Source organism: Mixophyes fleayi, chromosome 10, assembly GCF_038048845.1.
Source record: "Mixophyes fleayi isolate aMixFle1 chromosome 10, aMixFle1.hap1, whole genome shotgun sequence".
NCBI classification, from domain to species: domain Eukaryota; kingdom Metazoa; phylum Chordata; class Amphibia; order Anura; family Limnodynastidae; genus Mixophyes; species Mixophyes fleayi.
The window spans coordinates 41,286,831-41,358,919 of NC_134411.1; the positions used below are offsets into that span (position 1 = coordinate 41,286,831).

General features: G+C 39.1%; 1 protein-coding gene across 16 annotated transcripts; it reads right to left on the minus strand.

Annotated features, from left to right (window-relative positions):
• Nucleotides 1–10,569: 10,569 nt before the first annotated feature.
• Nucleotides 10,570–57,588, minus strand: AHNAK (AHNAK nucleoprotein). 16 transcript variants are annotated; one of them, XM_075188544.1, is made up of 6 exons: nt 57,486–57,588; nt 37,533–37,610; nt 33,032–33,182; nt 31,784–31,971; nt 20,386–29,662; nt 10,570–20,211 (listed from the first exon to the last, which is right to left on the minus strand). In XM_075188544.1, exons 3-6 carry the CDS (start codon nt 33,180–33,182, stop codon nt 11,795–11,797), a joined length of 18,033 nt encoding a protein of 6,010 aa, XP_075044645.1. In that variant the 5' UTR covers nt 37,533–37,610; nt 57,486–57,588; the 3' UTR covers nt 10,570–11,794. The 16 variants fall into 16 exon arrangements, with proteins under 16 accessions (XP_075044645.1, XP_075044652.1, XP_075044660.1 ...); XM_075188551.1 differs by having other exon boundaries at nt 10,570–19,863; nt 20,212–29,662; XM_075188559.1 differs by having other exon boundaries at nt 10,570–17,751; nt 19,492–29,662.
• Between the last annotated feature and the right edge of the window lie 14,501 nt (nt 57,589–72,089).

The window sequence follows — 72,089 nt, forward strand, 5'->3', positions numbered from 1 at the left end:
AGTAAATAGCCAGGATATCTCTATATGATTGTGGCGCTATATCGAGATTTTAATGCCGTAGATATAATTAGTACTTATTTAATATGTTATACTGTGACTAATAATATAATCATCTCTAATGTGCTACAGCAATTCTGTTATATCTCCAGAAAGTAGCTGCTTTTCATTTGTTATTATAAATCAGTTAAATATATTTATCTCTCAGATCTACTCATTCTATATTGTCTGTGACGACAGTTCTTATTGCATTTTATCAAGTAACCTATATTTCTAATCTGTTACATTTACGTCTCTCTCTAATCTATGTTTCCATTGCAACACAATTGTACGTTATAACACTTCTCAGATAAATAAAGGAAGGTGTTTTTTCACAAGGACAGGGATGAAATGGAATCAGTGTCAGATTTGTTAGATACAAAATCAAGAATGAGCGCTGATGTATCTCCAAATAGCAGCCCGAGGTACACAGAAGGAGCCACCGACTCCCTAAATAGACAATATAACAGAAAAGTGTAACTCACAGCGCTAGAAGGATCACATGCAATGGAATGCCAGCATACATAGATAGCTGTAACACATAAAATAATACACACATAGAGCAGTAAAGTCCCAACAGATGGATGAATGTCAGAAATGCCTTCCAGTGATTAATCCCTCTTCCAATAGTGATCTATGTGACCAACTAATGTAAATAACCACGTGAAGGGATCCCCCGCAGGGTATGAGCTTACAAGATACTCTCTTTGGGTACAGCACATCAAAAACCATCTGGCGGTGACTCCAAAATTATCTTCCATACAGAACTCCAACGATGTGGAATATATATGCAGAGAAAAGATCATAGTATAATGCCATTTTATTAAAATTATTATTAAAACAATAAACAAATTCTGATGTGCTTCTAGGAGCGTAGCCCAATGTAAGATTCAAATAGCGTCTCAAAATGAGAATAGTGGGTTTACCCGATGTCCATCAGCTCCCAACCAACAGGTGAATCCGTGGGGTAGTCCGGAAGCAGGTCTTCCTAATTGTCCAACGCGTTTCGAATATACAATATTCTTTATCAAGATTTGTTAATCTGTTTATAATCTGTGTGCTTCCAAGACCAGAAAATGGGTAATTCATCTTATATTTAAAGGGCTGTTTGTGTCAATCTATAACTAAGCTGTCACAGTCTCTCTCTTCGCTGCACAGATAGTTTATTCATCGATTTCTATTTCACAAGCTCGTTTAACTAGCAGTATTTCATCTGCTCAATTTTACACTATCATTCCATTCATATATATTTCGCATTATTAACCTCATCCGCTAAAGTCACATTATAATAATTAACTGATTAAATGATATAATTTCTGCAAATGGTGACAAAATTATCTTTAATGATTGGTCGTCATCATATTTGTTATAAAGATCTAGAGAATTGTCACTAATCACAGCTCATTTCATATATACGAGTATGTCTGATGAAAATTAGGAGAATTTACATTGGTTTCATACCGGCATCCTAACAGCCGTCATGCATTATCCTGGGTATATGTATATAAGGGCATGCTATTAAACTGCCCTTTTCAGCCCATTTTCCATGCCCTGATAGATCTGATATAGAGCATCTGTCTAAGATTAGATTATTAATTCGTAATTTAGATCTTAAATTGCATGTTTGTTAACTCCAATGAAATCCCTGACAGCAGCATACAACATGTTGTCGCCCACCCGATGCGCGTTTCGCCGTAGCTTTGAAAAATATGCTCCCTTCAGTTTTGTATTGTGCTTGTAATGTTTGTGTGCTTTTTATAAATTGTGCAGTTGTATATAAAATATTGGTACTATATGCATAATAAATAATAATAATAATAATAATAATAATAATAATACCAGTTAGCCCAAAATGTTTATATTGAGGCACCACACACATGGTGTAAACAAGAAACGTTTTATCACTTTTATAATATATGGTAAATGACCTCTAGCCACATGTTTACATACAATTCTGAAATGTGAAAAGTTTCCATCCATCTATTTGTACCTCTGAAGCTACATAAGCTTGAAAAAAAATGGCTTTCAGTTCAGCCCTGGTTCTTTATTAATCAGGTACTCAGTTACCGTTTATTGTTGAGGTTGCTTCTGAAATCTAAGCTGGAGCTGTTTTGGTTCAATAAACTGGTACTTTTTGGATAGTTTACCATTAGGCTTCTTTGCACATTCACTACCAGGCTGGACTCCTGCTTTGTAATCTAGCGATCAGACTCAGGTATGATAAAGTACTCCAGCGGTTCAACTCTATTCTGGATTTCTGCTGTTTCAGCAATGCAGCACTAAATCAACCCTGCTACAATTAGGGTCAAATGATTATTGATCCTATGCTGTTATACAGCTGCAGTTCCTGTGATTTGGTCCTGATCCTGTTATCCTGAGCTCCTGTCCTGCTACCCTGAGCTCCTATATCCTTCTTCTGCAACTGAGTTCCTAGCCCTGTTATTGTGAGTTTCTAACCCTGTGCTATCTGTGTGCTCCTTACACTGCTACCTGAGTGGCATCCTGAGTTCATGACACTCTGCTTCCCAAATGCTATCCCGAGTTTCTCACACTCTGATACCCATGTGTAATCAGCCTCGGACTGGCCTGCCGGCCAGCCGGGCTGTAGACCGGTAGGCCCAGCCGCGATTAAGCCCCGCCCCCTCCGACATTGGGGCGGAGCTTGCAGGGAGCACCTCGTAGACGGTCGTCTGTGGCGGCAGTGTAAGAAACACACTACCGCGCAGGCGCAGAGAGCCGTGCCTTGGCTCTCTGCGCCTGCGCGGTAGTGTTTTGTGAACTTCAGCAGGGGAGGAGGACGGGGTTTCTACCGCGGCTGTCTTCTTGTCACTAGCCGCGCCGCCCAGAGGAGCAGGATGCCGGAGCTTTTCAAGGTAAGGTAAGTAGCAAAAAGAGGGGTTACTATTACTACTCGTTTCCCACAGTGAATGAGGGTTACTTTTCACCTCTTTTTTTTCCCCCTCTTTGTACTGCAGTCTGCAGGTACTGTTAAATTGCACACAGATAGCTGACTAGCATTCACCATAAGTGTGTACAATGCTCTGGATCTTAGGAAAAAGCTATAAAGGGTTAAGTAAAATCAGCAGTGATTAGACTCCTTTGTTGACATTTATTGTGGGAGTCTATTACATTCAGAATTTGTGGAGCAACAACCAATGTGAGGTCCAGAAGTAATGCGTAGCACCTCACTCCCTGCCAATCAAGGAGACAGAATTGGGAGTGCCCAACCTGTACCCAGAAGCCTCCACAGGAGGGGGATCCAGGTTAACCAGTACTAGCAAGAGGTTACGACTCATGCTGTACCAACAAGATGCAGAGGCTGCAAGGACCAGATATCTTTTTCCTCATTGCCTGTGAGCCTTGTATAAGCGTGTGCCCCAAAAACAGGCTGTCATTGGAGCAGGACTGCCTTGCTGGCTGTAAGAGGGGGAGAATGCTAGTAACCACAGGACTGTGCCCAGGGGTTGGCTAAAGAGAGACTGATAATTATAACGTATTCAGTTGTTATGGTATAATTGTTTAACCTTTTAATAAAAAGTACTATAGCTCCGTTGTGTTAAATAAACTTAAGTTTTCATTATTCAGATGTTTGCCTGGATGTGAAAATACCAGTGTACACAATTAATGAAAAACTTTTGTTTTATACATCACGGAAACATTATCATTGTAAAATTCTGTAGATGGTTTAGCCAAACGGTATTGTCACAAGGCTTAGCAAGAGAGTTCCCCTGCTTTGGTTCTATACACTGTTAAAAACACCACAACTCCTGGGAAACAATAAAGAATATATATGTATATATAGTGTGAATTGAGAGTACTATAGCTGCACAGAGAACACTAAATGCTGAGTTGGTTTGGGTCTATAGTTGAATGTGGGGCTGAGTGTGGGGAGGGGGGCTATCTATTAAATGTGAATATTAATTATTTAATGCTAGGAATGGTAGTGGGAAATGGCTGTATTAAACGTAAATGCTATTGATTTATTGCTGGGGCCGTTTGGAGGGAGGGTAATAGGTTTATTTATTAAATGGGAATACTATTAATTTAATGTTGGGGTTGGTTGGACGGAAATAGATCTATTTATCAAATGTGAGTGCTATTACTTTAATGTTGAGGCTGGAGAGAGGCCTAATTATTAAATGTGGGTGCTGTTGATTTAATGGCAGGGATGGTTGGCGTTTCTAAATGTACCAATTATTTTTTCCAAATAGGGCCCTCAACATTCCAGGATGCAGACAAGCCGCAACTAAAGAAACCAGCAGCCACAGGTGGTAAAAGTGACAACAACAGGTAGGACAGTCTGTCAAATGTTCTGAGTCTAGTGTAGGCTTGGCTAACCTGTGGTACTCCAGGTGTTGTGAAACTACAAGTCCCAGCATACGCTTCCAGCAATAAGCTGCTATATATTGGCAAAGCATGCTGGGACTTGTAGTTTCAAAACACCTGGAGTGCCACAGGTTAGCCAAACCTGGTCTAGTGGGACAATCCTGATTTTTGGTGACTGTTCTGCCCAATCTAAGAGGCAGGTCAAGACTGTGTATTCTTTATACACACACTGCATTCTTTATATACTACACTAAGGTGCTAGCTGTCCTTTGTGGGCTGACCGCTCCCCCTCTAGTGTATGGTCCCGCCTCTATGATGGCTGACCACACCACCTCTGGTGGGCCCCTAGTGTTGCATTCCCGGTGGGCCCTTCATGCCCCAGTCCGACACTGTGTGTAATAGTGGATTCCTGACACTATGCTACCTGTGTGCAGCCATGAGTTCCTGACACTCCACTACATGAGTGCAATCCTGAATCGCTGGCACTCGGCTACCTATGTGCAATCCCCATCTAGCCACCTGACTGAGCTCTGCTTTGTACATTAGTCACCACACTGAACCCTGTGTCATGGAATGTCCCAGATGTGAACCCTCTATGTATGGCACTAGAGGTTGGTCCTAACTAATTTAACACATAGAGTATTATAGGGACCTAAGTTTTCAACAGGGTCCCCACAAATGAGTGATGGATTTTGCTGCATGGAACCTACAGGTTGCAGTCCCAGCTAGTCTTGCCAGGTGGCTGATGATAAACAGAGGAAAGGTTGCTCAGGTTCAAAAATCAGAATCTAGTCCAAGGTCAAGGGAATGTAACACAGATGCAAAACAGAATAACACAGCAATAATAGCGAAACAGGTTGAGTTAGTACACAGTAATTCAGTAGCAGGTAGAGGAGTTCAGATGACATGGGCATGTACCTGAGTGCACACCAATGACCCATGCTAAAATGTGCATCATTAAAGGTGCTTGCATGCCATGCACACGATTGGGAATACACGGATACCGGGTGAGCCGGAGAAGCTGATTGTTTTAGGCATGTGGACAGGTAAGATAACCTGCTTTGTATATTAGCAGACCAGACTAACTACTACTACTGGGCCCTGCTTTGTACCACTTCCACCAAACTGGACCTTGCTTTGCACACTAGCCATCAGACTAAGCTTTACCGGGTACACTGGTCACTGATTTGTACACTACAGCCAGGGTGGGCTGTGTACTGTATAATAACTGCTAGACTAGACTGGACGCTTTGTATACTTTACCTCATAATGGGATCTGATTTGTATATTGGCTACCTTAATAAACTAAAAGCTGTGTGTAAAACATTGAAGTACATGGGTTGGGGAAATGAGTTACACATAACAGTTGAGCCTCCATAAGTTAATCAATGTTTTGGGAATGGGGTAGAGGGTACACTTTGCACAAAGTTCCTTGTCCTGTCAGTGCATAAAGACAGTCTTTTATACTTAATTAGTTGTTTAAGCCGCACTGTCTAATTTAATACTTTCATATTTCTTTCTTCAGATTAGTGCCATGTGAATGGAACAGGACTTACTGTCATTTATTTTGTTTAGACAGAACATGGTAATGGGCATGTAGCATACATACCCCTCCTAGATGGTAAACTCAGTCAGTTGAGATTGAGGTAGTTAAGGGACTAAGAGATCTTTTTTTTTTCAAATACTGTTTATTAACAATATCGTGGACACATGAACAGAGAAATTCAACAGAAATCCATAAACAATATTATATAGATAGGTATGAGGCATAGATCACGTTGAATTGCGATCCCAAGGGCACCCTTACATTAGGTAGTTTGCTGTGTGCCAGAAATAAACTGCAATGATATTCTGTAAATACATTTCGAACAATAAGGGGGGGGGGGGGGGGGGCGGGGGTTGTAGGAAGAGAGAGAAAAAGAGTGTGTGTGTGTGGGGGAAGGGGGTTAAGAGAGAAGTGAAAGGAAACATTAACACGATGAGAGGCACGGCAGGGATTCAGTGGTGGTCTAGGCTGGGAGGTCTGTTACAAGTACTGGATCAGTTTAGAAATGGAGTAGAGGTTGATTATGGTATGAGGCCTATGGGGACTAGATTTTATGAAAGGTTACTAAGGGGCCCCTCCATCTGGTGGGTGTGCCATACCCGGCTGCAGACCATTTGATGTGTCGGCGGTGAAGGTGGAAGAGATAATTTTTAACGTGCTGGTTGTTGGTCTATTTGTATGGCATAAGCGTTTAACCATTTGAATCCAGTGTCATATATTTTTTTAGAAATGTCTTATTTCAGTAGTCACAAAGATATTTGGGGATAGTATATCTTGTTATCAGACAACCTCTTAGCCCCTTAAAAATCTGCAGTATACTCATACTTAACAACACCTTTATGGTAACCATGCCAAAGACTCAGACATATGGTCAGGACTGCCATCAGAAATTGCAGGGCCCAGTACATGACACAGCCCTCCCCCCTTTCCCCCCCCCCCCCCCCACTTTCTCCTGGACCCCCAGGGTTTGGTGGATGCAGAGATGTAGCATGTAGCCTTGATGCCTGAAGCAACAATATGTCCCCAGACCTCATCACATGCCCATCAGTCGTCCCCACTTGCCCTTTAGATGCCTACATGCCGCTAGTCCTTACCATATGCCCCTCAGACCTCCCCACATGCTTTCAGACCTTCCCACTTGCTGTCAGACCTCACATATGCCCCAACCGTAGTCCTCCCACATGCCCCTTACACAGAGAAAGAGAGACTGGCCCTTTGGTGAAAAGCACTTATACTGAGAGGGAGAAAGAGATATCCTGTATATTGCAATGAGTGTAAAGTTTCATAATGTTAGTATTAGCACCAGCTCAGAGACAACTTTTGTACAGGGGAAGCATCCTGGTGAACCCTGAAAGTTTCTACTAAAGTGGGCATATTTAAAATAGCCCTACCGGACATAACATAAATAACAACCCCACGTATTACAAATAACACCTACACCCATAACAATAAAAGTACCCACCATACATTTTATAACCCCCTGCATTATGGGCTGTAATAACGGTTATTTTAGTACAATTGTCCATAATCATGGTAGCAGTAATCAAATATATTGATTGCTACTACTAGACACACCCATGACCTCGTATGCCTCCAAAGTGATGGTCATGCCTGCGTTTTGAAGGTGTCTCGAATAACAAGGGGCGCACTCATTTCATCATCTTTGGAATAATTTTTTAGGTGATGTTTTCTTGGAGCCATAGTATATATTTTAGAAAATCCAAACACAATTCTGTAGGATTTCAGTGACATATAACCAAGAAATATTAGTAATACCTCATGTACTGATTTCTTATTTCATTTAGATGAAGTACAGATATAAGAACACTATGTTTTCTAGGAGTTATATAATCTATACCGTTTAATGTTAAAAAAAACATATAGTTTAGTAAAAAGGATAAAAACCATAAATAATTTCTTTATAGAAACCTTAAGAACTTTTTTTTTTTCAAAAGCTTAGTACCGGTGCTAAATTTACTAATATTGCTCAAAGGTGCACATTTGCACTAAAACCATAGTTACTAATGAACTTATAATCAAATTCCATTCACTTACATTTTCTATACCACTACTGCTAAATTTACACTATATCTATGTATGTATGTATGTATATATATATATATATATATATATATATATATATATATATAGTCACGTCAGCACACTTTCGATGACACACACACACCTTCTTGCTTGTCCTTTGCTTTTGTTTGTCAGGATGGCGGCAAAGTAGTTCACAACATACAATTTCACACACTTTCTTGCAACCGTGATGCTAGGTTAACAGGGACCAACTCTCTAGTCATCAGCCAACGTGTTCAGGATCGGTCGCACTGCATAATAAACATTTCAGGCTTAAATACTGTACACTCCTCCCCCAGTCCTAGCTTGATGCACAGGTGACACTCCCACCTGGTCTTTAAGATGAGTTCTCTTCAGGAACTCTGTTTGAATGGTCTCACTGCAGACACACTATGTCAGCTGCTGTTTGCTGTGAAAAAATGTACCTCTTAGCTATTTAAAAAGATGCAAGTTAAATCACACTCTATACTACAGTCATGGCCAAAAGTTTTGAAAATGACACAAGTGTTTGTATTCACAAAGTTTGCTACTTCAGTGTTTTTAGACCTTTTTGTCAGATGTTACTATGGTATACTGAAGTAAAATTACAAGTATTTCATAAGTGTCAAAGGCTTTTATTGACAATTACATTAAGTTTAGAGTCAATATTTGCAGTGTTAAACCTTCTTTTTTTAGACCTCTGCAATTCACCCTGGCATGCTGTCAATCAATTTCTGGTCCACATACTGACTGATGGCTGCCCATTCTTGCCTGATCTCCAATGCTTGAAGTTTGCCAGAATTTGTGGGTTTTTGTTTGTCCACCCGCCTCTTGAGGATTGACCACAAGTTCTCAATGGAATTAAGGTCTGGGGAGTTTCCTGGCCATGGACACAAAATTTAGTTGTTTTGATCTCCGAGCTACTTAGTTATCACTTTTGCCTTATGACAAGGTGCTCCATCATGCTGGAAAAGGCATTGTTCATCACCAAACAGTTCTTGGATGGTTGGGAGAAGTTGCTCTTGGAGGATGTTTTGGTACCATTCTTTATTCATGGCTGTGTTCTTAGGCAAAATTGTAAATGAGCCCACTCCCTTGGCTGTGAAGCAACCCCACACATGAATGGTCTCAAGATGCTTTACTGTTGGCATGACACAGGACTGATGGTAACGTTCACCTTTCCTCTCTCCGGACAAGCGTTTTTCCAGTTGCTCCAAACAATCTGAAAGGGGATTCATCAGAGAAAATGACTTTATCCCAGTCCTCAGCAGTCCAATCCCTGTACTTTTTGCAGAATATCAGTCTGTCCCTGATGTTTTTCCTGGAGAGAAGTGGCTTCTTTGCTTGCCTACTTGACACCAGACTATCCTCCAAAGTCTTCACCTCACTGTGCGTGCAGATGCACTCACACCTGCCTGCTGCCATTCCCGTGCAAGCTCTGCACTGGTGGTGCCCCAATCCCGCAGCTGAATCAATTTTAGGAGACGGTCCTGTCACTTGCTGGACGTTCTTGGGCGCCCTGCAGCTTTCCTCATAACTATTAAACCTCTCGCCTTGAAGTTCTTGATGATCTGATAAATAATTGATTTAAGTGCACTCTTAGTAGCAGCAATATCCTGGCCTGTGAAGCACTTTTTGTGCAAAGCAATGATGACTGCACGTGTTTCCTTGCACATAGCCATGGTTAACAGAGGAAGAACAATGATTTCAAGCACCACCCTCCTATTAAAGCTTCCATTCTATCTTTCTAACTCAATTAGCATGAGAGTGATCTCCAGCCTTGTCCTCGTGAACACTCTCACCTGTGTTAACGAGAGAATCACTGACCTGATGTCAGCTGATCATTTTGTGGCAGGGCTGAAATGCAGTGGAAATGTTGTTTTTGGAATGAAGTTTATTGTCATGGCAAAGAGGAACTTTGTAATTAAGTGTAATTCATCTGATCACACTTCATTACATTCTGGAGTATATTCAAATTGCCATCATAAAAACTGAGGCAGCAGACTTTGTGAAAAATAATATTTGTATCATTCTCAAAACTTTTGGCCATGACTATATTATTTTGTCACACGTGTCCTCCACCTGTATATCTTTAAGCTAAGTGCACTGCTGTACAAATATGGAACCCCGCACACTGTCACCTGAATACCTAATATTTCGCTTAGAGGCCTGTGGAAAACCACTTCCTTTGCCACAATATATATATATATATATACATACACACACGTCTATATTTATATATAAATATATATATATAGATATATGTCTCACCCTCTCTATATATATATGTATCTCTCTCTCTCTCTCTCTCTCTATATATATATATATATATATATATATATATATATATATATATATATAGATAGATAGATAGATAGATATATATATAGCATTGATCCTCTGCAGCTGGGGTGTAAAAGGGGATTGTCCAACATTATGTAAACAAAAAACATGGATATTCTGCACTGTCCAAATACACAGTTAAACTGGGAATATTAGTTCCACATATTGCAATATATTTTAACCTGACCAACTCAGGCCAAACACAAACATGCACACGCGTACACACCCTATTTCGTGACAGATTATAGACAGAGACATTTTTATAAAGGTTAGAAGCTTTATTTTGCTTTTTTAACAATCCACCATAACTCATTTCTGAATGAAGTGTTTACAGATTTCTGAAGTTAAAATGGTTTATTTAAATCTTATTTTTATTTTATTTTTTTTACTAGAAATGAAAGCAAATCTTGTTTATGTCCAACAAACAGAAATACAAGCAACAGTTTAGGTATGACAATTGAAGAAAAATCTTATAGTACAAATAAAAAAGGAGCATTGAACCACCAGATGCCAAAATTAGGGCTGAAGTCAATTGCTTTTAAAAAGATGGAGAGATTCAGTGTAAAATTTAAATAACATATCCACCATGCCCCTCCCATCCACATTTTTTTTTCTATGTTACATCATTTAAAACAGACAATGTCAGTTTCCAAACATATACACTTTTCTACAGTTTGTGAGAGTACCAGTTATCAGCTTAATTTACCAAGATGACCAGATATCAAGTAGGACAATTCACGGGCGCATTTTAATAACGCAATGCAATAACAGCACTTTTATATTTTACAGGAGTCCTTAATTTGAGATATAGTCACTTTTTCAAAAATGTATGAGCATACCTATACTTTTGTAATTTTTTTTCACTTTCACTTGCTTGTGGCCATGACAACATGAATGAAGCAGAAAGTTACACTATTTGTGAACAAGCTGCAAATAAATTACACATGACGTTAAAAAAAAATCTGATTTCTGCTTTTTTTTGCCAGATTATAATCATGAAAATAATTGCTTTGTTAAAACATTACACATTTTGTTACCATCTGATTAAGACTTCTAAGATGCTCCTAAATTTCAGTCATCTGGCTGGTTCATTGCAATGTACAGTGTTTTTTATTAAATCTGGCTGCATCTATCTGTAAAAGCCCCACAAAAGAAAATATAAACGGCAAAAGCGAGTTAAAAAAAATATATGGAAAAATATATTTCCATTTACAAATTGTTATATCAAAAACAGATCATTAAATCTCTCACTGCCAGCATGTGGTTTACAAGCAAAATATCTCAGGTAGTGAAAGGTTTAATGTGTGCATGGAATTTAATAGACAATTGAGGATCTTGTTTGTTTTGTTTTTATTTTATCACCTTTCTTTTGTATTTCTACTGTTCAGTCAAGGAGGTTAGAATTATATAAAGGCTTCAAAATGTATGTACAAACACACAGATATATATATTTATATACATGCTGGGTTGAGGGAGGGGGATTCATTCTTTCTTTTTGGCAACAGTCAGTTCTACCTTTGGCAGATGAACACCTGCCTTAGTTGCACTATCATTGCTCGAGGAAGAAGAGACCCTGGACTTACGAGAGGAAAGGGAAACCCCACTCCCTTGGACGTTTTCATCATCACTTAATGTGACCTCATAAGAACCCTTTGATTTAGACCCTAATCCACCAAAAGTGCCAAATTTGATCTTAGAATGCTTTCCTTTCTTTTTACCCCCTTCCACAGACAATGAACCTTCTGCCTCTAATGTACCACTTGGAGACGAGTGTGTTGATTCATCCTTCTCCTCACTCAGAGAGGAAGATCTGTGTCTTGGTTTTTTGCTAGTAAATAAAGAAAACTCATACTTTGCGGGCTTTTCTACTTCCAGGTTAGCAGACCCAAGTCCTCCTTCAGCAGAGCCTAAACTGGCTTTTGAGCTTTTAAGATCTCCCTTTGTCCCAGAAACTGAGACATCTGGGAGACTAGCATCACCTTTGCCTTTGGATTTGAAGTTGAACTTGGGCATTTTTATCTTTGACTTTTTTATTTTTATATCACTTTCTTCAAATTCTGCATCAGCTTGACCAGACTTTACAAATTGCATATTGGAAGATGGAAAGTCTATATCAACTCCCACTTCTCTTCCCGACAGTTCAGGTCCAGATGTTGTAAATTTAGGCATTAAAAGCCTGGGGAACGTAATTTTACCAGTAGAACTTTCTAGATTCCCATCTATTCCTTGCACATTCAACTTCCCTGCTACTCTGGGTCCAGTCAGATCACCCTCTATTTTTGGCCCTACTATTCTCAGACCATCCCGGCCTTCCAAATATCCTGCACCACCAGATAAATCTCCTTTCAAATTCACACCTTCTCCACTTACGTCTATTTCAGTTTTTTGTATTGCAAGCTTAGACCCTTGACCCTTCACATTAAACCCACCAAACTCTGGCTTTGGAAGGGTTATGCAGGCCTTACCATCCTGACTTTGAGACAGAGAAAGGTCCCCTTTGTTGAACGTAACATCAGGTCTTTCCAAGCATGGACCAGACATTTCCACTTGAGACAAATTATTCTGACTGTCAATACCTGGCATTTCAGCTCTTATGTTTTGTTTTTTCAATCCACCAAAAATTCCCAAATTACCTTCAACCTCTGGTCTTTTTAAATTCATGTCAATATCTGAACCAGAAACCTTTGGAATAGATATATCAACTTCAGGTATTTTAAAGGAGGGGCCTTTCAGATTCACATCCATCTGTCGTCCTTTAAGTTCTGAATCAAAACTAAGGTCAGGTCCATCTACAGATGGTCCAGATATGCCAACTTTTGGAGTTTTAATTTTCCCAACTGATCCGGAAGTGTCTAGATTAGGAGGATTTAATTCCATACTTCCAGAAGCTACCTTATAACCTTTAACTTTTGGTCCTTGCAAATTCACATCTATATCTGGAACACTTGTACCAATATTTACATCTAGACTAGGAGTTGCCAAATCTGTTTGAACTTTTGGGCCAGATAGAGTAATATCTCCTTTAGGAAGTGAAAGCTCAGCCTCAGGTATGTCTACCTTTGGTCCTGACATATTGAAAGTTGGGAGTTTGAATTTTGGTTTTTTCACTTTTATATCAGGACCTTCAATGCTAACCCCAGAAGATGTCAGATCAACATCTGGTGTCTTTATTCCACCACCAATGTCTAAATCTGGAGTCTTTATATCTGCTCTAGGACTTTGAAGAGAAGTATCTCCTTTTATTTTTGGAGATTTAATGTCAAACTCCACATCAGGGAAATAAATTTTTCCAAATAGTGGTTTCCGGGTTTTAGGTGCCTTTAGGCCAATATCTGTTTTTAAGCCTACATCTCCGCCTGAAATATTTAAATCAACATCAGGAGCATTAAGGTTTATGTCACTATCTGCATCAGGTGCACTTACATCAAAACCACCTTTTTTACCTTTTATTTTTGGGCCACTCATGTGAATTTTTGGCATTTTAAATTTCCCCTTTTTCCCCTTGCCTCCAACACTAATATCAGGGACTTCTGAATCAAAATCTACATCTGGAACAGTAACATCTACTGAAGGAGTTTTTACTTCTGCTTTAGGTGATTTCATGCCAAAACCGAACTTTGGTTTCTTAACTTTAGGCAATTTCAAATTACCCTCAGGGCCCTCAATATCTACTCCTGGACTTTTCAAACTAATGTTTGGAGACCCAAAGTTGATATCAGGCACTGACATGTCAATTCCTGTGTTTTTTAGCCCTCCTTCTAATTTTGGGCCAGCAAGGTCAACATCAAAATCTCCGTTCAAATTTGGCGCCTTCAAATGTATGTCTTTATCCAGATTTGGACCATGAAGTTTTGCTTCTCCCTTAATTTTGGATCCCTTCAGATTTAATTCTGGCATGGAAACTTTTGGTAAGTTGACATTCATTGATGGCATGTTGAACTTTGAGCCCTTTCCTTTTATATCTGGACCTTCGATGTTTAATTCTGGTGCTTCCATATCTACATGACCTATACTTCCACCTTCCACTTTAGGCCCAGAAATTCCAAATTTAGGCATTTTGAATTTTGGCATCTTCATTTTTCCTTCAGGGCCTTCTAGGTCAAGGTCTGGTACATCAAGGTCAAGTTCAGGAGTTTTTAAATCACCCTTTAGTTTTGGTCCTGACACATCTGCTCCCCCCTTCCAGTTTGGGCCTTTCAAATTAAAGTCAATATCTGGCATATTCAGTTTGGGCATCTTAAATTTAGAACCTTTTATCTTTCCATCAGGGCCCTCAATTTCTATCTCTGGTGCTGTAACACCTATTGTAGGACTAGATATGTCAATGTCTCCGGATATATCAACATTTTCTTTGGATGGGCCCTTAATGTCAATATTGGCCCCTTTTAAATCTCCTTCAAGTTTAGGACCTTTCATATTTAGATCAAAATCAGGCATGGACATTTTTGGAAGATGCATTGTAGGCATTTTGAATTTCGAACCTTTTACTTTCCCATCGACATCTATATCTGGAGCATCAATGTCCATTTCTGGGCCCTTGATATCACCTTTGGGCCCTTTCAAATCGCCTTCAAATTTAGGACCTTTCATATTTAGATCAAAATCAGGCATGGACATTTTTGGAAAATGCATTGTAGGCATTTTGAATTTGGAACCTTTTACTTTTCCATTGACATCTATATCTGGAGCATCAACGTCAATTTCTGGGCCCTTGATATCACCTTTGGGCCCTTTCAAATCTCCTTCAAGTTTAGGACCTTTAAGATTTAAGTCAAAATCAGGCATGGATACTTTAGGTAAACTGATATTCATAGATGGCATCTTTATGTTAGGACCTTTAAGCTTACCTTCTGGTCCCTCAATGTCAATTTCAGGAGCTTTAATATCTACACTTGGACATGATACATCAATGTTTCCTTTAGGGAGGCTAGCATCTACATCTAAGCCCTCCATTTTTGGCCCAGAAACACCAAATTTAGGCAGTTTAAATTTGGGCATTTTAAGTTTTCCTTCTGTGCCTTTCAAATTGACATCTGGTGCTTCTAATTCTATGCCTGGACCTGCAACATCCATCTCTGGGCCCTTAATGTCAATATTTGTCCCTTTTAAATCTCCTTCAAGTTTAGGACCTTTCATATTTAGATCAAAATCAGGCATGGACATTTTTGGAAAATGCACTGTAGGCATTTTGAATTTGGAACCCTTTACTTTCCCATCGACATCTATATCTGGAGCATCAATGTCCATTTCTGGGCCCTTGATATCTCCTTTGGGCCCTTTCAAATCGCCTTCAAGTTTAGGACCTTTCATATTTAGATCAAAATCAGGCATGGACATTTTTGGAAAATGCATTGTAGGCATTTTGAATTTGGAACCTTTTACTTTCCCATCGACATCTATATCTGGAGCATCAACATCAATTTCTGGGCCCTTGATATCACCTTTGGGCCCTTTCAAATCTCCTTCAAGTTTAGGACCTTTAAGATTTAAGTCAAAATCAGGCATGGACATTTTTGGAAGATGCACTGTAGGCATTTTGTATTTGGAACCTTTAATTTTCCCATCGACATCTATATCTGGAACATCAATGTCAATATCTGGGCACTTGATATCACCTTTAGGTCCTTTCAAGTCGCCTTCAAATTTAGGACCTTTCATATTTAGATCAAAATCAGGCATGGACATTTTTGGAAGATGCATTGTAGGCATTTTGAATTTGGAACCTTTTACTTTCCCATTGACATCTATATCTGGAGCATCAATGTCCATTTCTGGGCCCTTGATATCACCTTTGGGCCCTTTCAAATCGCCTTCAAGTTTAGGACCTTTAAGATTTAAGTCAAAATCAGGCATAGATACTTTAGGTAAACTGATATTCATAGATGGCATCTTTATGTTAGGACCTTTAAGCTTACCTTCTGGTCCCTCAATGTCAATTTCAGGAGCTTTAATATCTACACTTGGACATGATACATCAATGTTTCCTTTAGGTAGGCTAGCATCTACATCTAAGCCCTCCATTTTTGGCCCAGAAACACCAAATTTAGGCAGTTTAAATTTGGGCATTTTAAGTTTTCCTTCTGTACCTTTCAAATTGACATCTGGTGCTTCTAATTCTATGCCTGGACCTGAAACATCCATCTCTGGGCCCTTAATGTCAATATTTGTCCCTTTTAAATCTCCTTCAAGTTTAGGACCTTTCATATTTAGATCAAAATCAGGCATGGACATTTTTGGAAAATGCACTGAAGGCATTTTGAATTTGGAACCTTTTACTTTCCCATCGACATCTATATCTGGAGCATCAATGTCCATTTCTGGGCCCTTGATATCACATTTGGGCCCTTTCAAATCGCCTTCAACTTTAGGACCTTTCATATTTAGATCAAAATCAGGCATGGACATTTTTGGAAAATGCATTGTAGGCATTTTGAATTTGGAACCTTTTACTTTCCCATCGACATCTATATCTGGAGCATCAACATCAATTTCTGGGCCCTTGATATCACCTTTGGGCCCTTTCAAATCTCCTTCAAGTTTAGGACCTTTAAGATTTAAGTCAAAATCAGGCATGGACATTTTTGGAAGATGCACTGTAGGCATTTTGTATTTGGAACCTTTAATTTTCCCATCGACATCTATATCTGGAACATCAATGTCAATATCTGGGCACTTGATATCACCTTTAGGTCCTTTCAAGTCGCCTTCAAATTTAGGACCTTTCATATTTAGATCAAAATCAGGCATGGACATTTTTGGAAGATGCATTGTAGGCATTTTGAATTTGGAACCTTTTACTTTCCCATCAACATCTATATCTGGAGCATCAATGTCCAGTTCTGGGCCCTTGATATCACCTTTGGGCCCTTTCAAATCGCCTTCAAGTTTAGGACCTTTAAGATTTAAGTCAAAATCAGGCATGGATACTTTAGGTAAACTGATATTCATAGATGGCATCTTTATGTTAGGACCTTTAAGCTTACCTTCTGGTCCCTCAATGTCAATTTCAGGAGCTTTAATATCTACACTTGGACATGATACATCAATGTTTCCTTTAGGTAGGCTAGCATCTACATCTAAGCCCTCCATTTTTGGCCCAGAAACACCAAATTTAGGCAGTTTAAATTTGGGCATTTTAAGTTTTCCTTCTGTACCTTTCAAATTGACATCTGGTGCTTCTAATTCTATGCCTGGACCTGAAACATCCATCTCTGGGCCCTTAATGTCAATATTTGTCCCTTTTAAATCTCCTTCAAGTTTAGGACCTTTCATATTTAGATCAAAATCAGGCATGGACATTTTTGGAAAATGCACTGACGGCATTTTGAATTTGGAACCTTTTACTTTCCCATCGACATCTATATCTGGAGCATCAATGTCCATTTCTGGGCCCTTGATATCACCTTTGGGCCCTTTCAAATCGCCTTCAACTTTAGGACCTTTCATATTTAGATCAAAATCAGGCATGGACATTTTTGGAAAATGCATTGTAGGCATTTTGAATTTGGAACCTTTTACTTTCCCATCGACATCTATATCTGGAGCATCAACATCAATTTCTGGGCCCTTGATATCACCTTTGGGCCCTTTCAAATCTCCTTCAAGTTTAGGACCTTTAAGATTTAAGTCAAAATCAGGCATGGACATTTTTGGAAGATGCACTGTAGGCATTTTGTATTTGGAACCCTTAATTTTCCCATCGACATCTATATCTGGAACATCAATGTCAATATCTGGGCCCTTGATATCACCTTTAGGTCCTTTCAAGTCGCCTTCAAATTTAGGACCTTTCATATTTAGATCAAAATCAGGCATGGACATTTTTGGAAGATGCATTGTAGGCATTTTGAATTTGGAACCTTTTACTTTCCCATCGACATCTATATCTGGAGCATCAATGTCCAGTTCTGGGCCCTTGATATCAACTTTGGGCCCTTTCAAATCGCCTTCAACTTTAGGACCTTTCATATTTAGATCAAAATCAGGCATGGACATTTTTGGAAAATGCATTGTAGGCATTTTGAATTTGGAACCTTTTACTTTCCCATCGACATCTATATCTGGAGCATCAACATCAATTTCTGGGCCCTTGATATCACCTTTGGGTCCTTTCAAATCTCCTTCAAGTTTAGGACCTTTAAAATTTAAGTCAAAATCAGGCATGGACATTTTTGGAAGATGCACTGTAGGCATTTTGTATTTGGAACCTTTAACTTTCCCATCGACATCTATATCTGGAATATCAATGTCAATATCTGGGCTCTTGATATCACCTTTAGGTCCTTTCAAGTCGCCTTCAAATTTAGGACCTTTCATATTTAGATCAAAATCAGGCATGGACATTTTTGGAAGATGCATTGTAGGCATTTTGAATTTGGAACCTTTTACTTTCCCATCGACATCTATATCTGGAGCATCAACGTCAATTTCTGGGCCCTTGATATCACCTTTGGGCCCTTTCAAATCTCCTTCAAGTTTAGGACCTTTAAGATTTAAGTCAAAATCAGGCATGGACATTTTTGGAAGATGCACTGTAGGCATTTTGTATTTGGAACCTTTAATTTTCCCATCGACATCTATATCTGGAACATCAATGTCAATATCTGGGCACTTGATATCACCTTTAGGTCCTTTCAAGTCGCCTTCAAATTTAGGACCTTTCATATTTAGATCAAAATCAGGCATGGACATTTTTGGAAGATGCATTGTAGGCATTTTGAATTTGGAACCTTTTACTTTCCCATCGACATCTATATCTGGAGCATCAACGTCAATTTCTGGGCCCTTGATATCACCTTTGGGCCCTTTCAAATCTCCTTCAAGTTTAGGACCTTTAAGATTTAAGTCAAAATCAGGCATGGACATTTTTGGAAGATGCACTGTAGGCATTTTGTATTTGGAACCTTTAATTTTCCCATCGACATCTATATCTGGAACATCAATGTCAATATCTGGGCACTTGATATCACCTTTAGGTCCTTTCAAGTCGCCTTCAAATTTAGGACCTTTCATATTTAGATCAAAATCAGGCATGGACATTTTTGGAAGATGCATTGTAGGCATTTTGAATTTGGAACCTTTTACTTTCCCATCGACATCTATATCTGGAGCATCAATGTCAATTTCTGGGCCCTTGATATTACCTTTGGGCCCTTTCAAATCTCCTTCAAGTTTAGGACCTTTAAGATTTAAGTCAAAATCAGGCATGGATACTTTAGGTAAACTGATATTCATAGATGGCATCTTTATGTTAGGACCTTTAAGCTTACCTTCTGGTCTCTCAATGTCAATTTCAGGAGCTTTAATATCTACACTCGGACATGATACATCAATGTTTCCTTTAGGCAGGCTAGCATCTACATCTAAGCCCTCCATTTTTGGCCCAGAAACACCAAATTTAGGCAGTTTAAATTTGGGCATTTTAAGTTTTCCTTCTGTGCCTTTCAAATTGACATCTGGTGCTTCTAATTCTATGCCTGGACCTGAAACATCCATCTCTGGGCCCTTAATGTCAATATTTGTCCCTTTTAAATCTCCTTCAAGTTTAGGACCTTTCATATTTAGATCAAAATCAGGCGTGGACATTTTTGGAAGATGCATTGTAGGCATTTTGAATTTGGATCCTTTTACTTTCCCATCGACATCTATATCTGGAGTATCAATGTCAAGTTCTGGGCCCTTGATATCACTTTTGGGCCCTTTCAAATCTCCTTCAAGTTTAGGACCTTTAAGATTTAAGTCAAATTCAGGCATGGACATTTTTGGAAGATGCACTGTAGGCATTTTGTATTTGGAACCTTTAACTTTCCCATCAACATCTATATCTGGAGCATCAATGTCAATATCTGGGCCCTTGATATCACCTTTGGGCCCTTTCAAATCGCCTTCAAATTTAGGACCTTTCATATTTAGATCAAAATCAGGCATGGACATTTTTGGAAAATGCATTGTAGGCATTTTGAATTTGGAACCTTTTACTTTCCCATCGACATCTATATCTGGAGCATCAACGTCAATTTCTGGGCCCTTGATATCACCTTTGGGCCCTTTCAAATCTCCTTCAAGTGTAGGACCTTTAAGATTTAAGTCAAAATCAGGCATGGATACTTTAGGTAAACTGATATTCATAGATGGCATCTTTATGTTAGGACCTTTAAGCTTACCTTCTGGTCTCTCAATGTCAATTTCAGGAGCTTTAATATCTACACTTGGACATGATACATCAATGTTTCCTTTAGGCAGGCTAGCATCTACATCTAAGCCCTCCATTTTTGGCCCAGAAACACCAAATTTAGGCAGTTTAAATTTGGGCATTTTAAGTTTTCCTTCTGTGCCTTTCAAATTGACATCTGGTGCTTCTAATTCTATGCCTGGACCTGAAACATCCATCTCTGGGCCCTTAATGTCAATATTTGTCCCTTTTAAATCTCCTTCAAGTTTAGGACCTTTCATATTTAGATCAAAATCAGGCATGGACATTTTTGGAAGATGCATTGTAGGCATTTTGAATTTGGAACCTTTTACTTTCCCATCGACATCTATATCTGGAGCATCAAAGTCAATTTCTGGGCCCTTGATATCACCTTTGGCCCCTTTCAAATCTCCTTCAAGTTTAGGACCTTTAAGATTTAAGTCAAAATCAGGCATGGATGCTTTTGGCATCTTTACATTGATTGAGGGCATGTTTAATTTTGAACCCTTCAGTTTTCCTTCTGGACCATCGATATCTAAATCTGGAGTGTCAATTTTTAACTTTGGACTAGATATATCAACATCAGCCTTTGGTAATTTTAGATCAATATCTGCAACATCTGGTTTTGAACCAGAAAATCCGAATTTGGGAAGACTGAATTTTGGCATTTTCAGCTTTCCTTTAGTTTCTGGTCCTTCTAGCGAAAGGTCTGGTGTCTCGAGGTCCATATCTGGTGTTTTGATATCTAGCGTGGGACTCTTTAATTCACCTTCCATGTTTGGCATTGGTACATCTATATCTCCTTTTAGCTTGGGTCCTTTTAAATTTAATTCAACATCTGGCATGGATACTTTAGGGCTAGTTATGTTTAATGAAGGCATTTTAAATTTAGAACTTTTACCCTTTCCTTCCAGATTAGGAATTTCTACATCAGGACCACTGACATTGATATCAGTTTTTGGTGCTTTAATGTCAACACTGGGTGCATGTGCTTTAGGACCTGAAAAGTTAAATTTTGGCAGTCGAAACTTAGATTTTTTTACTTTTGCCTCAGGTATGTCAATGTCTACCTCTGGCAGTCCTTCTTCTAACTCCGGGCCCTTAAGTTTACCTCCTTTTGTAATTGAAGCATCAACGTCACCTTTAAATTTTGGTCCTTTCACATTAAGATCTACATCGGGAATAGAAACACTGGGTTTTGAAAAACCCCATGATGGCAACTTAAATTTTGACCCTTTAATCTTGCCTTCTGGCAATTCCGCAGACAATGTTGGGCTTGAGACATCAAATTCAGGACCTTTGATCTCCATTTTTGGACCCTTTATATCAGCTTCCAAATTTGCATCAGGTATATCTAAATCCCCTTTTAGCTTGGGACCTTTTACGTTTAGATCTATACCTGGCATGGATACATGTGGTAAGTTTAAGTTCACTGAGGGCGTTTTGATTTTTGGACCTTTCAGTTTTCCCTCTGGGGCTTCAATGTTCATCTCAGGCGTTTTAATATCCGCCTTTGGTACAGATAAGTCAACGTCTACTTGTGGAAGGTGAGGATCTGCACTAGGACCTTCTGCAGCAAAACCAAACTTAGGCATTTTAAATTTGGGCATTTTAAATTTTCCTTCTGGGCCTTCCAGATTAACATTGGGTACTTCAAGATCAAAATCGGGTCCTTTCAGATCTCCCTCCAGTTTAGGGATTTTAACATCAGCTCCTCCTTCTATATTGGCTCCTCCTTTAAATTTAGGACCTTTCAAGTTCAGATCAATATCAGGCAAGGAAACATTTGGCATATTAATATCCATTGAGGGCAACTTAAATTTAGGAGACTTTAACTTGCCCTCAGGACCCTCAATATCTACTTCTGGAGCTTTCATATCCAATGCAGGTCCTTTCAGGTCTGCTTCAAAGCTTGGGGTGGAAATATCAGCTTCTCCACTTCTCCATTTAGGACCTTTTAGATTCAGGTCTACATCTGGCATAGACATTTTGGGTAAGTTAAAATTCATGGATGGCATCTTAAATTTACCGCCTTTTACTTTCCCATCAATGTCAACATCAGGGGCTTCAAAGTCCACCACAGGTCCATGCAAATCAACATTCGGACCTTTCAAATCACCTTTGATTTTACCACCTCTTAGATTCATGTCCACATCAGGCAAAGACATTTTTGGAGGATTCATTGATGGCATCTTAAATTTTGGATCCTTAACCTTAGCTTCAGGACCATCAATATCTATATTTGGCCCAGCGAGTTTTAGGTCAGCTTTAGGAAGATCAACATCTACACCTGCAGCATCAACATTAGGTCCTGATAAGCCAAACTTTGGCATTTTAAAATGAGGCATTTTCAGCTTTCCTTCTGGACATTCCACATCAACATCTGGCATTTCTAGATGCACCCCTGGACCTTTTATGTCAACATTAGGACCCTTTAATTCCCCTTCTAATTTGGGTACAGAAACATCTGCTCCTCCTTTCCAGCTTGGACCTTTCAAATGAAAATCAGGCATGGACACATGTGGAACAGTCACTGAAGGCACCTTGAATCTTTGCCCTTTAACTTTCCCATCAATGTCTACATGTGGGGCTTCAAGTTCCACCTCAGGACCCTGCAGGTTAGCTTTTGGACCCTTTAAATCTCCTTTCAATTTAGGACCTTTCAGATTAATGTCAACATCAGGCATCGACATTTTTAGACGATCCGTTGATGGCATCTTGAATTTTGGGCCTTTTACTTTCCCATCAATGTCTACATCTGGGGTTTCAAGGTCCACCTCAGGTTCCTTCATGTCAACATTAGGTCCTTTCACATTAAGATCTACATCGGGAATGGAAACACTGGGTTTTGAAAAACCCCATGATGGCATCTTAAATTTTGACCCTTTAACCTTGCCTTCTGGCAATTCAGCAGACAATGTTGGGCTTGAGACATCAAATTCAGGACCTTTGATCCCCATTTTTGGACCCTTTATATCAGCTTCCAAATTTGCATCAGGTATATCTAAATCCCCTTTTAGCTTGGGACCTTTTATGTTTAGATCTATACCTGGCATGGATACATGTGGTAAGTTTAAGTTCACTGAGGGCGTTTTGATTTTTGGACCTTTCAGTTTTCCCTCTGGGGCTTCAATGTTCATCTCAGGCGTTTTAATATCCGCCTTTGGTACAGATAAGTCAACGTCTACTTGTGGAAGGTGAGGATCTGCACTAGGACCTTCTGCAGCAAAACCAAACTTAGGCATTTTAAATTTGGGCATTTTTAATTTTCCTTCTGGGCCTTCTAGATTAACACTGGGTACTTCAAGATCAAAATCGGGTCCTTTCAGATCTCCCTCCAGTTTAGGGATTTTAACATCAGCTCCTCCTTCTATATTGGCTCCTCCTTTAAATTTAGGACCTTTCAAGTTCAGATCAATATCAGGCAAGGAAACATTTGGCATATTAATATCCATTGAGGGCAACTTAAATTTAGGAGACTTTACCTTGCCCTCAGGACCCTCAATATCTACTTCTGGAGCTTTCATATCCAATGCAGGTCCTTTCAGGTCTGCTTCAAAGCTTGGGGTGGAAATATCAGCTTCTCCACTTCTCCATTTAGGACCTTTTAGATTCAGGTCTACATCTGGCATAGACATTTTGGGTAAGTTAAAATTCATGGATGGCATCTTAAATTTACCGCCTTTTACTTTCCCATCAATGTCAACATCAGGGGCTTCAAAGTCCGCCACAGGTCCATGCAAGTCAACATTCGGGCCTTTCAAATCACCTTTGATTTTACCACCTCTTAGATTCATGTCCACATCAGGCAAAGACATTTTTGGAGGATTCATTGATGGCATCTTAAATTTTGGATCCTTAACCTTAGCTTCAGGACCATCAATATCTATATTTGGCCCAGCGAGTTTTAGGTCAGCTTTAGGAAGATCAACATCTACACCTGCAGCATCAACATTAGGTCCTGATAAGCCAAACTTTGGCATTTTAAAATGAGGCATTTTCAGCTTTCCTTCTGGACATTCCACATCAACATCTGGCATTTCTAGATGCACCCCTGGACCTTTTATGTCAACATTAGGACCCTTTAATTCCCCTTCTAATTTGGGTACAGAAACATCTGCTCCACCTTTCCAGTTTGGACCTTTCAAATGAAAATCAGGCATGGACACATGTGGAACAGTCACTGAAGGCACCTTGAATCTTTGCCCTTTAACTTTCCCATCAATGTCTACATGTGGGGCTTCAAGTTCCACCTCAGGACCCTGCAGGTTAGCTTTTGGACCCTTTAAATCTCCTTTCAATTTAGGACCTTTCAGATTAATGTCAACAGCAGGCATCGACATTTTTAAACGATCCATTGATGGCATGTTGAATTTTGGGCCTTTTACTTTCCCATCAATGTCTACATCTGGGGTTTCAAGGTCCACCTCAGGTTCCTTCATGTCAACATTAGGTCCTTTCACATTAAGATCTACATCGGGAATGGAAACACTGGGTTTTGAAAAACCCCATGATGGCAACTTAAATTTTGACCCTTTAACCTTGCCTTCTGGCAATTCAGCAGACAATGTTGGGCTTGAGACATCAAATTCAGGACCTTTGATCCCCATTTTTGGACCCTTTATATCAGCTTCCAAATTTGCATCAGGTATATCTAAATCCCCTTTTAGCTTGGGACCTTTTATGTTTAGATCTATACCTGGCATGGATACATGTGGTAAGTTTAAGTTCACTGAGGGCGTTTTGATTTTTGGACCTTTCAGTTTTCCCTCTGGGGCTTCAATGTTCATCTCAGGCGTTTTAATATCCGCCTTTGGTACAGATAAGTCAACGTCTACTTGTGGAAGGTGAGGATCTGCACTAGGACCTTCTGCAGCAAAACCAAACTTAGGCATTTTAAATTTGGGCATTTTTAATTTTCCTTCTGGGCCTTCTAGATTAACACTGGGTACTTCAAGATCAAAATCGGGTCCTTTCAGATCTCCCTCCAGTTTAGGGATTTTAACATCAGCTCCTCCTTCTATATTGGCTCCTCCTTTAAATTTAGGACCTTTCAAGTTCAGATCAATATCAGGCATGGAAACATTTGGCATATTAATATCCATTGAGGGCAATTTAAATTTAGGAGACTTTACCTTGCCCTTAGGACCCTCAATATCTACTTCTGGAGCTTTCATATCCAATGCAGGTCCTTTCAGGTCTCCTTCAAAGCTTGGGGTGGAAATATCAGCTCCTCCACTTCTCCATTTAGGACCTTTTAGATTCAGGTCTACATCTGGCATAGACATTTTGGGCAAGTTAAAATTCATGGATGGCACCTTAAATTTACCGCCTTTTACTTTGCCATCAATGTCAACATCAGGGGCTTCAAAGTTCACCACAGGTCCATGCAGGTCAACATTTGGACCTTTCAAATCGCCTTTGATTTTAGCACCTCTTAGATTCATGTCCACATCAGGCAAAGACATTTTTGGAGGATTCATTGATGGCATCTTAAATTTTGGATCCTTAACCTTAGCTTCAGGACCATCAATATCTATATTTGGCCCAGAGAGTTCTAGGTCAGCTTTAGGAAGATCAACATCTACACCTGCAGCATCAACATTAGGTCCTGATAAGCCAAACTTTGGCATTTTAAAATGAGGCATTTTCAGCTTTCCTTCTGGACATTCCACATCAACATCTGGCATTTCTAGATGCACCCCCGGACCTTTTATGTCAACATTAGGACCCTTTAATTCTCCTTCTAATTTGGGTACAGAAACATCTGCTCCTCCTTTCCAGTTTGGACCTTTCAAATGAAAATCAGGCATGGACACATGTGGAACAGTCATTGAAGGCATCTTGAATCTTTGCCCTTTAACTTTCCCATCAATGTCTACATCTGGGGCTTCAAGTTTCACCTCAGGACCCTGCAGGTCAGCTGTTGGACCCTTTAAATCTCCTTTCAATTTAGGACCTTTCAGATTAATGTCAACATCAGGCATAGATACCTTTGGTAAATCAAAATTCATTGAGGGCATCTTAAAATTAGATCCCTTCACTTTTCCTTCTGGAACTTCAAAATCTAACTCAGGTTTCTTAGCAACTAATTCTGCACCTTCTAATTTTGGGCCTGATATATCAACCCCTCCTTTCCATTTGGGAGCTTTCAAATTTAAGTCAACATCAGGCATGGACACTTTTGGCATGTTGACTGATGACATCTGTTGAAATTTTGGTCCCTTCACTTTACCTTCTGGACCTTCTATATCTAGTTCTGGAACCTCTACATCAACATTTAGACTTTTTAATTCTCCTTCAATTTTGGGACCTGAAATATCAACTCCTCCCTTCCATTTAGGATCCTTTACTTTAATTTTAGGAACATCACTGTCAATTTGTGGAACTTCAATATCTACTTTAGGACCACTGATCTCAATTTCGCCTTTTGGCAATTTAACATCTGATCCTTCTGCTTTAAAACCAGAAAAGCCAAATTTTGGCATATGAAATTTGGGTGTTTTTAATTTTGCTTTCCCTTCTAAATCTACATTCGGTGCAACAAGATCAACTTCTGGGGTATCAATCCCACCCTTTGGAACATTAACATCTATACTTGGGCCTTCAGCTTTTGATCCAGACAAACCAAACTTAGGCATTTTAACTTTAGGCATTTTAAGTTTTCCTTCTGAACCTTTCAGATTGACATCAGGTGCTTCTAGTTGAACCTCTGGAACCTTAACATCTAGCTCTGGACCCTTAATATCAAGACCTTTGATATTCCCTTCTAGCTTAGGGCCTTTCATATTGAGATCAATATCAGGCTTGGACATTTTTGGAAGATGCGCTGAAGGCACCTTGAATTTGGAACCCTTTACATTCCCATCAATATCTACATCTGGAGCCTGAAGGTTAAATTCTGAACCTTTGATATTAACTTTGGGACCTTTTAAATCAGTTCTCAGATCAAAATCAGACACAGGCACCTTTGGTAAATTGACATTCATTGATTGCATGTTAAATTTAGGGCCTTTCAATTCCCCCTCTGGGCCACCAATATCCATCTTGGGAGCCTCAATATTTACGCTTCCTTTTTTAACGTTTATATCTACATTTGGGCCTTCCACATTTCCACCAAACTTTGGCATTTTAAGTCTTCCTTCTGAGCCCTTAAGACTTGCATCTGATGCTACTAACATAATCTCTGGAGTCTCAAGATCAACTTCTGGGCCTTTCAGATCTGCCATAACTTTAGACTTTTGAATATCTATATTTTTTGGACCTCTCATGTTAAGATCCATATCTGGCAAGGTGACACCCAAATGTGGTTTAGCCATATTACCACCTTTCCCCTCTGGACTTTTAATAGCAAATGCTGAAGTTTCAACATCAATATCTGGACTTGATACCTGTATAGTACCCTTAGGAATTCTAACATCATCTTCTTTTGTGGAAGTCCCAAACTTTGGCAATTTAAATTTGGGCATCTTTAGTTTGCCTTCATAACTGTGAATATCTAATTCTGGAGCTTCAATATCAACTTCTGTTGCTTTAATATCTACCTGTGGACCTTGTATATCACCCTTTAATTTGGAAACTAAGATATCAGCCCCTCCTTCCCACTTGGCACTCTTCAGATTTAGATCAACATTAGGCACTGACACTGCAGGTACATTATCTGGAGCTGCAATTTTAATTTGCGTGCCTGATATACCTATATCTTTAGATGCAAAGTCAACCTGTGGACTCTTCATACCAATTTTAGGACCTATTAAATTACCTTTGATTGTGCGACCTGCAATATCGGTCTCTCCCTTAGGTTTTGAACCTTGTAGATACATGCCAACATCTGGCAAAGAATATTTTGGTACATCAACAACAATATCATGAGCCTTAGTTTTACCCTCCACCTGAATGTCAGGAGCTGTGACGCTGGTCTTACCCATTGTTATGTGGGTGGAAACAGTTCCTTCTGGAAATTTCATGCCAGCTTCAGTAATCCCTTCACTTGCTCCTGAAAAACCAAACTTTGGCGTTTTAAATGATGGTATTTGTATCTTTCCCACAGAGTTGTCAAAGTCATTTTCAGTTCCTTTCACATTCACAATAGGTGCTGTCAGGTTTACTTTTGAAGTCTTTGCTTCTCCTTCAATTGCTGGTGTGATGATGTCCACTTGAGCATTAGCAGTGGTAAGGTTTTCTTGGATTACAGTTACTTGACTACTTGTGCTGTCAACCTTTGGTCCCACGGATCCAAATTTTGGCATCTCAAATCTTGGCATCATGATGTTTTCTTCTGGGAGTCCTATTTTTACTGACCCACCACTAGCATCCTGACCACGAACATTTATCTTCGGTGCTTGAATATCACCAATCATAGATACAGACTGGGTTTGTTTAGAAGTGTTTAGATCTGTTTGTGGTGTTTTTACACTTATGGCTGTGCCTTTGATTTTCAGTCCTTCTGGCTTCTTTATGTCAACTTGAGTATCCTTGACTGTCATCCCTGATGACATAAAGCCAATTTTAGAAGTTACTGATGTTGTGTCCTGGCTTGGTGTTTTGATATCCATGGTTGACTTAGCTGAACTTCCTGTAACATTGGGACCTCTAAACCCGATATCATGTTCTGCTCCAAATCTGGACATCTTGACATCAATTTTCTTTTCATAACTCTGGAGCTTTGGTCCAGAAACACTTACACCAGGCACATTTATGCCTAAGGATGATCTGCTGTCAAACTGAGCATGAGAATCACTATAGCCTTCAGGAAACTCAAATTGTCCTTCACTCTGTGTTTGATATCTCAAAGTGGAACTGTGAACATTCACAGAATCTCCTGGCAGGGAAACACTGTATTCTCCACCTGCCTGAAAGCTTTTTCCAGACACATCAATACCAGGAATTCTGATTACTGTTTTGCCCTCATCTGTCTCCACGCTGGTTTTTGAAATTTCAGTTATTTCATGACGAGGAATCTTTATTTTGTATTCTGGGCTACTTATATCAATCTCTTTTGAGTCTTTTGATCCTGTCACATCCACAGTGTAGGCAGTCACCTTCCTGGTAACTGTGATGGTCCTTGTCTGAGTCTCTGGCTCTAGAGTCTCATCTGACTTCAGACGTGGCTTTATCTTTTTTGTGTAAATACGTCTGTACTCCTCATCATCTCCACTCTGCAAGAAAAAAACATGGTTAAAGAATGTGCACACGATCGACAAAAGCAAACATTGTGACACACATTGTGAAAGAAGCTTGAGAAATTGATGTTGGTCATTCATTTATGCTTAAAACACAAAGTGTATTTTAATAATACAAAATAATAAATAATATATATATATATATATATATATATATATATATATATATATAGTATTCAGGTGCTTGGCACTCATAAATAGCATGTGTACATTGCCCTGTTGCCTTCCTCGGTACTTCACTTGTATGGGGTATGGGTAATATAATAAATAGATTCCAGGTGTGGTGGCACTCAAGGAGTCAAGACAAATTGTAGTTTGTATCAAAAGGGTGTATTTAATCTATTCCAACGTTTCAGTATAGTATTTTCCTCATGATGTCCCTGAGGAAAAATACTATACTGAACCATTGGAATGGATTAAAGACACCCTTTTGATACAGACTACAATTCCTCACCTGGAAATAAATATATATACACATACACATATACATAGTATTCACAGCGCTTCACTTTTTCCACATTTTGTTATGTTACAGCCTTATTCCATAATGGAATAAATTACTTTTTTCCCCTCAAAATTCTACACACAATATCCAATAATGACAACATGAAAAAAAAAATTGGGATATTTTTGCAAATTTATTAAAAATAAAAAACTAAGAAAGCACATGTACATAAGTATTCACGCCCGTTGCCATGAAGCTCAAAATTGAGCTCAGGTTCATCCTGTTTCCACTGATCATCCTTGAGATGTTCCTACAGCTTAATTGGAGTCCACCTGTGGTAAATTCAGTTGATTGGACATGATTTGCTAATATATTTGTCTATATAAGGTCCCACACTTGACAGTGCATGTCATAGCACAAACCAAGCATGAAGTCAAAAGAATTGTCTGTAGACCTCCTAGACAGGATTGTCTTGAGGAACAAATCTGGGGAAGGGTACAGAAAAATATTTGCTTCTTTGAAGGTCCCAATGAGCACAGTGGCCTCTATCATCCGCAAATGGAAGAAGTTCAGAACCACCAGGACTCTTCCTAGAGATGGCCGGTCATCTAAACTGAGCGATCGGGGCAGGGCCGGATTAAGGGAATGGAGGCCCCTGGGCTAAGGGGGCCTCCATTCCCCTGTGAGGGCCCCCCCCCCGTGATCTGATACGAGCCGCCCCTCCCCCATCCGGTGATCCGAGCCGCCCCTCCTCCCCGGTGATAAGAAAGGCAACATTATAATCCTCCCAAGAGGCCTTAAACTGAACTTCACTTTATTCTTCAACAGGACTTCCTGCTTTACAAAGCAGGAACAATAAACACACACAAAAAAAAAACAGCACTAAACTGTTATAACTGTATACATAAAAGTATTAATAATAATAGCCTAAGGCAAAATTGATATAAAAATATCTAGAATTGGGTGTATTCTAAAAAGTAATATTAAATAAGATTTTTTTCTATACATAAAAAGCAGTGGCACAAGGTAAAAAGGAACCATGCATGTTTTGCTTGTTTTCTTTTCGTGTGGCAAAAGTTCAAGTAAATCATACTTGCCAACTCTCCTGGAAAGTCCCGGAGACTCCCGAATTCCAGGTAGGTCTCCCGGACTTCGGGAAGAGTAGGGCAGTCTCCCATATCTGCCCACTTCCTAGTAAAGTAGGAAGAATTAGAGCCAAAATTACGCGATTCTCAGGGAATTGCAGCATTTTGGCCCTGCGGGGCCAAATGATGCGATGAGACGAGCACTCCCCCCCACCACCACCACCCATCCAAACATAAGGAAAAAGGGAAACATAAGTAAAACAAATGGGCTTGGAAGATAAAAGTGTTTGAAGGTGCACCTGTCTGTTATCTTAAGGAAAACAATTACTTAACAATAGAACACAAATCTGCTGTAACCCACAGTAACCATTCGCATATGTACTTCGATAAGTATGGCTTAAGATAGGCTTAATAAAATCAACAACTACAAAAAATAAACAAAAGAAGGATTTGCTGCTATGGGTTACAACACATTTTTTTTATTTCAGCCATATTAGAAAAATAAGCATTAGTATGTAGATTCTACCAGTGAGTCACTCAAATATGTATATATTGGCACTTGCTTACCAGAACAACATCAGGACTTTTCAGACTAAAGACATCATGTGAATAGGTCGCGCCAGGTAGAGGGGATCGATCCCCTTTCCTCTGTAACTTGAGACCTACAGTGTGGTGTCCTACATTTGCCAGTAGATTTTGGATGTCTTCTGAGGACATGTTGTCAAAGTAGACGGTTGCACCTACAATCTGGTCACCTGAACATAGACAACAAAAATTAACAAAAACATAATTAAATATTATAGAAGGCACAAATTACAGAACAGATTTCCTCATCCAGGGAATCTTACTTAGTTCCCCTCTTGCGCTCAATACATGCTGCTTTCAGCCCACCTCAAACCAAACATCTTATAGTAAGGTAATGTCATACACCTGGTCAATTCTTGTAGTAGTGTTGGCAGGATAATCTTGAGTCACACGTTGTTGGCGGTTTAGTACTTCTATACCTGCTTCTGATTGGCTGATAGCCCAAACATGCTGTGAGTTATTTTGCCATTCAGAACATACGAGCAGGCACTAGTGACATATAAATTATGGGGGCAAACATTATTTACTGATTAAGGGGCAAAATTAATTTACAATTCATTTATGTGGACAAATTTTATTTTCCATTAAATTAAGGGAATGATATTATTGTATTATTATATCAAAGGGTTTACTATGTAGTGCCACATACACGCATCATAAATAAATATATTTCCCCCATTCGCAATCAAATAGTATTATCCGGTTAGGATAATTATCAAATCATATTTTCCCCATAAATTAATAGAATTAAATAGTCCCCATAATATAATGAAAAATAAAATTTGTCCTCATAAGTTAATTATAAATTAATTTTACCCCTTAATCAATAAATAATAATTGCACCCATAATTTATATGTCAATGCTGCTTCCTCTATGTTATTCAAAATACAATAACTGATTTATGATCATTTCCAGAGAGGGTTGCATATTGGGGATGTAGTGCCATATCTTGGCGTCATTGACATATGCACCTGTCCAGTTGCAAAAGTGTTTCTGGATATTGTATTTAAGTGGTGGCAACTATGAACAACATCATCATCATCAGCTGTCAAAACTATGACCCGTGCTATTGGGGCAATAAAAATACAATTACAGCAGCTAGTTTCAATTTTTAACTGTCAGCAAAGCAAAAACGGGGTTCTTAGAAGAAAGTACTGTGAATTTCTCTGGCAGTGGCTGTTCCACTGTAATGGCTCTATTGATAGGTACCATTGATTCCTAGCACTCACCTTCATGTACAACTCCTGTTTTGGCAGCTGGTGAGTTCTGCACCAGCTGTTTCACATATACTCCTTCTTCATTCTGGTCCAGGGTTAGACCCATTGATCCACTTCCTTTCCAGTCGGGTAGCAAAAGCTCCCGAGTATCTTCCTCCTCCATCTAAACAACAACAACAACAACAACAAACAGCACATGTTTTTAGAAAAGAAATCATGTGAACAAGTTTTATCATATTATATATTTCTGATCACTAAATGGAAGGTAACAATTAGAATCTCATAACCAAACTTCAGCTAATATCCATCAAGGTACCTCATTACCCACATAGATACTACACCTGTCTACAACGCTAGTTTATGTAATTTGGTGCCATGCATGGATATCGTAACAGACAAAGGGGCATTAGATTGCATGCTTTAAAATAGGTGTACCAACTGCAGGGAAATGTTGGTGACTTTCCGTTTGTGCTCTAAATAAAATGTGCACCCAATATACTCCAAAAACGTTTAAGATTAAGCCGTTTTAGCCGCAGAGCAAGCGGCTAAAACAGCTTAATCTTAAAAGTTAAGTTCCTCAAAAAAGAAAAGGCATTTTAGAACACTAACAGGTGTAAAACGTGTACATGTGTACTCACAAACTCTGACTGTAATTATGTTATCTACTTACACTCGTCTCCTATATTATTGGCCATTTTAGGCTCCAAAAGGTTCCTTGTAGTGTTCGCCAATAACCTTTCTGGCAGGAAGTCTTATGTGTATGGGAAAAAGCATCTGCTGTTAGCAAAGCCATAACTTAAGTTATGTCTTGAGAAGCTTGAAAAATATTACAGATGTACCGAGACCCCCTGTGTTTTGGTTTTGGTTCTGGTTCTAAAACCATCTTCGTGTTTTGGTTTTGCTCAAAAATCCTCATCTTTTTGATCTAGATTTGATTAAAAATTGTGAAAAATAGGTAGTCATGTGATTTTAAGCGTTTTTTGTTCCTACATTACTATTTATAGCATTCATTAATTCATTTACAGTCTATTTTCCAATGATGTCTTCACAACTGTCAAAATGTTCACCAAAGGCTGCAGCGAGCTGGCTGGATAAAATTAGTGACAGAGCAGAAGATTGCTGATGCTGATAGCGATACACCTACCCAGTGGGCTGTAACGTTCATGTAGTCTTGTTTAACAGTACCGCTTGTGCACATATCCATAGTTAAGTGGACAGTCGGCACCAATGGCATTTTGTAGGGACTGAATTACTCTTTGATTAACCTCCTGGTACAGCTGAGGAATTGCTGTTAGGGAGAAATGGAATTGAAATAAAATTTGGTAGCGTGGGCATTTGCCACAAACTAATTGGCTAAAACCTGATGCATTGATGGCGGAAATTAGATGCACATCCAATGCTAATATAGCCGTCTTGGCTTTAGTGATCCGCTGTGCAACAGAATGCTGACTGTCATAATTGGTTCCTCTTTCAAACGCTTGCTTCAGAGACAATTGTGTAATACTATGCTGCCTACTCTTCTTGGTCCTCTTCTGTAAAGATGTATCACCCCCAGCAGCTGTAGCGTACAATGATGTCTCTTGGGAATCAGGGATTGCATTATGGGAGTCAGTTGGAATTGATGCTGGGCTGCTTGCTACTATACACAATTTTCCACCTTTTGAATAACTTGAATGAACTCGCTGCAAATGACGTAACAGGGAGGAGATGCCTAGGTGATCAACGTGCCTACCACTAATTATTGTGGCATCACAAAGGCTACAGATGCCTTGACAAATGTCTGGGTTGGGATAAAAATATTTCCACAATGGAGGGTTGTGATCCCTGGATAGCGCTGGTAGCTCGGGGAGGCTGCACATTCAAGGATAAAGTGGTAAACGCTGCCCGCAGGAAGGCATCAGCAGTGGTTATCTACAACAAGAGGTGCTTTTTTTGGTCTTATGCCCTGACACGACAATGCAATTATCATGGGCATGAGGTGGTATCACTGGTTGCTGCCTTACTTCAACATAGTAGTCATCATCCTCCACATTATCTTCTTCAAGCACAGCACATTCATTTTCATATCCACAATTATCCCCTTCATCCTCTTGAACATTTGCAAGTAGTTCCAAAGTAGCATCCACAATTTTTATGTCTAAATCATCATTAATACACATCCTCACATTTCCAAATGGTTGAGAAATTTGGGAAGGAGGCTGTTCTATACTTACAGTGTCAGAATCTGAGATGTCAGACTCATATAGAGCATGTAAGGATACCCTTAGAGACTCCTCAGGATTCTGTGAGTGTCCAAGTTGTTGTTCAGCCTATTGGATATATTTACTAAACTGTGGGTTTGAAAAAGTGGAGATGTTGCCTATAGCAACCAATCAGATTCTAGCTGTCATTTTGTAGAATGTACTAAATAAATGACAGCTAGAATCTGATTGGCTGCTATAGACATCATTTACACTTTTTCAAACTCGCAGTTTAGTAAATATACCCCTAAGTGTTCTTTTCATGCACTGATTTGCCTGTTTTGGATGTGACAGACCTACACTCTGAGCGAGAAGATGGTGCATGGACAGTTAAGGAAGATGCATGAATGGGTTGGGCACTCTGTAGTTCAAAGGGTATTCTAGTACATGTACCAGCAGTAGCAGGAACCCTACTAGCAAAAAGTGTGCATGGTCTGAGCCTTTTCCTGCCACTGCAGGTGCTTTATGGCATGTTAGCTATTTTCCATTTCTTAGACAAATCACCACATTCATCAGAAACATCTCTCTTAATCCTTTACATCAAGAGCCGTTTACTTTGTGATTAAATCTGACAAACAGTGTTTGGATTTTGAGCACAAATTGCCTCTTTCACGCTGTCTAAAGCTGGGTACACACTACAGAAAATTTCTCCCGATGTGATATTATAACGATTTTACCAACGACTGAAAAAAAAGTCCTGATCAGCATAACAATTCATGTGTACACGCTATAGACGTATTACAAGAGTTAACCTCTTCATCTGTCATAACCATCGGCTGAAAAGATTGTGACTCACATTCCAAAGAGATCTATGAACACTGCTGGTCTTGAGTGCATAAACACCACAGAATTGTAATGACATTGTTCCATCGGCGAACAAGATTTTTAGTTCGGTTTAAAACTCAAATTAAACGATATGATGAGCTTTGGAAGATAATCGCTCATTGTTGAAATGTACACACTAATGCAATATCGGACCGAAAGGTTGTTTGATTGGCCCGATAATCAGCTGAAAAGCCTGTTGTGTACCCAGCCTTACCCTCTACAAGTGATTTTCTGAGCACAGCATTGCAGCCACCATCCTCACATACTCTCTCTTCTAAAATGGCAGATGAGAACAGGAGGGAGGGCTATATATAAAAAAATATTGATACAAAACTTGCAAGATCAGACAATTTACTGAAAATTATGTTATGCCTCCTTTTCAGATCTAAATTTGGCACCAGAAACAGAGTCATGACTCGGTACCCCAAGATTCAGATATGGGCTGTTAGATGAACCATGGATCCCCGGGAAAAATGGCTGCATATAGCAGCCCCATGGGTGATAATTAGCTCAAACTGGTAATGGGGCTTTAACATTATGAGCTTCATTCACTTGCCATGACTATGCCGAACATAAGTGACAGTGTATAGCTAGAGTAGATATGAAGTGGACCTGTGCATACAGTAATAATACATTTTGTAACATGGACATTGCCGATATATATTAAAAATAGAAAATACAAAAAGGACATTTTTATTTCATTATTGTGTCTGTTAGAAAAGTAAACAAAATAATAAAGCTATGAGCATTTATGTTACCTCTAATTGAAGCAAGCAACTAGTCATCTATTATAAACCCACGCTAACATCACTATACAGAATTTCCACCCTTGTCTCGATTCAATCCAGGTCTGTATACTTGCCCGATAGTTTCCTTTTACAAGACCATAACCCTAAATACATAATAGCATTCACAAATATATATGTGAAAATGTCAAGAGATGGTCAGAACTGAAGATATGGGCGATATCACCTGCACAGCAAAACTACTGTCAGTCATCAACATTAAATATTGTGAATGTTTTGGTTGCCATTATTATTTATAAAAGGCAACTTGATTTTCAGGATTATTTGTCCTTCATGACTTACAGGTTTCTGACTATTCTGAAGATGGAAAGATTATTATTTTTTCTTTTGTAAGAGTCTCGAGCTTAATGTGTTGTCCATCGCCATGAATGACCTTGCAGTCTTGCCTTTAGCTAAAGCATTTAATGAAAGACTCGCTGCTGGACGCCACTGTACATACTGTAGTCCTGAACTATAAAGTCCTGTTTTGAAGATGAGCTCTAGCCAAAATCTATGGTGTAAGTCAAAGAAATAGAAGAAGATCATTTGGAAATATGTTACACAAAATGTATTACCTGTCTCCCGCTGTCACATACAGAGCTAAAATACATGTTAATAATGTTAGCAATATTAATACGTCCATTTGTGGGTACATTAAATTACCTTGATTTGTTGAGTCAGTTACCTTCTACAAGACGTTGCTGGCTCTGTCTGCACAGATGTTTGCATGAGGACTTCAGGCTGTTGGACAGAAGGAACAAATGACTTAAGATATGGAATATTGGAACACGCACACACCACATGTGACAAGCAGTCATATTATGTGTACATGCACTGAAGCCCTTCCCATACACTGATATACATATTGTGTGTATACACAGACAGACAGAGCAGGGTGTGGGCCTTTATAAAACATGGATCGCCATAAAAATCATGTGACATTAAACAAACCTCCCTGTGTAAATATTATACAAAGAATTGAAGATAAAGACTCCCTCTCCCATGACTCCGGCCACACAACAGATCATACGCCCCAAATTAACTAGACACTGTTGCTCTTTCTCAAGCCAAGCTGTGTCTGTCCTCCTACAGCCAATGGATTAAAATGCCTGATGCGCAAAAGTCACTAGTTCTAACTATTGAGAAAAAGATACCGTTTATTAAAGGAACTATTTTTTTAATCTCCATCTAACTAATGAAATGACTGAAATCTTGGCTGCTTAGAAATACGAGCAAATCTGTGAGAAGTTTTACAACAAACAGGCTGTGCACAGTTCCACAAAACTCCATTCTGCACTATAAGTAAATTCACATTTCACAGAATTTGTAGTCTATGAAAAGAGCTAGGATGACAACAGTCAATTCATTCTGCTGTATGGTGTGCTATGGGGTTGAAAGATTAAATTCTGCTAACAGAACATGCTACATTTTGCAGTCAAATGTGGAATAAGGCAAATATTTAATGGAATGGTTTTGAAAATGTCATTAATTTCTACTGCTGCTACGGTTTGGGAGACACTCACTCAGTAGGACTTGAGGCTGGTTGTCAATGGAAGTAGATTGGATGACTGCCACACAAACAATTGTCTAACCAGCTTTCCAAGCTAACCTAACGGAAACCCCTTCTAAATTATACAGTCGGTTACACTTGGAGAAATCAGAGATTGGGGCTTCCCGTGGCCTGATTATCTCCCAAAATAGCGATGGGACCCCCCCAGTAGTACCCCATGCAACTACACAATTTTACAAATTTGATAGTTTTCTAATTGAGGAGATGGGTTGAAAAAATATTTACTGTGATGTTCCCTGTACAATGTGTGCATTGTATATTTATTAACCAACTCCTCGTAGCCTGAGGTGGTCATATGATGTATTTCTTTCATTAACATTCCTCCTTAAAATATGCCTGTAAGTATTTCATGGCCTTTATATAAACATTCTAGCACTCCTTCCACTCAGTTGTCTACCCTATTGTACATCATAAAGATATTAGAAGACACAAGGAGTTCAATGGTAATGTAACATCACAGGCTTTCAATAACAGTGAACGTATACATGGGAATACAAATGCATGAAAGCTTCTTATTACTTATACTTTTGCAGCAGTAAGCTGTAAGTAAGTAAGTAATAGCGCACGTCTATACACTAATAATACAGTGATAGCGTTTGTACTTCCAGCACAAAATCATAAATATATATTATACACATTGAGGACTAAACATTATTTGAAAGTATGTGTTGGACATCTAGGGGTATATTTACTAGACTACGTGTTTGAAAAAGTGGAGATGTTGCCTATGGCAACAAATCAGATTCTAGCTGTCATTTTGTAGAATGTAAATGATATCTATAATCTGATTGGTTGCTCTAGGCAACATCTCCACTTTTACAAATATACAGTTTAGAAAATACAAAAATACACCCCCTAATAATTCCTAATACCCTCACAGTGCGAACCAATTACAGGCTAAAACTCAATTATACTTTAACTGTAACTAAATACTACATTGTAAGCACTGCATAGAAGAGGCACTGTGCTGTACATTGTATATTGTGAAAAGCAACTGGTTACCACTATATAATATTACTTACTTCTTGTGACAGAAAACTACCTTCCCCTCTTTGTTGCTACTCACACAACACTTATGCAAATGCACCAACTTGGTTCTGCTACAAATTTTCAAACCCAAAGCCAATTTTTTCGAAAATAAAACCCGATTTCTGAGAAGACTGGACTGAAGCACATCTGTCAAGCCCAGAGACAGAGAATAGTGCGAGAGAGAAAAAGTGTTTGGCACAAACTTTAAAGCAACTGCAAATATATTATATATATATATATATATATATATATATATATATATATATATAGTTATTAAAAGAGGGAGAAGACTGAGATTATAAACAAAGCAAGATCGTTGTGTTCTGAGAACAGAGAGGCTTTGAGGTGCAGGAATGCAGGGAGGCCATGCAGTGACATGTAGGGGAGGTTGTGTGATCTAGCAGAGCTGGTTTATCCATGTATAAAGCCACATACACCTCTCCAATTACAGAGAGGGAGAGAGAGGATCTGCCGTAAACACATTTGCAACATCTGTAGCTGATAAACTCCCCCGGCTCTTCCCCCACACTCTAATAGAAGGAAAATATTTCTCAGATTAGGAATCCCCTTTATACCCCCCTTGCTTAGAGCTAGTTATTCCAAACGGTTCTTATAAGTCATGCTGCCAGAAAGCAAATATTTTCAGAAAAGTAGTTATCATGACATTATTTAAGCCCAACATGGTCTAAAAGCAACTGGGGTTCAATATTTTTTTGTATTCTTCTTAAGCAGCAATGTTTCCTGGAAACACCTTTTGAATGATGCTAACTTTAAGAAAAAGATAACGAGAAATCACAACTGTGAATGATTAAAAAATATTCGCTAAAGGGTAATAATAATAATGTATGCTGGCAAGAATCATAAAAAAACCACCAGCTGCCTTTCAGAAACGGTTACTTTTCATACAATGTTGCACTATCTGAAAGCTACGACAATTTACAATAAAGATAAATGTTCATAACACCCCTACAATGTCAGTAAAATTCCATATAGAAGACTTTACAATTCTTCAATAAAAAGCTCAGAGAGTGGAAATTGCCGTGTGGAAAACGGTTGGCATAATAAGGTGACCACAAAAGCCAAAATACAAGCTGATCCAAAATGAAGGAGTATCTTAGCATTCACAGCTGTATGCAATATATTTTTCCATTATGCTAAAGGAATAAAGAGGGACAGTTACAGTTTGTAATAAAAAGACGCTGTATTGGCCATAGACACGTTTACATATCACACCATATAAACCACTGTAAAATGCAACATTATAAGAAGTAATAATATGGATACTCTTAGACAAAGCGAAGTGTGAAAAGCAACATTAAACAGGAAGTAGCATTATAAATAAACCACCTGGCAACAAGTTTATTTTGTTTTCACTGATGCTGTTATTTGTTTTACAGTTACAAAATAATGAACACTATCAACAGAGGGAAAAGATGCACAATTAGCGGGGGACTGTGGTCACTTTCACACAAAGAAAAAACAGGTAACGGTAAGAACTGCATCCAGAACTGTAGATGGCTGCTGCAATAAAAATAAGCATAAATCTGTTGCAAGGAGCAGTCCATGTTTCATGCATATTTACATTGCACCAAACTGCAGACCTTCTTGGGGCTTTTAAGTGGTTTCCACCTGTGGCTCTGGTTCCAAGGAAATGAAAAAGTATGTTTAATATGTAGTCCGTTGACTTGTTTTTAGCACCACTTCCCCTGTTAACTTACATTTAAGGGTCTTGTGACTGTGTGCAGGTCCAATTAAACTTGCATAAGCCACATAATGAAGTATTGGACCACACCGAGTCATACAAACAGTTCTGATATTTTTACATTGATCTATATAGATTTGTAAATTATTCTCACACTCCACTAACGTTTTCGTGTGAAAGAGGAGCTTTATTTATAATGGACAGTGGGAAATATAACGGGGTGGTTAAAGTGGAGTGGATTGTGAAAGAGTCTCGCTCTGAATGTCATAGCTGGATTCCAGGTAATGTGAGAAGCAAAATGCTCCATGGAATGTTTTGACGCTATTTTCATCTTTGTCACATGTGTTAGGGCACAGGGGGCAAGAGGATCGTGTGTCTACGAGACATTCAAGGGACATCAAGTTTCACACAAAAGATGTCTCTCTCAGTCAGGCAGCATTGCGCTTACTAGAAAGGGGCTCTAGTATCCCTGAACCTATCAGTGTCAGAAGTATATACAAGGTCTACTTGACAACATTCCCCTGAAATCTGGCACTTTGGAGAGCTGAGAACTTAAATGAGCGCTGTTAAGGTAAATCATTAGTACAGGACATTCACCTGTCCTGTTCAACACAACAGAGTTTTCATTAAACTATAGATACTTATAGATGTTTCCTTCTGGGGCTTTTCTGAGCAAACCCTAATCCTGAGTAGGAGAATGATAGAACTTCCACATTTATGCAAAGATTTGTATTGGGGCCTCTTTTTATTGGAGCCTTGTTAGCAACATTGTAGCCCTGCTAGTGGCTTCCAAACATTCTATTGACAAGCACACTATGGGCCTAATTCATTAAGGAAAGTAACGCAAAAAAATGAGTAACTTTGCACCTTGGCAAAACCATGTTGCATTGAAGGGGGGGTGTAAATTTTAAAATGTGATGACAGATTTATATTTGGGGTAGGGCATGTCTTAGATAAAATTTAAATTTCAGTGTACAAAAAGCTATCAAGTATTTTGCATGCTACATGACATAACAGACAGTATTTAACTTATGTGCAAAATAAAAAAAATAATTTGCACTCTTTGCATTGCAACATGGTTTTGTTAACTTACTCTTTTTTTTTGCCTTACCTTTCTTAATGAATCAGGCTCTAGGTGTATTCATTTTTTGTAATACCTCAGAGTTAAGAGAACCTGTTATCTTTGTTGGGTAAAACTACTGTTTTCATAGAAACCACCACCCTATCCCTCTTCCATCCCCGCAACCTTTCCTCTACGCCCCCGTCGCCCAGCTAAGAGTATAACATATTAGCGGGTCACATACTATTTTACAGTCACTCCTGAGCCGATTCTTCCCTACGCCATTGCTTCCTGCCTCTCAAGAAAAGGGATCATGTGTATAAAGCTGCGTTGGAGTGAGCATAACATGGTAAGTGGCCTGTTTTTAAAAGCTGATTCAGGTCTATTACATACAGCACAAGCTAATATGTTATGCAGAGAGGGCACAGAGGGGCCGGCGTGTTTTCATGTTTCATTATTACTCAATTCACATCTGATGTTGCCATCAAGATAATGGGGCGGATGGGGGAAGCCTAGAACTCACTATGGCTGGCGCATTGAACATGGAAGAAGCTTCATAAGCAAGGGCGATAGATGTACAGATAGATAGATAAATAGATAGATAGATAGATAGATAGATAGATAGATAAGGGTTTTTTTTTATATGCAATTTCATATAAGGGCACAAAATATTTAGGGGGGAATTCAGTTCCCCCCGAAGTACTGGCGGACTAAAACTATTACCATTATTACCGTAGTTTTAGCCCGGCTTTCAGGGAGCTGCGAGCAAAAATCTGGAGTTAGAAGTACCGTAATAACGGTAATTACGCGCATTATTACCGTAATAATGGTAAGAATGTGCAGGCCACGTTACTTTTACCAGTAACGCGGCCAATTGAATACCCCCCTTAAATTATCAAAACTTAGGTGTCTTTTTATTAATGATGATTTTTTACTGCTGCTTATAGTGATGACTTGGGTTTTTATTTCCCCTTAGTGACAAAGAAATAACAAAAAAATACTTAAAAATAGATTAATATTTAGAAAAAAATATTTTAAAGTTATTGACCACTTAAAAAAATGTTTAATTCAAATAATTAAGCATTTTTCATTAATTTTCTTCTTCTACTACCGTCCTGCGATGGTGATTGCAGAACAAGTATAGCAGAGGTACATGTACCACCGCAATCCTTGTTTAGTAGGCTTCACCGTTTGATAGATATACCCATTAAGCATTAAAAAGAGGTGTGCACGCATTGTAAGCAATGAGTACACATTTATACTCATGTAGTCTCTGTCCACACAGCACAGGGCTACCCTCGGCCACTCCCCAGGATTAGTTAGTGTGACATTTCTCTTGCAGCTGCTGTTTAACTGTCTGGGAGTGTGTACATATGACTGACACTAGAAGCACATGGATAAAATGAGGCTTGTTACTTCTTAACCAGCACCAGTCATTATCACAGTCCACTTGAGATGACCCACAAAAGGTCACAGGGAGCAATAAGGTGGGTTCACCAAGTCTTTAATGACTTATACCAGGAAAGACGGGGTGGGGGGAGACAGGAGGTGTTAATAATGGGTTAAAGACAGTGACTTATATTACACAAAACATGTATGCAAATATTTGACAAGGTTGTGTTTGGTTAACAAGCATGATGTCTATTTGTGCAAATATTATATATATATATACATATATAAATATTCAGATAATAAAAATACACAAACTCCTAATTTGAAGTCTAATATGTGCACAGTAGCTATAACAAATGTTCAGATGTTTTGACCTTTGAGGCTTCCTTGTGCACCACTAGAAAACAAACAGATTCTATACACTAGGGAGGGTGCAAGGGTACTGTGCTATGCCCTGAAGGGGCATTTCTCACCCTCTCGCTAGGCAAACCACATTCCTGAGCTAGTGGTAATGGAGGAGCTGCTCTAGGGGAACAAAGTTCTGACCTACCCCTTCTACCAGAGCAGGCTGGAGCATGTATTCCTCCAAACAAAGCAATGCAAACAGTTGACGTGTTAAATAAACTAGAAAACAGAAACTCCGTAATTATACCACAAATTAATGTTAAATATTACATAGAGAGTTATAGTACCATGGTAATGATAGTGTCTGGGGAGACATTCCTGTTTCGGGGAGTTGAAAGACTGCCCTGCAAGTTCAGCAGCCAGAAGTAGGAGTTACAGATCGGAGAGGATGACTCTTCTCTGTGCTGCTACTATGACAAGAGGCCATAAGCCAAACGTTGTTAAACTCCCCATGTGCGGGGAGTGTCCAGGATTCTCTGTTATATAATGACAATCACCAGGAGTGACCTTCTTCCTGTGTCTGGATACCCCCTTCCCGCCCATGTTATGCAATGTGGTACTAACCTTCCTTTTCCCCGCAGATAGACACAGTTTTTGGTAGGAGAGCATTGCAGTCAGCAATCGGAGGGCATATGGTGCTGGGTAAATTACGGTCACGAGTCACTGCCCTCTGCGAAGCTACCAGACTCTTGGTTCTCTGGGAGGTGGATCCCTTGGCCTGCTGATAGGTCACACACCATTGTCGAGTCCAGAGGGGGAGTAGTTTATACATTGACCGAATTTAGCACCGGCTAGTAGATAAGGTATATCCTGGGGTGGTGGTACAATGGTCTGATCTCTCCACTGATTTTGTAAATTGCAGCTGACTGCCCTGCTCTCGCTGCCATCGCTTCCAAATTTTTATTCAATAAACTCGATCCTTCTTCCAAACTTAAGTTGGTGTTTGTGTCGTTTTTCTTAGTCTAGTATAAGTTATGTAGTAGTTTAGTTTGTAAGAGGTTAGGAGTATGAAAAGAGGAATCCACGCTATGCATTTTAATAATATATTGTAGACTGTTGTTTTTAAAGTACGACTACACACATTGTGATGTTGCAGCTTATACAGGTCAATATTGCAACATATGTGGGCCACAATACTATTGAACTCAACAGGAACTTTATTGGGCATGGTGGAACATGTACAAGATTACCAATATCGGGCCGTGAGTGTGGTCATCTTTGAGTGGCACTTACAAGTCACCATAAAGTTGCAAATGATCTAACTTCTTGACCTAAGCAATGGTCGTATTGTCCAATTTGACCAAATTGATCAAAGATCATGAAGCTCAACTCTCATGTTAATCAGCAGGATAGGCCCATGCGTGACCATCACAACTGCATATGGTTCTAGCTGGCAACTGGTCAAGTTTTAATTTAACTGCAAATTAATATGTGAGCTTTATAACATCTTTGTTTCTCACCACTAAACTTTGTGCTTCAATATCCTCAATAAAGCAATAAGAAACGTTAGGAAAATCTCCCCAATGGATGATCATCAAATTAGCCACTTTAATTTAGAAAACAAGACTTCTGGGTAATGCAATTAACCAGAAGTCTATTCTCTGAAATTGAAGTCACTTACCAGGGAGAGGGTGACATTCATAGGCTGAGTACACACTACAGGCTTTTCAGCTGGTTGTCGTGCTAATCACACAATAAAAGACTGTTCAGTCTGATATCAAATTAGTGTGTACACTGAATCGATGAACAATTATTGTTCCAAAGCTCATCATATAGTTTCATTTCATTTTTAACCTGCACTAAAAATCTCGTTCAATGGCGGAACGATGTCCTTGCAATCCAGCAGTGTGTATGCACTCATGATCAGGATGTTTAGAGTCATGATCTTCACCACAGATTGTTATGACAGATGAAGACCACAGATCTGAGGGTAAATCTTTTAAAACATTTCTAGTGTGTACACATGAATCGCCATGCTGATCTTGACTCTTTTTTTTTTCAGCTGTAAAATTGTTACCTATAAGGCATTGGGATACGTTTTCTGTAGTGTGTATCTAGCCATACTCCAATGCCCTGCCTACTGGTTACACAATACAGTATTGTACGAAGGCGTGGATTACTATAGCATCAGAAGTAGGTCAGTTGGAGCTTTATATATGTTTTAATCACAATGAATTGTAAAAAAAAAATTTAACAGCAAACGTGGACTGCCCCATATAGAATATCAAGTCACATATTCAGTATACAGGTGACTTGAATCTTACTGTTTAGAATATATATTCTCTCATCACACAAATTCCCCCACAACGCATACTTAATGCGTGTTTACAAAAGATTAAGTGTTATTTCCGTATGTTACTAGGTCAGACATGGTGACAACAAGAAGGCGTACAGACACACCTAGAGACACACACACACAAACAGATGGCAATACAGTTATACACAATAAAATATACACCAATACACCAGAGATACAATTCTAGAGGCAGAGAACGGGATACACTCAGATATTTCACAAAGAGAGACACACCCAAAGACAAATCCAAACAGAGATTTATAAGAGCACGTAACATGGAACGATCTTCAGATACTCAGCCGTACAAAGTTATGTTTTTGTATATTTATGCACAACAGGGCGCTCAGGGCGAGGGACGGTTTCCTGACCCCTGGCATGTGAGACGGGGAGAGGGGTCTGGGAGTGTTTCGCTCTGTGACCTGGACTACAATTATTTCCAGATGTTATGAGAAGCACATACTGTTTCCTGATAACAAGCACAGAGCTTATACAATACACAAAAGTAGGGCAGGCCATTAAATGTATATTATAAAAGCTGCCTTAAGCAGCACAAATTGTGTATTTTAATGTGTACAAAACCAGACAATAGGTAACAGTGAGGTACACTAACACACATTTCTATTTACACAAGGGTACTGTTATGCTCACAATATTGTCATATTATTGTTGCATACACTAATTAACATCTCATCATGGTAGAAGCTGAGAAATAACTCATTAGACTATTTCTTCCTGTGACCACACCCATGTACGTAGCTTGCCAGCAGAGCAACACAGATCAGCCCAGGCAGCTTCGGGTGACACATGGTGGCCTGTTTCTCCACCAGCTCCAGAGAATTGTTATTTATTAAGTTTCAGGGACCCGCTTCCCCTTATAAAAGCACTGGCTTAAAACAGCATCAATGATGAGGAAGCCCTGAAGTCTGCTTGACTTGTGAGTGTCAACACCATTCATGCCTACTATTCAGGTGATGTGGAGTGAAGGTATGAAAAGAACAGGTATAATGACATCATCAAGTGGGCAGGTCAAGGTGTACGGTGACACTAAAAGCATCATCATGACCCTTCATTAAGGGAGGCGGAGCTTGCTGGTGCTATTTGCATCATCATGGTATGTCCCCTCCCACCTGCAGGAGACCTGCCTTCTCTTGGGAGTTTGGGAGGTTCCCCCTTTTTTGGGAGTCTCCCGGACATTCTAGGAGAGTATGCTTCTGATAGCTCATGTTCTTTTTCACAAATAAAACAAAACAGTTTGAGTTTCATCTTTAGTAAACCCAGCTTGCCATGGATCATTTTTAGACATAAAGTACACAATGACACATACACCTGAAACTAACATGGTTTCAAAAGCAGAATAAAAAGTTTAAGATCACCAAGAACACAAAAAGCAGCAATCACAACTTATGTTCACTTATGATCTTGTTTATTTGAAGGTTTGTATGTTCAAGGGCTCGTACACACACAGGCATTAATATCAAGGGTCCAAAGCACATTTTATGCATGTCAGCAAAGATTAGTATTTTTTTCAGACAAACAAAACTGCCCGACGCTTGAACACGCACCCTCCATGACAACACAAGCATGTTGTCCCAATATCCCAACTTGCAAAGTTGAGATGTATGAACACGTATGAAAATATAATTATATGACAATGAGAGATAGGCTTCACTTTGAGCACAAACAGAATTCTTTAACTTCTGAAATCAGCTGGATTTGTTTCGCAAAAAAAACCAACATGCCACACACAGATCACCTTCCTGTGCTAAGTGAATACAGATTGCTGGAATTGCAGAAGAGGGTGTGGACAATAAGCGAGGGGTGACATGCAAGGGTCATCTTTGTTTGCCTGTTTGTAAAGTGTTTTCCTCTGAACTCAGAAATTAGACTCCACGGCGATGTAACACTGCGAATTACTCCTCGCGCCCCATAGTGATGCGCAGGAAAATCAGCGATGTACCGTAGTACCTAAAGAGTGCGCAGCTGAACATTGCAGCAATATTTGGTGGCACACTGAGCACAATTGAATACTGGGGCCTGAGTCATTAAGGAAAGCAAGGCAAAAACAGGAGTAAATGTTCCCTGGGACAAACCATGGTACAATGCAAGGGGTGCAAATGAGTTTATTATTTTGCAGATAAGTTAAATACTGGCTGTTTTTCCATGTAGCGCACAAATACTTGATAGCTTTATTTTAACACTGAAATGTAAAGTTAATCTAGGACATGCCCTACCCCAACTATAAATCTGTCCTCACATTTTAAATTTACCTCCCCTCCAATGCAACATGGTTTTGCCCAGGTGCACAGTTACTCCTTTTGTATGCTTTGCTCTCCTTAATGACTCAGGCCCTAGGTGTATATAATGATGCCTGTTGATGGTAGCTCTGAAGACGCATATTAGTCCATGCAGAACTAATTCGTTTCAACTTACTTATGAAACTTGAGGTACATTTACTAAACTGTGGGTTTGGAAAAGTGGAGATGTTACCTATCTATAGCAACCAATCAGATTCTAGCTTTTATTTATTTAGTGCATTCTACAGAATAACTAGAATCTGATTGGTTGCTATAGGCAACATCTCCGCTTTTCCAAAACCCACAGTTTAGTAAATATACCATTAAAAGTTTTGGATTGTTAATTGTTTTTTTTTACTAATTACAATGTCCATTTTGTTCACAACTGAGTATAATCATATGATCAGTGGTGGAAGTGGGGGTGCATTAGGTGGTATGCCATTCCGCCACTTCTCCTACTGCCTTCACTGTAAAACTATTACATTCTATTAACTTCCATTCCCATTACATTTTTCATACCGCCACTTTTAAATTTCCACTTCAACCACTGCATATGATATATATAATCAGATAATAGTGGGGAGGGAGAACAAAAACACATACAGAATATGTGTACTTAAAAAGGATGCCAGTAGGTGTTTGAAACATAAGCAAACATAAGAGAACAGCTACAGCCTACATGTTTATATGTTTATATCTTACAGCATATAATAGGCTACACAGACCAAACAGTGCATAAATGATGTATATCAAATGCTTTCCGCTAGAGACAGAAGATGTGGGGAAGACCAGCACAGTAAAACTAAATGGGACGAACATCAGGAGATCCAAAGCACATAAAAGTGAAACAGGAATCACATGGGCAGATTAATTGATTCTATTCTGCCAGTTTCTGTGTTTGTATAACTATTTTCATTACACAATGCCATATTTACATTGGTTTTATGCACACAATGTTCAGGTGCACCATATTTTTACAGCCTATACTCTACTGTTCTGTTTGTTTTCAAAAGACCTTTGTCCCTTTGCAATGCTACAACAGTGGAAAAGACTAGTCTTATAAATATATAGCAATTACAATACGAATATGCATAAAAATGGTGAAGCACAGATTTGCACACACACTTTGTGCAGCGTTGCGTAATTGTGCAGAGCACACATATCTAGAGGGTGGGGTCAGCAGGGTGTCAAGAGGGCGTGCTATTATTTGTACAAGTCCATAATACACACAAATGGTATAGATATGCTATCAGTCACATTTATCAGCACTCCTGTTGTATACACAATTCTCACCCTTCTAATAACTTCCTGCTACAGCAACACTCATGTGCCACCAATACATTGCTATTGCTCAAATGTGAGTGGTTTGCAATGAACAGCTTTTTACAGTTTAGAACAGGCTTTTCCAAGTTTTTACTTTTGAGCCATTTTAAACACAATGTTTTTGTGACAAATTTGGTTACCTTGCCATTTGTAACTGTGGTTTAAAACAAACAAAAAAAAAATCCATCTAGAGGCAATTGGAATACAAAAGACAGCTATGGATTCTCACTGTCAACAACTCTCAAAATCACCAATTAGTTTATAGAGGATATGACCAATCCTGCTTTATGGTGGCAGGCTTGAGAGGTTATTTTTCTTTGACTAAAACACAAACCAGTTCTTCTCTTTGTCAAGCACATATAAAGGAACATTAAAGTAATTTAGAATGAGGATTTCATTTTATTTTAAATCCAGGGGAATGTCTATATAGGTGTTATTCAGAAATACAAACTTGTTTCCTGTATCTATTTGCTCTTAAGAGTGAGTATAACATGTTGATAATGTGTGTATAAATTCATTCTCATTACCATTCTTTTACTTAGCAAGGAGACGAAAAGGACTCCATTTTGAATGGCTAGAAAGGGTCACCTGATATTAGATTACACAAGTTGTGACCTCTATGTGACTGAATCTGTGGACAATTGTGGTGTAAGAAAATGTACATAACCGTTTTGGGCCACTGTGGTACAAGCCACCAACTTGACCGACAAAACTTGAATATGCCACGAAACTTAGACATACCTTGTGACAGTTTAAAAGGTACAAATTTAAATGCAGGTTATTGTACAATCCATATGCTTTAAAACTGAAAACACCCACAAAATTAGGAACATACAGAACAGCAAATATAAATCAAAACGAAAATGTTGTGTGGATAAATTAAAACAAACCCTGAAAAGTATAGAAGGGCAGGGCACTTAGTGTAAAAACAAAGGGTCTGCTAGGTTGTATGTGCTAATTGCTTAGGACTGCCTTGTTCACCCCATACTGAGAATTGCAAAGTTAGCTAATAATATACTAATAACAACTTGACATTAATAATGACACATTTAAAATGACCTCTAAAATGGTTCTGAATTAAGGTCCTCAAAAGTATTGCAGATCTGCGACCACATCAATGGAATTCGCTACCACATACTGTCGAACTTTCTAAAATTAAAAACTTTTTTCCAAGAACTACATCCTCTAAGACCCAGGTCTTCCTCAGTCTGAGAAGGAGCCATCTTTACTCCTGGCCAGAGTTTCCTTTGTGCTCACCAGGATGGCTCTATAGTCCTGTAGTTCACCTAAATTATCATATACAGAGATGGAATATCCAAACCCTAAAATCTTGGGAATTCAATTTATTAAATTCAAAGGAGTACATCACTTCTAGAATGATGCAACACAATTTTAAAGTGTGTCTGTAGCTTATACACAATGAGGGTAGCCATTTTGTGAGCTTTAATATTATTAGGAAGTACGAGGCTGCAACAATTGAAGGCCATCATTCTAATGCCTCCACTGTGAGAAGTTGACAAGCAAACTTTAAAAGGCAAACAATTACCAAGTGTTCACTGTTTATATACAGTGTAAATATTATATTTCATTTTGTGAAATGTTTCAAGATAATTAAAAAACACAAATATTGAACACTGTTTGTTCCAAACCGACAAATAGAAAAAAAAATACATAACACATTCTGTTGGTAAAACTAAATAAAATGTATTTGTTATAGAAAAAGGCAAACGACACACAATAAAACAAGTCTTGTTTCAGAATGTCAGGATAATACTTAAGAAGTTATTGCCTTCACATTACCATATTTATAATTCAAGTTGGTTTCACATCCAACCATGATCAAAAGTACTGTGGATAGACATTCAATTATCTCTTTGACACACTGTCTGTGCTATCCACACGTACAGCAATGAAATATGACACAAAAGTTCTTCCACTAAGCACACAGAGGTACTGAAAAGGGGTTTCCACTTTATTAATTATACTAAAGTCCCTCCATTCCATATAATCGTACTTGGGTGGGGGTTACTCTATTTATCCAGCGCACACATATACCCAGGACCTCTTCAGATCACCTTCTGTGCTGCTCTAGTCTCGGCTTTGCAGGAGAGATCCAGCACACGGCTCTCACTGAAACCTTAGAGCTGCCATGTAGGATCTCCCCTACTATGGAGGAAACCAAGCAGCGACCAAGGTGATCAGCAATGATCCTGGCTATTTGTGGGAATAAATAGAGCTAATGTTGGGTCTCAACACGTAAGGAACCCCAGCAAATAACTATTACAGTGAAAGGAAAGAATTTAGTTAAGTTCTTAAATAACATAGAGACCCCCCTGTAACAGAAGAAAAAAAAACAACGATTTTTCTTTAAACTGTGCTGTGGCTTTTATTGCCTATTCCATTAAAAAAAATCAACAAGCTTGTAGGCTGGAAACAGGAGCCATGTTGTGATGTGTTCGGGGTGGAAGACTTGTGCAGCATTCATCTACAAGTCAGGACATCTTGAGTGTTAAGCAACTTGAATTACCTCATGGGCTCATTTTTACTGCAGCTGTGTCACAGGCCTTGAGAAGTAGAACTCACAGTTCCCCACATGATCTTCGGCAGCTACAAAGCGCCCACTGTCACCGGCAACAGTTACTTCCCCAGGCTTTTATGCTTGGAGTAGTTTGAAAGTATACTCTGATGACTACCCGGTTGCCGCTGCAGCTAATTAAACAAGCCGCAGCAGCCGTCCAGTCAGTTATGTTGACAAGCGTTCAGTGCAGACTGTGTACATACAAACTCCTCCATGCTTTTATGTTTGGAGAATCCATTGTGCCGGGAGCATGGTTAGGTGCCAAGCCACAGGGGTCACAAACTACAGACCACCTACGTTTTTGGGTGAGTGGGTGGAAGGGGTTGAATGGATTATTGAGAACATGTTTTATTTCCCTGGAATTGTCCTTTAGAACTCACCTGTGAAGTTGTTCTATAGAACGTGAGGTTTTCTGTTTAAAAAAAAAACCTGAGGTTGACAGAGTCACTTATACAATTGACAAATGGATTACAGCCCCCCACGCTGCCAAGACCCATCTCTGCCTTCTCATCGGCACTGATAAATGCATAGATATCATTTCTATCACATGTCTACTAACACGTAATGTTGTGGGTTGGAATAATCAATATTTCTGAACAAGTCACAAATGCATTTATGTTGTACAATACAAACAAATATCAACACATCTCCCCTCATCCAGGCCGGCTGGAGGGCAGCTAAAATTTGACAAACCCCAACCCCCCCCCCCCCCCTCCCGCTCTCATCTATTGACTTAACATTGGCAAGCATGCAATTTCTTTTGCACATAAATTCTTGTTGACTAGCTTTATCTTTCTATTGTTCCATGCTGTTAGGCAACACAGATGAATTATCTTTACTTTAGAGCTTATTCGTTAATCAATTTGGTTTGTCCATTTGCTCACAGATCTCTTCCAAATTATCTGTCCATGTGATAAAGGCCACAGAACAAAAGGCATCTATCTTTCTTCAGTCTCTTTCAAATGATTTTCTGCTGTTACTCACAAGAAATTAGGGGAGGGCTTTCTTTGGTTAATGTAGCCATTAGGTGCATGAAATCTCACTACTTTGGTTTATTAAGATCACTTTCCAATCCAATCAGATTGGATCAATGAATGAATAATACAATGCTGAACCAATTGGACGGCAATGATCCAAAGCAGTCAAATTGCAATGGAAATTGGCTGAATATACTTTCCTGCCACTTAAGGGCCCACTGATGACCACACACACTGCAATTGAGGTCCAATCGTCAACTTGGTTTTCCAATCTGCCAGATTAAATCCAATCAGATTTTGGTTGCTTAGTATGGGCCACACACTCTGCAGAGATTGGCCAATTTGGTCATAAACTATGGAGTTGACTGATTAAATCTACACACTGGTGGCGGCTTCGGTTGTTGTAATCTGTGCATTTCCTGTGATTTTGGCATCCGTACAGGCAATGCTAGAAATTAAGTGAAAAGTGAAGAATGGCCTTCAAATTAAGGTTATCTGAATGTGGGAAAATCCCCTTTAACTTTACTGTGAACAATAGTTAACAGCAGTATTATTACCTGATAAAGGGTTAGAATGACTTTGTCTATGTTGAGCTCTGCAAACATTGAATGAATTAAGCGAAATATATGGATTAGGCAACACCAGCTATTGTGTTTGCAGAAGGCGAGGTAGAACAATGCTGAAATTATGGCACAATTCACTGGACTCCACAGAATGATTTATTTATAGTGATGGTAATAAAGAGGCATGTCATTGAAATTGCTCATATTAAATATATTTCATATATCTGCAGAGCTTTTTTTGCTCTAAACTGAGCATTCTAGCAATAATAGTGTTAAAAACTGAACTTGTTATGAAAAATGCATTGTGCGTGGTTACATTGAATAAGAGATTAGTACTGAAGCCCAAGAGGGTGGAGTTTTAACTCTTATTTTTCCAGTTAGCTCATATTTTAGGGAAAACTGAACTTCTCCACTGGTTTTCACGGGAGACCGTTCATTATACATTGCTATATGTAGAGGTAAAATATCCACTGTGATTCTTATAGATTTTGAGATGTTTACTTGACAATGCTCCAAAGTGCTACTTTGTGCGTGCGACATGCATGTGTATATGAGCAGTCGTGAGATTTATTGTATAGAATAGCGTGGTAATGATTTTATTCACCATATATATGATTTCTTAGAGTTCCGTGAAATATACTTTAGATGCATTTGGCATTTTTCGGAGAAAATAAAGTGCTGTAAGAATACGCTGAAGTACTGTAATATTCCTTCTATGGCCCATTATACATACACTCACAATGTGAGCTTTTTAGAACTATAATTTCATATGATTACACAATTGCAACTGAAAAGAACCACACCCTGAATCTCCCCCTCTCCTCTGCGGGATTATCAGATTAGGAGAATGTAGAAGTTACACGTCACTGGGTGCTCCTTGCTGAATGATCGCATTCTGGCCCTCCAAATTCAAGCTATCATTGCCTAGATCTTAAAAGGGACATTCCACCCCATAGTTTCACAGTGTGAGTAACATACTGCAGATGTTATCAGACCAATGCTAGAAGTCTTTAACTTTTTTTTTTTTCTCTACAACAAAAATTGTACACACTATATAACCTTACAGTGATTGTATATTCTGGCCTGAAATTTTCTGTTCTATACAATGATCCTGAACAGGAGTGCAAGTAAGTAAAGTAATTGCATTTTTTTACTAGAGATAAAACTTACTAATGAAAGTAACTAAGATCACTTTGGAATGTATAATTATGTACATCATTTATCTAAAACGTCAAAAGTTTCTGAGAAGTGTATCAATCTTTCTATGTCTCCAGAAAGGCACTTAAATTCTTCAAGGTAAAATAAAATATAAGTTGAGCTTCCCCAAATGCTCCTGTATTGATATCTACACTGGAAGGCGGACACCGTACCCTCATCACAAGGCAGATGCGGCTACATATTTACACCAATAGTGACACACACGTGTGCTTGTGCAGAGTGGGTTTCCCATGTGAATTCCTGCCTGCTGCCCCTCTCCTCCCCTTCTCAGACTACAGAACGTCTGTGAGTCACTCTGCTCTCAAACCAACATTCCTGAAGGATTCTGGAGAGGGGCCAGCACTTCCAGACACACCCAGTGCACAGCAATATACAGAGGAGAGCCATAATATACAGAGTAGTGAGAAAAGCAATACACAACCAGTGCTTTTAGTCACATCAGGAACAGATAAATATACAGAGAGAATTTCGCTAGAACAGCCCCTTCTCTGAGCACACCCCCAGTTCCACAGAGAATGAGTTGCCAAGAAGTTTTATGAGGCTAAAGGAATGTTTTCAGTGTATATGTGTCCCCTCTTATACTTTAACAGCCTCAAACCTTAGCAGAACAATTTTGTTTTTTAGGTCCAAGATTTGCAAACTTCAAGTAAACCAATCAAGCCAAGATAGAGCTACTCCAGATTACAGAAACACATTTTTCCATAGACGTTCTTGAAAATGTATACTCAAGATCATATTCCTGTTCTTGTTTATCTAGAAGAAAAGCTTTATCCAGATGTTCTCCAGAAAAAAAAGAACCCCTCTAGCTGTTGGATTGAGAGATTGTCCCACCTATTACATAATCATCCTTTGTAGTTTAGAGAAGACCACCCTATCAGAAAAGCTTTGCTTTCTAGATTACAAGGTCTCCCGACCCAGGTGGAAGAAAAACTTCCTCAGGCACTTTTTTAGAGTGGGCACCGCACCCTTTCTCTGATTACAGTTCTCTCATCTCATGTACGCCCAGAATTTTCAGGGGGGGGGGGGGGTGTTTCCTTCAATCAGAACCAACAAGATGAGCCCCTCCCCTGCAAAGGGGACACGCTGGGCACAAGACTCACATTAGTACCCCTGCTTTTTTTATTATTATAAATTATTTAGTGCGTTGTTGTAGCTACAAAACACTGCAAATCCCTTGTCTTAAGATCAGTGCAATGTTTTAGTAATGTGTTATGGAAAACCAACTATATGCATGTATAATGCATACATACATACAGTCTATATACAATAATATAAAGCTCAACAAACAAAGAGCAAAGAAAGTATTAAAATAGGTTCCCTAGCTCACATACAATCAAACAGCAACTGGATACAGAATAATTGAACAAAATAGGATTTGAAACACTTACTGCAATAATATAACTTATTACACTGCATGACTTACATATATTTATAATAAAATAACCCACACGTTTATACATTCCCTTCTATCCACATGCTTATTCCAGCAACAAGTCGCCCCCATCCCAAAATCTCTAGCTGGGGAGGGTGTGGTGCCTCCATTTCAGACCTATGTGTTGTAATAGCCAGGGAATTCCATCCAAAGCAAACATCGTTCGATAAGGCAAAGGCTTGGACTGTATGTTGCATACAATAGAGGGAGCAGGAAACAATGTACATACATATATACAATAGTGCGTGCGTGGGTACATTGTAAGTGGAGAATGTGTATGCACAAAGTTTTGCAGACCTGTCTACATACATATGCCTATACAAACGGACTTTATAGTGTGCAGTTTTAGTAATATATAAATGCAAATCCAGAAACTATATAGAAGAGCTATAAATGTGCTCATGTGTAATATTAGATGACAACGTGTTCAAGAAATGTGCTGGATGTATTTCCCTACAGAGCGCGTCTGTGTATAGTACACTGGGAAAACTTCATTTTACAGTCAACTAATAACGTTCAAACTGTATGAAACTTTCCACATCATAAATAAAATAACACAGTGCCATGTTCACAACCTGCCATACGTTCCTTACTGTAAAACTATCTGCCACGATTAACCCACCCAGGTATCAGAAAGTACGCACAAGAAAAGTTCTCCAAGAAAACGCAACTACCAGAACCAACTTTAGAATATTCCCTACAAGACCACGTTCAAGAGATACAACAAGTCAATAAAAGGCTGTATATATATTACAAATGTGCATATAATGTTATTACCTGTGTGGTCCTAGGCTGGCACGATGTGTGCAGGGAGCCAGCGGCTCTGGTCTGCTTTGGGTAAGCAGAGCTAAGTGAGCAGCTCAGGCAGGGCAGGGCTGCTATACAGCACTGTACGGGTGTGTCTGTGTCCAATCCTGGAGAGTAGGCTGAGCTTGCCCTGCCCAGGGCTAGGAGTGTGCTGTCTGTATATACACACACTGATATTCCTACAGTACAGATACACATAGCACACCTATGTAGCAAAGCTCTGAACACAGAATTATTGCATAACCGTGCTGTATTTATATGGAAAGGCATACTAGTAATAATACATTATTATTATTATTATTATTATTATTATTATTATTATTATTAATAATATTGTTTATTTGTATGCTCCACAGATTACGTAGTGCCTGACATAGTAGTGTAAATCCATGAAAACAGTAGACTTAATGGGTCTGATCCACTAAGGGATGTAAATGGCGATATTGTGCGTTACTCTGCACATGCCCAGAACCGGACTATACGCCACAGAACGCAGCAATGTTCAATTCATCTTTGAACGCAAAGGACACTGACTACAGCCTACGAATTCTGGGAGTGATTGAAGCGGCGAAGGGGGGTATGCCCGCAGTCAATGTACAGTATGGGTGTGTCAAGGGGAGGGGTATGCCCGCAGTCAATGTACAATATGGGTGTGTCAAGCTCGAGCACATGCCGCAGCGTCAGATTCAATGTCTGGGCATCTCTTAGGTACTTGTTTTCAGCTGTATCCCTTGCTCCAGCTACAGGTCTAGTCTAAGTGCCGATTACTAGTGATGACGACTGAGCATGTATGCTAGGACATGTGTTTGCAATCAGGAGCAACTGTAAAAAATGTATTTTATGTACAGCAGAGATTCACAACATCCTAATAAATGTATTTCATGGAAAAACTAAAAAAAAAAACAAAAACGTTTTTTTAGGTTTTATTATTAAGATTATTAACAGATGACGTTAACTGAATCGTTTTTCTCTTTCTGTGAGCTCTTTTGTGAGTTTACATTTCACAGAGGTACTGGACGTATCCTGCACTTTCTTGTCTAGTAGAGCAGAGCAGACCTAAACCAGTATTCATCTGATACGCTCCTTGTTGAATTTGGAGGTGCAGAATACTAAATGAATGAATGCAATTAAGTGAACAAATCACATGAAATAAGGAAACAATTCAACAACAGACATGACAAGGACAAACCATGGAGGACAGACTGGACACACACAAGACATTGGGCCCTTGAGAGCAGACATTCTAGAGGAAGGAGGTAGTGAGAAACAATAGGAACTAAAGGGACATTAAGTGGGAAGCAGAGGAGGTGGAGGCTACACAGTAGAACTGGCAGGAGGGTATTGGACTGGGAGAAGGGGAAGAGGGAAACAAGGAGAGAGGTAGGAGGGGAGTGCAGAGCGGCAGACGGTGCGGTGCGGATAGACATGGAAAGCAGTTAGCATAGCGTGGGTAGAACTACATTGTAATACAGACAAACAGATTGGACATACTGAGAATTCAAATGAGAGATAAGGTTTTCAAGTGGTTCATTACATTTTATCACCTTTGCTAGCAGGTAAGGTGTGTCCAAAGCAAGTGCTTGAGGTGGAGGGTAACAGAGAGATAGAATGTACCCCTCCATTTTATCTCCTGTTTAACTCTGCTATAACTCTGAATTATGCTATATTATTCCTAATACAATATAACTAACACACTTTGAACTAAACACACTAGATATACAGACACTACATACTGATTATACACCAATCAGCCACAACGTTTAAAACCACCTGCCTAATACTGTGTAGGTCCATCTAGTGCCACCAAAACAGCTCTGACTAGTTGAGGCAAGGACTCTACAAGACCTCTGATGGTGTCCTGGGGTATCTGTCACTAAGACATTATCTGCAGATGTAAGTTGCGAGGTGGGGTCTCCATGGCTCTGACTTGTTTTTCCAGCACATATCACAGATGCTGGATCGGAATTGAGATCTGGGGAATTTGTCAACACATTGAACTCTTTGTCAATGTCACAACATTGCCCAGAGCATCACACTGCCTCTGCCGGCTTACCTTCTTCCCATAGTGCAACCTGGTGCCATCTGTTCCCCAGGTAAACGAAGCACAAGCACCCGGCTGTCCAAATGATGTAAAAGAAAATGTGATTCATCAGACCAGGCTACCTCCTTCCATTGCTTCATGGCTCAGTTGTGGTGCTCACGTGCCCATTGTAGGCACTTTCGGTAGTGGACAGGGGTCAATATGGGCACTCTGACTGGTCTGCGGCTACACAGCCCCATAAACAGCAAGCTGCGATGCATTGTGTGTTCTGACACTGTTCTATCATAGCCAGCATTCATTTGTTCAGCAGTTTGTCTCTTCTGTGGGATTGGACCAGATTGGCGCCTTCGCTCCCCACGTGCATCAATGAGCCTTGGGCCCAGTCGCCGGTTCACCGTTGCATACCCCACAAGACCTGCCGTTTTGGAGAAGCTCTGACCCAGTCGTCTAGCCATCACAATTTGGCCCTTGTCAAAGTCGCTCAGATCCTTACACTAGACCATTTTTCCTGCTTCCAACACATTGACTTCAAGAACTGACTGTTCACTTGCTGCCTAATATATGCCATCCCTTAACAGGTGTCATTGTAGCAAGGTATCCAATGTTATTCACTTCACTTGTCAGTGGTTTTAATGTTGTGGCTGATGGATGTATATGGTTAACAAACACATGTGATCAATGACTTCAATCGGTCCTCAATAAACTCCCACAAAAAAGACTAGCAGTAAGTCTTCAACAAACAAGCAGTGACATAACAGCATACCATGTATTAAAAAAAAGCACTTTCTTAAATTCAGTTCTGAAACTGGTGCAGATAAGGTATGGATAATTACCCGTTGATGAAAGAAAGGATGAAGAGATTAGTCACTCTTTGTGCTGACCTACAAATAACTAATAGGAGCATCCTGTGTAACAGTTAATTACATCTAAACTGTTAACTTCAGTCAATTACATCTAAAGTGATGTAAGTAACTGATACCCAGCTCTCCAAATTTCTAGAACAGGGTTTCTCCAGCTTTTTTTTTAATGTTTACCCAATGGCGTTAGCCCAGTGACAGCACAAGCCGAACATCAGGGGTCCCATGAAGGACACTCTATTGACCCCAGTGAATTCACTTGCAATGAGAAAAGAACGCCCGTTTTATACCTATTAACATGCTTTTACTATCACTAAAAACACCACAAAAAGCTGTATTTTTTACACCAAGAACCATTCATTTCTTTCATTGTTTAAAGCCCATTACCCATTAGCCCATTACCCATTAGCCACCAAAATACATGCTTTTATTAATGTGTTTTTAATGATAGCAAAAGCATGGACATTGGTATGGGACTAGATCCCATTGGTTCCAATGATCCCATACACACAAACACTTCTGGTTGGGAGGAAATATCTGTAAGTGTTTACCAAATACCCTCATATTATATTTTTTATTATTATTATTATTATTATTATTATTATTATTATTATTTATTTATATGTGTGTAAATGTTTAATGAATCTTATGCTCCCTCTTAATATTACAAGCTGAAAACACAGGCCCAAACTAGTATCATAGTAAGAGTGGCGTTTTAAATAAAGTGGCATATAACGGAATTAACACATTTTAATGTAGCTGTGCGTGGAAAAATACACCTGGGGGTAAATGTATTAAGGAGCAATTTTTGCAAATCGTCGATATTCAGCGACTTTGGCAGCTACATTTAAAACGGCAAAGGGTTTAAAGGCAAATTTTTCCTTTAAACACATTGCCATTTTAAATTTAGCTGTCAAAGTCGCCGAATATTAGCCATTTGCAAAAAATCGCTCCTTAATACATTGACCGCCTGGTGTTAAGGGTTTTTTTTTCATAAAGGGAGAACACTGCATTTTATCCTTCACTAATTTAGACAATTTATTTGGAACTAGTTTTGATAAACTGCAGTATCCCTTTAATCTGTCTGAGATATCCCTATGGATAGACATAGGCTAACCGATCTTATTCCAGAAAAATACCCTGTATACTATAGTATATATAAACAAACTTGATGAAATAAAATAGTTTTAATCTTAGTTAGCTTTTTAACCTATGTGGTTCATAAGTGACCCAGTATTACTGTATACATGAATATATAAAGGCAGTGCATAGTCAAACAATAAACTTAGCTTCTTTTATATTGTTATATTATACTGTACATTCTATAAATTACAGCATTTTAAACATTCAAGGACATACGAGAGAAGTTTATGGTACACCAGACAACATGCACTTTGAAATGCTAAGTAAGTGATTTCAGAAAGGTGTCCTTAGCTCTCTCAGCTTCATTAGGAATAGAGTGAAGCCAGTAAAGGTAGATGAATGAGGGGCGGTCTCTGCCTTCAGTTTCAATCCTTTGTCTTTGTGGCTTTCTTGTGTACTTTCAGTTTTGCATCTCTTTCTTCAGACAATGTTAACTTGTGTTGCCACAGCACACCTCCTAGTACTGGGTTCTCTGATTTAGATACAACTAGAAAAAATAACTATGCTTGACTACATAGAAATGTGGCACAGATATAAGAAGGGGTGGAAAAGTGCTTCATCAGCCGCATAGTAACTCTTGTTAAGGGCAGTACATCCCGCTGCATTAGCCCCATTATGTTTAGTATTTACTTACCACTCTGAAAGCTATAATCATGGCAGCCTGTAATCTGCAAACAATTATTTTGCAAATCTAATGTAATTCTATCCAAGTAAATTACAATCTGACTGTTTGGCATATCCATATCAGTGAGTAATTTAGTCAAATATGTGAATGGCCAAGTTACGTGGATCTGGTTGTTAGAACAAGAAAATCTCAATTTTGGATACAGTATGACAAGCTCACACATTGTAATATGAGAAGGTTATATTGAACAAACTGATCAATCGTGTGGTAATTTACAGAAGGTGCACCCTTGTCCCTTAGTCTTCCCCTCTTGGATCTCCTAGAAGGGATGTCCAAAATGTGAGCAAGTATGATCCATAAGGTATGTTGTATCCACTGCTTTCAGTGTCAAATATAACTTGTTTCTGTCTAAATACAACTTGCTGCACTATAAGCTTGTTGGAGCTGTTTTTCGAGCTAAATCTCCAGAAACCACACCCTACCCAAGTGTAGTATAGTACAATGCTGATTTTTTTGTCATTCTGACTTGACCCATTTTGCTTTGGGCATTGTCAACGTCCAGTTCTATACCTGTCTCTATCTCTGCAGAGTTTTCTTTTACTCAGAATTCCACCAACACCATCTCTAATAGTAGTCAATGCGATTTTAGCTGCTACTTAAAAGAGTAATTTATTCAAAGTTGTGTTATAGGGACTGATGCTAGTTTCCCAGTCAGGGGTTGGTGAATGATCCCAGTGGAAGTTATAGGGACCACTAAACCAGAGCTGTAACTTAGAATTCTAGCGCCCGGGGCGAGAAATGCAAATGCCGCCCCCCTAGCCCTCAATTTTAACCAAATTAACCTAAAATATTCCTAAATTGCACCCCCCTTCAGCGTTGCGCCCTGGGCAGTCGCCCCTGTCGCACAGCCCTAGTTATGGCCCTGCACTAAACTAAAATACCATTTGCCTCATGAAAGAACTACTAATACTTTTTCCAGATATATATGTAAAAATTCCCAATGACTGACTGAACCTGATATATTTGGTATTGTATTTACATTTGCTGCTCAGTGGAGTGCAAGCTATTGTTTTATTTCATCAGTCATCAGACTAGTTTCCTACAGAGGTTGTCTACAGTGTGATTCAGTTACTGACAGGAAGTCTGCTGTGCATAGAGAAAAAAATCTGCCCTTACAATTAAAGATTTAACTCCAAGGGCTAGATTTACTAAGCTGTGGATTTGAAAAAGTGGGGATGTTGCCTGTAGCAACCAATCAGATTCTAGCTATCATTTCTTTAGTGCTTTCTACAAAATGACAGCTAGAATCTGATTGGTTGCTATAGGCAACTTCCCCACTTTTTCAAACCCGCAGCTTAGTAAATCTAGCCCCAAATGTCTTCCAATCTGGAAATCTCAGATATATATTTATAACCGTCATTAGAAATTCTTGGTCTCAGTTACACTACCCTATTAAAGTTTCGTCCTCACCCTTCTGAGATGCTGGCCAATTTGTGTGGCTGCTTATTAATAAAAGATAATAATAATGATATTACTAAATAGACCCTTTATTCCATACATTATGGATAGGCAAACCTCTTCCACTAGTGTTGAAATAATGTTGCATCAAGCCTGTAACTGTAATATATTATTGTCCTATGATAATGGGCAGCACGGTGGCTAAGTGGTTATCACTTCTGTCTTACAGCACTGGGGTCATGAATTAAATTCCCGACCATAGCCTTATCTGTGAGGAGTTTGTATGTTCTCCCCGTGTTTGTGTGGGTTTCCTCCAGGTGCTCCGGTTTCCTCCCACACTCCAAAACATACCGGTAGGTTAATTGGCTGCTAACAAAAAAATTTTTTTTTACCCTAGTCTGTGTGTGTGTGTGTGTGTGTGTGTGTGTGTTTTAAGGAATTTAGACTGTAAGCCCCAATGGGGCAGGGACTGATGTGAGTTCTCTGTACAGCGCTGCGGAATTAGTGGCGCTATATAAATAAATGGTAATAATAATAATAATAATGATAAGTGAGGAGCCATTATTTGTTCTTTGTGGTGGGGAAGTCTAAAGCTGACGATTTAAACGCTTGTTCAATGCATTTTAGAAACTTGATATCCCACCAACATTTGGTAGTGCCAGACATGCGCCCACACGGTAATCATTTTAAACTATGTCTCAGGTAATGAATGTATGAGTGAGTTCTAAACCTTAAACGTATTTGACTGGAACTGGGTTTTTGTAATTAGTATCACAATAATAACTCATATTTGTAGGAAGAATAGTTGTAATCACCGGTTTTTACAGCAATCAGGGAGGAAATTTGGGGTCAATTTATCAAAAAGTCACGCCAGAAATTATTTAAGACTTCATAAATAGGCCCTATATTTCTTGGCAAGGTCTTGCTTGAGGTTCTAAGTATTACAGAAACAGGACCAGTCTTGTACCTCAAATATCCAGATTAAAAATATAAAATATAACCTAATATTAGTGATGTCATTCCTACCAAAGGGATACTGACAGGAAATGATGTAACTGGTTGTGATGGAATGCAATAGGCTGGTTACGTACTGGTGTTAGTGAAATACCAGTGACGCTACATGTGAAATGTGATTGTAGGCATGTCCAAAAAGCACTGCTAGGAAGCTACCGCTCCCATCCATAAGTGCAAATAGATATATTGAAGAGGTTCCCATATCTGTTTACAAACGTTTGTTAGTTTTCGAAAATCCATAGTTAAAGTCTGATTTTTAACACCAGAGAGCCTAAGGGGTATTTTTACTATGCGGCCGGCTCTGTAGAACCGCCGATTCCCGGCACGTTGAAGTCATTCTCTTCAAATGGGCAATTTTATTAAAGACAAACTCCGATGGGCTTTGGATATAAGGATCACTTAATTCAATCCATTTTCTAAATTTTCAAATTAAAACATTGTATTGTAAGAAATAATATACACAATACTGTAAAATAAATATGATGTGGTTTTATAACTTCTGGTGGCTTTTAATATACTTATATCTTACAGTAGGGGCTATATGATTCTCCTTATAATCCAGAATGATCACAAAAAGATTTGTTCGGTCACTGCCCTGAAAAGTGACATGTAGATTATAGGATATTAATACAATCTGTCCCAGAAATAATCTGATTTGCTTTACCCTGTCACCTGTGTTTGTATATATTTTTGTTCTTTCGGTATCATGTTGTGTCTTGGTTCTCTGTTTTCTGTATATGTAATGGACGGCTCTGCGGATCTTTGTGGCGCCTTATAAGTCAAAGATAATAATAATAATAATAATAATAATAATAATATTAAATATAGGGGGGGAGGGGATAGATCCATATATTACAATGGGGTTTGGGTTCATGGCCCTGGTAGGGGATATGTTTTTCTTAACAAGAGTATAATAAAACAGAAATCTGCTTTGGCGTTTCCATGATCTGTGAAATTGCCTCCTCCTGACTTGCTCCACCTCTACTCACAAGCTCTCTCCAGCAACAATTGGGCTATTATTCCACTAACCATGCTGCTGGAAACATTCAGGGGGAAAAGTACGAAGCCAAATGCTGTTGTATGTGGCCTTAGAACAGCATGTGCCATCACTGGAATGTATGTAAACAGCTACTGCAGCTTCCACAGATCCAGTCTCCCTGTGACAGCAGAGCGTGATAAAGGGCATTATGGAATGGTAGCGAAAAGTTAGCAGGTTCTTTATGTAACTGTCTCACAAGTTCCCAGCTCCTCCATATTAAGGTGTTAAATAGACTTCACACAAATGTTCTAGGTGAATCCCCTTCTTAGCAACTAATAACTCAACCCAAGGGAAGTGGGTCCCACTATATTGGTGCCTGGACATACCCCCCCTCTTCCCGACACAGATATGGGAATTATTTTGTGACACATAGAGTTAAAATACTGTAATAAATGAAATCAAAATCACAGTTAAATATGGATATGTCTGAACTCCTAACTGAATTAACATTGTTGCCCATTGCGATCTGGCCGGACCAAATATATAATCTGTGATACATAACCTCAGGTATCATATCCCTATTTTCCTATAGATTGGAGGCTAGTAAACACATCTCTTTTTCTGTCTGTTAATACCTCGGCTTGTCTTATTACTATGTTGTTCTCAATTGTATGTGTAGAGTATATTAGTGCTATACAAATAAATGTTAATACCAATAATAATGATAGTTACAACTATGTTTTATATAAAATTCCAATACAATTCACATGTAATGCAAATTGCATGCCTTCGAATGACTGTAAGATTTTTTCCCTCTAGATCATACATTTCTGTGTGACATCATGCTTTGCATCATTGCAGACATATACAAAGGTGTCCCTAGTCATTGTGCGTAAAATAGTGTCCTGCAGAGAGCCCAGGATCTCTGTCAGACTCTTATCTACTTTTAGTGCTTCCTATGGGCATTCTTTCTATGTTGGTTATACACCCCATCCCTCATGGCTGAAGCTAATCATGGTTCCTATTGGCCCTCATAAGTTTAAATGGAAGGGAGGGCTTCACCTTCCTGCCAGTTATAAGGTTGTGTCTGCTTCTCATTACCTTTTTGCTGTCTTGATAACCTGTTGCTGACCTCTTGCCTGTTCCTGGATATTCTCTGCTGGCTGCCCATCTTGACCTTTTGGCTTGTCTAAGGTTATTCTTGCCCCCTTCCAGCCCTTGACAATTTGCATGGTTACTAGTTTACCATCTGCATACTGTGTGGTGTGCTGTACTCCCAGTGTCTATACATCTTCACTACCTGATACCTGTGATAAACTTACACTACTTTGAGTTTAAGTCCTGGGGACATTTCAATACCTGTGAGAACATCCCCATGAGAAAGGTGGCTGCTATAGGTAAAGATCTCTCTCTCTCTCTCTCTCTCTGTCATTCTGTTGTAACAGTTTATCAAGGTATCAGGGGCAGCCGTAACAAAATGTCTAATGCTATTTAAAATATTGTTTATTAATATAGAAAATAAGAAAAACATTAACTACAATGGGCCTGATTCATGTCCATACACAACTTGCTCATAAATTGTGCTGTAAAAAGAGCGTGCACCCTGAGCGTAGTGCCAGCGTACTCAAAACCAAGCGTATTTCAATGTAGGTTTTGATTTGAATCTGGGTGGAAGTATGCTTTACCTAAACAGTACTTGCTATACACACAGAACAGACTGCAGTACACGCACATGCGTAAGTACAATAAAAGGTCACTTCAGAACGCAAAAAAACTGTTATGTGATCGCAAAATAAAATAACGTAGTATAATCACTTATATAAATACTTATTTTCAAATATAATATTTTTATTATTATTTTACATTTTTACATTAATTGCATAAAGATGAATACAGTACATACAATGTGCTTTAAAAGTATATCTTAGTTGCATACAGTTGTTCTGTGATAGCTACTGGCACGCATATATGTCATTTTTAAATAAAAGACTAAGGGGTATATTTACTAAACGGCAGGTTTGAAAAAGTGGAGATGTTGCTTATAGCAACCAATCAGATTCTAGCTGTCATTTTGTAGAATGCGCAAAATAAATGAAAGCTAGAATCTGATTGGTTGCTATAGGCAACATCTCCACTTTTCCAAACCTGCAGTTTAGTAAATCTAGCCCTATGTCTGCGCTAGTTCGCTCCTTCCCTCCCCTGTTCCCCCTCTCAACCCGTAGACAGTCGTGTCTTTTGTGTTCAGACATGAATTGTATGCACTTGCATTCATTGGCGTAATGTCCCTTTCTGGGGAGCTATTTCATGCAAATGGATGTACGTCCAAACATGATTTAGGCCCAATGATGTGCAAAGTGAGAGGGCGGTCTGAGGCCTGGGCCCACCTGTACTTGTCACTAGTCCAGACCTGTTTAACAGAAGTCATTATTGCTCGAGGGTATACATGATATCATAGCTTATAAAACCACAACCTTTTCAGGGACAACATTTTTTATTTACAAATCTTTATTTATTGGATGACTTATTGAACCTTCACAGCCACCATAGTTTTTTTCCCTTGGAATCTGAATTCTCACATTAGATGTGTAGCGGGACACAGCTAACACATCCTACACGGAGGGAAGACTACATCGTTCACGGAGGACACAAATGCAACGAGTCCCGGGACTTCTCTAGGGTTTTGTAGGGTAAGAGAATATTCTTCTATTTTTTTGTTTGGCTTATCGGCATTTGTAAACTGAAAACTGCCCGTGTGCATCCTTTATCACTTGCTCACGAAAGAGCTATAAACATCACACTCAGTCACTGTATATTTGCGCCCTCTCCATTATTGTAAATCTTTATTTATGAATGATACTCTATGACATAGAATTTATAATGAAGAAATCATCCACAGTAAGAGCATTGTCCCAAAGAGCACATATTGAGCTTTATTCATCTATTCCCATGGCTAGAACACATTTATTGAGGCTTATTTCGTAAAAATTGTGGTTATAGGTAAAAATGTGCGAAATAAATAACTCATAGCAACCAACAGACATTTGCTTTCATTTTCTAACCAGAACTAAAAAAGTGGCAGGTGAAATTTGATTGGTTGCTTCATTTTATTAAATACAGCCCACTTTTATTCAATTAGTCCCATTGAGGGTTAACGTGTTTGTTGTGCTTTACATAGGGTAAGTTGTGTAACATCCTACTATTATTAATGAGACCATTCCCATGAAAACTTGGACAACACTTACATATAGCTTGAATGCATATATATGTGTGTATTTGGGTATGAAGGAGTCGTTATATTAGTCCTGTGCAGACACCTCAATATTCATGTCATCACACCTCTACATCTGCCTCAGCACACAAAAGCAGCATTGTCAGCTCCCTAGAAGTGACTTGTGAGCTCTTTTTTCTCTCTCCTCACAATGGCAATTACAGGCTTCTAAAATCCCTCGGGCTCATCACAAACAGATACATACGGCTGTGCAAGTTAAACCTGCCCTACTGAGGCCGCTCCTTCAGAACAAGGAATTATGGGAGAATAAAGGTAGAAAATGTCTGATGATTGTTCATCCTGACACCTTGCTCTGTTGTCTTTACAAGTTTTGTTATGTTTTTTTTTTTTATTATTATAATATCCAATGCAGAATAATAGAATAAGGTCAATAGTAATTCCAAAATCTGTATATGTAGTTAATACTAAAACTTTGGGCCTGAAGTATAGATGTGCAGTTAGAAAACCTCCCTACTGGCTCTGAAAAGTGTTTTTAAAGATAAAGTGTGTTTTTTTAGTGAGTTGTGTTGTTTGGATCCAAAAGTCCATTTAGGTGTGTCACCACTTCTACAAACAGAAGAAAATGCAATTGGTTACTCCAGTCTTAAAGGACTAGTAAATAATACAAACATTTTTTGTTTTATGACTCAACCCTCCCATCACCATAAATACACGTCTGTTCCCTCTCCCTCCACTGTGCGATGTTTCAGTGAAACATTGTTACCCACAGAAACGGGGGCTCTTTTTTATGCCAGAATGGGGAAGACAGGGATTGTGACTCCTACACAGCTCCTCTACCTGAGTCTTACAGTGTCTAATGACAGCTGTACACCGGACACTTTGCATTTAGCGTGCGACTGTTACATGGATGTGCCTAGCCACCCTTTTGCCTCAGGCAAGGACTGAAACAGAGCCCCTTTCTCTATTGCTCATATATATTACCATAAACGTGTATTACAGTTGCAATTTAAAAAATAAATATTGTAATTTGTAAACTTTATTATAAATACCACTAATTGTATCTTTTTTTTTCCTTTTAAGTTCATTCCTTTCATTTCCCTGCCTCCAAAACATGTTGTCCATTATAGGCACAGCACTAAGCTGTCATGTAACACTGCAGAGGCAGAATAACAATATTAACTCAGCAGAGCATGTGATTGAAGCCCTACGCAGGGTGGGGGAAGGGACAGGGGTGTATATATGGTAACCTGGGGGGGGACATCTGAATAATATTTTGAATGTAATCATCATCATCATTTATTTATATAGCGCCACTGATTCCGCAGCACTGTACAGAGAACTCACATCAGTCCCTGCCCCATTGGAGCTTACAGTCTAAATTCCCCAACATACACACACACACACACACAGAGATTTGGGTCAATTTTGATAGCAGCCAATTAACCTACTAGTATGTTTTTGGAGTGTGGGAGGAAACCGGAGCACCAAGAGGAAACCCACGCAATCACGGGGAGAACATGCAAATTCCACACAGATAAGGCCATGGTCGGGAATTAAACTCATGACCTCAGCGCTGTGAGGCAGAAGTGCTAACCACTAAGCCACCGTGTCCTTTTGAAATACACACACAAACAAGGACAACTTATTCAGAAGCCAAAGCAATTACCAGTGACTTAATCGTAATTAGGCACCTGGAGGAAACAAATGTGACTCAATTCTTAAAAAGATTTTAAAGTTTTTAAAATGTGATGCACTGTATAAACCTTTATACTCATTTTTAGTTCCATCTGAACCTGGTACACATCTGTACCCAGAGTCAGAACTAGCGAGCTGTGGGCCCCGGTGTGAGGAGGTGGGGAGGAGGGAACCGTGGTCCCCAACCCTCTGCATCTACCATGCAGCGGGCCCCAGTATCTCCATGGGCCCCGGTGCATGGCACCCACCGCACCAATGGTAGTTCCGCCACTGTCTGTACCTGTTTGTGTATGGAGAACGCCATTAGGTATGAAATGTAAGAAAATAAAGATTTTTATCAAATAAATCCCCGGTATAAAGATGCACAGAGAACCTACATTCTAATGCATTCCAACAAATGTGTGTTTCATAACAGTCATCATTTTTAATCCTACACAGAACTGGTATGGGCAATTCCTATGTGACAAATTATATTTCATGCTGAGGCTAAATATGTTATGGTTCAGAAATATATCACAGAAGCATCAATTGTCATTCTGAACAGGTCAAACGTTGCAGATCGGCCGCAGTGTTATCAGGAGTTCCGTGACATCATGCCTAGCGTGCAACATTCACAAATGTTTTACATGTTAGAAATTCTTTGGAAGCCCAGAATGAATTACCAGGTCATCTTCTGAGCCAAGAAGGACAATCGCCTTTCAAGGCCATTAAGATTTGTTGTACGAAAGAAAATGATGGAATCTGAGCTTCCAGTACCAATGGACAACAGGTTGGACCACCAGGTCTATTTACTAACAGTGGCGCACACAGGGGGGGTTTCTAAATCTCCAAAACCCCTCCCCCTGCACTAACTAAGTGCCCACCATAACAGCACTGTCCTATACAGCAACCACGGCGCTGTCAAAGAAGCGTCTGCGGCGGACGCTTCTTTGACAGCGCCGTGGCTGCTGTATAGGACAGCGCCATCGAAACAGAGCACGCATGCGCAGCAGCTCTCTCGCCTGTTTTGTTTTTTTGGGTTTTTTTTGGGTCAGGGGTGGAAACCCCCCCTGACAATCCTGCGTGCGCCCCTGACTAAGTAGACTAAAGCCCTAAAGGGCTTCTCCCATTTACCGCTGTGCTATTGCCAGGAATTGAAGTGGCGCCCGGGCATAATAAAATAATTTTTTGCCGTTGATAAGCCGGAGCCTTCTGCAAACAGCTCTGTAAAGTTCACAAAGTATCACAATTTTGTGGCACTTTAAAAGTAATAGTCAACAACACGTGGTCTTATGTATACATAGGAAATACTGCCACTTGTAATGTTTATAAACGCATGACATACAAGTGCAGTAGATACAATTGATGAGGAGGGACTCAGTTTGCAGATGTTACCAACTCTTTGTTAGAGGTAAAAGAGTTAACTTCAAACATAAATATGAATGGAAAGTAAAGAGTGCAAACAAAAACTAGATCTAGTTTGATTGAAGATCATTAGCTCTCAAGGTTTAGATCTAGCAGAGTGAGGAATACTTTTTTAAGAGATAAACAATA

Coding starts and splice junctions, on each gene's coding strand:
- AHNAK (XM_075188543.1), bottom strand. CDS start 33,182: ATGGAGGAGGAAGATACTCGGGAGCTTTTGCTACCCGACTGGAAAGGA. Junction 31,972..33,031: donor AACAGGAGTTGTACATGAAG/GTGAGTGCTAGG, acceptor GTCTATGTTCAG/GTGACCAGATTGTAGGTGCA. Junction 29,663..31,783: donor AAAGTCCTGATGTTGTTCTG/GTAAGCAAGTGC, acceptor TTTTTCTTGCAG/AGTGGAGATGATGAGGAGTA.